Source organism: Seriola aureovittata, chromosome 11 (genome assembly GCF_021018895.1).
Source record: "Seriola aureovittata isolate HTS-2021-v1 ecotype China chromosome 11, ASM2101889v1, whole genome shotgun sequence".
NCBI classification, from domain to species: Eukaryota; Metazoa; Chordata; class Actinopteri; order Carangiformes; family Carangidae; genus Seriola; species Seriola aureovittata.
In genome coordinates, this window is record NC_079374.1 from 19,603,067 (window position 1) to 19,664,014 (window position 60,948).

Here is a 60,948-nt window from a genome sequence, read left to right on the forward strand (position 1 = left end):
CAACACTGATTACCAGTGAATCACTGCAAATTTGTGATCAGTGTTTCTGATGTACAATTTTTTATAGAATTCTGAACCATTCGAAATCATTAACCTGGAGCTTGACTCAACAATTAAGTTCCTGCAATAAACAGGCGGATGATTTGCAGCAACCAAGTTATGAACATATGTCTGATGTTATTATGAGAAGATGATGGAGTTTGGATTTTGGAGTTAGGTTGCGTTCCCCTGCACTCTACACCTGCTCCATTTGTTGCAGCCGTGATCAGATATTTGTGTGTACAGCATTTTTTTTTTCACCTCTCAGTTCTCACAAGGTTCGATTCCACTCGCAAATCAATACAGGCATTGATGGGCGTCAGATAAAACCATTATGGCAACCAGCTGTAATTTTTCAGCAGAATTGATTTCATTTTAAATGATCCATGTACATCCAGCGGAGCACACCACCACTGTGAGTGTGTTTTACCTTGACTTCATGCGAGAGAGACATTATTCATCACCAGCAGAATGTCCCTTCTTCACACCCCAATAAAAAGCAGAGTAATGAAGCTTCTGTGGGCGCTGTCACCCCAACACTGCTTTATAAAGGATGACACAATTATATTTTACCAGCTCACCAAAAATGCTGACAAGCCTTGGTTCAATAAAATGCAATCTGTAGCGAGAGAAGCATGCTGGTTTCTTTGCTCAGGAGTCATAGCTCATGAACTACAAGGTGCCGTTGCCTTGGGAAGCTCCTCCAAGAACGTTTTCTCCTGACAATTAAGCCAGAAAAAAAAGTGGGTGTGTTGATATTAGGAATGAAGAGTGATATATCAGTATTTGTCATGCTCTCGTATCCTGTGCAACATATTTTCTCTTGCTGGGAAATAGCTTCACAGGTCTGTTAGCAGGCAAATGTGATCTCCACATTTTCCCCTCTCAGAAATGCATAAACAGGAATGACATTTGCCTCTGAGCAAACAGAGGCTAATGCTGCATTACCGTCAATCAGTCAACTTGGTAAATGTTTGTCTAAAGTATGATGGATGATGTGTCGACAACATTAAAAGGCAACCGCTTCCTAAACCTGAAATCTTGCATATTCAGAGACAGCCGGCGTGATGCTCCAGACAGCCGACCGCCGACGCCCTGCTGCTTGACGCTTACCAGCGGCAGGATGTGGCTGATTCTTAGCGGACGGCATGTTTTTTCCTTGGAGAGAGACACATCTGGCCTTGGATAATCTCTCCTTAGTCTTCTGCTGTGTAATACATGCAAAGCTCTGCTCCATGTAATTCCCCAACTGCTCTTTTTTTTTTCCCTTGACAAGGGTAAAAAAGACCAGTAGTAAGAAGTATATTGCATGTTTTTTTAACCCACTCTCACTGTTGCCAGGGTTAGGTTTACACTATATGAATGTTAAAAAGAATATGAGTTATAAAAGTACATGTAAGGCATAATAACAGGTTTCTCTTTGTGCAGATACTTTCTTATTCCATTCCTGATTCTTAAAACCAAATAAAAAATAAATTTTAAAATGTGCATCGGTGAGCAAAATACAGTAATCACTGGAAAAGTAATGCAGCAGCAGGCAGCTGGGAATGTGGTGGTATTGTATAGTTATTCATTAGCATTCCTGCTAGCATGCAAGTAATACATAAAAACGTCATAATTATGGTTTGTGAAAGGAAATCAGGACAAAATTGAGATTGAACGTCATGCAATGTTAATGGTAATGAAATGAGCGGTGCGTGGCCAGATGCCTCGAGCCTTAGCACTATAATATGTACTAGCAGTGTCTCACTTGTTTATTTATTAACAGAGGAATTGTCTGCTTCACTTGCTATCACTGAGGCTTGACAGCTACAGAGTCCAGGTGATGCATGAGCCAATATGTGGACTGGAGAGAGCTCAACGTCGCACATCAATATGAAAATCAGTTTCTGGTAGAAATAGCCCAGGGCAGTACATCCAGCCTCAAAAAGTGACTAATCTTAGGGTCATAAACCCTGCACAAGAAGCCCAGGGTCTTTTTTAGAGAGACAGAACTCAGAAATGCCATCATTTTCCATCCCACAAGCCAAGGACCTCGCTCCTTGCATTAGCAGATTTCTTTTAATAGTGTGTGAAATAGCAGGGTTGCCAGAACTAAGCAAGAGCAAATAAAAGAGAGAGTGAAGGGGATTGTGAAAGGTGACCTTAGTCTCTGGAGCGGCAGATTAAAAACTTCAAATGCTCTGCCAGAGGCTGTCCTAAAGAAACAAAAAGACCACAGGCACGATGTTACAGTAGATGGAGGTGGCTGCCAAATATCATCTTCTTACAGAGAGGGATTATGAATTTCACAAGGCAATGGTGGTCCCATTGGTGAGAATATTAGTTCACATATTGTGTACCAGATCTGCATATATTTCTGTTTATTTTTTCTTCTCCTGACTTTCAGAACTTGGTAGCAGTGGTCGGGTTCTGAAACAAACCACACTGTTCGGACTATTTTCAAATGTCCAATTTTTATATAAAATCTTTTTCATAGTACGCTGAATGTGAATCACACAAAGAACCAACTAAACTTAAGTTAGTGATTTTTTTTTTCAAGTTTTAATGTTAGCCAGCACAACTGTGTCTATATGACTATGACTCATTCTGTTAAACAAAACTGTTGCATTGCAGCAACTCACAAAATGCTTAGTGTTGCAGAATTTTTTTTTAATATCTATTTTTAATTTAATAGGCACATGTAACTCCCACAAAATGAGACATTTTAACAGGATTCATGTCCTGTGGTTTGGACAATTGTAAAGATAAAATAACAACATTGCAAATGTTTGGGGGAAGGTAATGTTCAAATAGTTTTCAAGCAGGAGTTGTTGCATGCTGGTAGTATAGCAACAGCTTTCATTTGAAAGAATGGACATTGCACTTTATAGGTGACCAGGCAGCACTTCTCCAGTGGCTTGATAATAACTCCGCTCTCTTAATTACAGACTCGGCTTCCCAGAGAAATAAAAAAGAAAAGCAAGAAAATGATTTTACTCATGAGGAAAGTGAAACAATGGCTCTCCAAATCCTTGAATGGATTTCTATCTCAAAGCTCAAACCATCTCCACGGTTTGAACTGTAGCATCGCCGGGTGCTTTAATTACTGTTCAATGACTTTACTCTGAGTCCTTGGCCTAGTTTAGATTCCTTATCAAAAAAACAGCCATGCACTGAGAAAAGATTACTTTTTAAACTTTGGGAAGAGGGGAGGGCAGACAGAAAACAAGCTAATGCTGTTGCACAAATACATGGAAGGGGACACAGCCCAGAGCCATTTGGAAAGCAATAGCCCTTTCCAAGATGTGGCATCGGGCTGGCATCCACACAGCTCTTAAATTCCTTTTCTCGAGCCAGATGGCTATGGAATTACACATTTTTTAATCTAAAGCATGAACCTCGCTAGGCTGGGGGAAATCTTCTTGGGATAGCCATTTTGGATTTATTTGCAGAGGAGACCGTCTCTTGCCCTGGGGGCCACATTTGATGGTAAATATGAAGTTTGACACTGAATGTCCTGAGTCCACTTGGTTCTACTCTGAGAGATAAGTCAAACCCACAAACTTTCCCAGCATGCTCTAAATGGAGCCAAGCAAACACCTTGCCTTGCTGCTTAGTTTGAAATACACTTAACAGCCTAAATATCAATATATGAATATGAGCAGGTCCTGAAGACTCATGTTTAATCGATACAGAAACAAGGGGAGGTTTTGTGCAGACTATTTCTTGGCATATCGTCTTGTCCTGAGCAAAGACAAGCTGGCACAAAACCCCCCGCAAAAATGGCAAACTGTTGCTCTTACATTACACTTTTTGTACAAATTAAACATATAATATAATAATGACATTATTCAGTGAACTTTAGAGGTGCTGGTAGGCAGATGTTGTTACTGTTGGACAGAAGCAGGTTTGCTAAGCTAAACTAACTGGCTGCTGCTGTAGCCTAACTGTATATTAATGGATAAATAGGAGAGTGGTATCTATCATCATATCTAACTCTGGTGGAAAGCAAATAATTGTATTTCCCAAAATGCTGCACCTTTCTCTTAAGCTTGGAAACATATTTTATAATCCCTGTTCATTTTGTTAACTTGCAGATTTTATCACCACACATTACATATTCCATTGTTAATAAAAATCACTTTTCTATGAAAGTTATTTGGAGCTGATACGTGTTGAGTGGAGTCTTGTTTTCCCTCTCAAAGCTTTGAAGCACCTGTTCAGAATGAGTGTGAAACTGCTCTGACTGTTGTGGACTGGTAAAAACACTGGCATAGTGTTGATTGCTATTCTCTCAGTTACACAGACAATCTACATCCCTCAATATATATATGCTGAATCAATACTAGATTCAGCTGACATTTTGCAGTGGGCTTACAGTGTGTTCATGCACACAAACCCCTGACCTACAGTAGCTGACACATTTAGTTGAGGGGCTAGTCTTTTTTACTTGAGGAGACATTTCTAATTTTGTAAACAAAAGAAAAGTCTGAGAGGTGCTTGGCGGTCTTTCCACTCCGTGAATGCAACATAAAGCAATGCACTTAAAGGTTAATTAGAAAAATTATCTGTTGAGCCGAAAACAAATGGTACCACGGAGTCCCCCTGCTGGCAGACGAGTTAATCTATGGCAGGTCTCCTCACTGGTCCACCTGCGATCCGTCTCCGTCAGTCTGCTGACAGTCCCTGCGGCCTGCTGAGAGGATATGCTCCATCGCACTGCTGTGACTAGCCTGCTAATGAATACAGAGGAGCCCAGGACGTTCAGACGCCCACAAAATGGCTGGGAAGACTCCTCTTGCTGCTCAGATCATTCTCTGGCCGGATGTCGGCTCAAATGAAGCGGAACGTGGCTACTAGACTGAGAGTGGAGAGAGGAATGCCGGTCTGTGCAGACAGTGATTGCTCTGATGTTTGAGATTTATTCAGTGAACCCCAGTAGATCCCTAAGGGTGAGAGAATAGGTTGCAGTTTATGGGAGATCTGATAGACGGGGTTTAATCTGTATGAAGACTATTCCATAAGAGGGGAATATAGAGAACGGGTAAAGAAACAACTTTCAATGGATGGTACCGTGCTCATGGCTGACTTTAATATCAGTCCGAATGAACACATTTTTATGCTACATTAAAAGTTTATATTAGGGTTTAGAAAAGATATTAAGATAGATAGAAAGACATTTACAGGAGTGCCTGATTTCACAAAGTAATGCAGGTTGCATTTTAAGCTTGTCTCAGACAATTGAATCAGCCCTGTTGGGTGCCGGCAGTGAAGCTTGCATGCAGAAACATACGCTTATGATAATGAAAAAGAACTGTCTTGTCACACGGCTCCATGGAAGACATGGATTTCTCAAGAGGACTTTGCCATGTGTTTAGTCAAGTCACAGCAATAATGTTGCGAGATGAATATATCAATCATCAGTGAGTTAATGTGTACAAATTACAATGATCCTGTTAGATGACTTCCACCTGACTGGAAAGCGTGCGTGTTTTGGTCAGGGTGCTATGTCACCGTCTAATTTACTGTCCCCACTGACATTCACAGCGAGCCATTAGAGACCCTGCTGCATTCCTCTTTTCATTAGAAAAATAACGCCAGCATTTAAATATGACCTGACCTACTGTACCAGCAACTCAGGAAGAGCAGGGAGAGGGAAGGAAGTGCAGTTAATTGTCAAATACTTCACAGCCTCCCTCCTCTATTTCAAAGAGGCACTTCAGAAGTTCATTTCCCCCATTCTGATCTTATTTCACAATATTACAGAGGAATGAACCTGTGAAACAAGCGCAAACCAAAACTGAATAGCAGTGAGATGAAGCCTGGCCAAACGGTCTGGGAAAGTGAGAATAGACCAGAGAGACTTGTTCAGTGATTTAAGAAAGCATATTATTTACTCAGTACAAAAAAATACAGTGCAAGCTTGTCTCAACTAAACTTCACACAGCTACACTTGAAGTACACCTCCCTTAAATAGGCCTCTCGCTCTACTGAACAATCAGCTTACATAAGCTTAAAGCTCAGTCACTCACCTAAAACAGACAAATGACAGTGTGACTTACGTACCAGTAAACATTAATACAAGCAAGCCTTCAACAGCCCTCACTATTTTGCAAAGAAAACTATCATAGTTACAGTTGGTGTTTGCAATGCTACAGATTCATGGATGGATGATGGACAAAGGAAAACAGATGGCAGGCATGGTTAGAAATACAAAAAAAGTGTGAATTGGTGCAAATGGTGTGGTCCCACTTTGCCAGAAGTGTCGCACTGTTTCCTCTCAGTGTTGCTGTTGCACAGTTTACTTTAGTATGAAATGGCTTTAGATGGAATAACTTAAAATTCATGTTAGCTAACGTGACCTCACGGGAGGTGCATTTAAATAGCATGCCACTTTTACAGACATTTCGTGGCATGTCTACTACATATTTGAAGCTTTTCGTATATGATTTAATGCTGTAAGGTCCCACATGTCATTTAAGACCAATTTGGTTAGGGTTAGAGTTAGGGTTAAGGGAGGGGGATGGGCAGGGTTAGGGGTTAGTCAATACAGAAATGACACTATATGTCAAATGAAATGTCAAAAGCAAAATATATGTTATGATAATACCTGAAATTACTTAGGGGAAATTAACATGTTTTTTCATTTTTGCCATTTTCTGAGAGAAGGCTGGATATATAGGATGTAGCCATATTCAATGACAATGCAAATGCAATAATATATATCATAACCACACAATATAGTCTTCTGAAGGTCATTTTGAGTCCTGACACTGAAGAATTATGTACTTTAAGTAGCCATCACGGCCAGCATCCCACTGTCTACATTCACCCTCAACATCAAATGTTAGCTGGGCACATCCTGTTCAGCACTAAGACTAATACCTGTTCTGACAAAATCAAGGTTGATTTCCTCATCTAAACTGCTGTAGTTAGTCAGGATTGTTCACTCGCTCTCATTACCAGTTCAAGTGAGATCTGATTTCCTGGGGATGAGGCCATATGTTGGCACGGACGGTCAGTGAAGTGACTGACAGCCGACCACAGGGAGCCTGTACCTCCAGGCACTACAAGTACACTGATGCCTGTCACAGCAGAGGCACACACACCTTCACAAATACACACGATCATGGCAAGTCAACATGCAGTCATCTGCCTCCGATATGATAGATGTGACATAGATTTGCTTGATCACATACATGCTTTGTGAAACCCTTCGCTTTACTTGATGTATTCTGATCCGCTCTCAGGAATGTATATACTGTCTGTTTCCTATAATTCATCATCCGGGGTTTAAATGCTTTGTTTTTTACTGAATACTGAGCACTGAATACCATTGCCATGCCATTAATTGTTACACATGAGTATATGGTATATAATATAGACTTAGATACACAAAATAATGGCCCAAAATATATGATAATAAAAGTCTACAGTAAGGTTTCTTAATGCTGCACTTAAGCTTTATTCAATCAGTGTGGGTTTAGAAATACATTTCTACAGATTTAACAAACTAGAAACTCTGGACACTACACACCGAATAAATGTATGTATGTAATTGTGTTCGTCAGTAACAATACACACAGATAAAGGCATTTATGGGACATTGTGCAAACACTTTTCTTACATCCAGAGAAAATATAAATACTTGAATAAAAAGGAGTTAAACTCTGAGGTATTAATCCCATCTATAGTGGCTCCTACTAAAATGGGTCAGATTAGGTTGAATGCCAGTTAGCAGCATTTGTCAGCTAGCAGTAAACAGCACTTTTATATGTGAGTTTTTAAAGCAATGTATGACATCTGAAAGAAATCCAAAGAGACCAAATCATTTGTGCTCATACTGCTTCAACATCAGTCAAAGCACTGCACATTTATTTAAAGTGTAAAGGGAAAATCAACAAATGCCAAACACAGACAAACTGCACTGGGAGAAGTCAACAGCAGGTAAAGGGATGTGACACATATCTACGGTTTTGAGTGAGATATAAATGCAACCTACTACTTTGTAGCAGTGTTTACAAAGGTGATGTACTAACTGGCCATCTTTTCATACTTGTTATGATAACATTAAACTCACCAAAGTCTATGCTGAGATGTGGCAACAACAGCTGCATATCAAAAGCATCAGGGCAATAAACACAAGGCACATAAACATATTGTAAACAGAGCAACTGTTTAGCCAGATTATTTAAATGACTTATGTGAAAGTGAGTGAATCCATGACAGTAATAATAGCTCATTAAACAGGATAACTGTGTTTGGACACTCAAATATAATCTAGGTCTGTAAATTCTACCATCCTCCTTTTGTTTTCTCCTCCAATATTCAAAGCTCCATATCAGACGTCTTCTCTTTACAAACAAGGATCAGACTTTTTTCCCTCTAAACTATGCATGTTACAGGTCAACAGATCCAGTAAAGCTGATTATTTACATTGGGCCTGGTATGTTGCAGTGCACTGAGAGGATGATACAGCCCAGTGTCATAAATCGCAGATTTCCCCTAAGGGGCTTTACAGCATACGACACCTTTTATCCTTAGAGCCTCAAGGAGTATGATCTGGGACGTCAAGTTACCGTACAACAAACCATGTCACTAACCAAATATCACATTGAGCTTTTCCCAGTAGTCTGGGTTTTTGGGGCTCATTCAACCATGCACCTACAATCACTGTCTTATGATTAGTAATATTATCGTCTGTTTTATCAGAGAGATTACCCCAAAATCTTTGATACTGCAACCTGTAGTTAAAAAGTAGTGTAAATACAGCTCCTAAAATAATGCTGAGATAATATCTACACTTACTGTACAAACTCATGCCATTTTCCCTAATCACAACTTCATGAACACACCAGTTTAATACAGTTTCCAAAGCTGTTTTTCTCTCTCTCTATCTCCTCAGTCAGATGCTTTCTAGCTCCACGCTACAGTAGCATTTGCCACACAAAACTTTTTAACAGTGCATGCGGTAAGTACATGTGTTATATCAGCAGGGTTGGAATCGCAAACTGTCCCCGGAAGACCATCATAATTGTTCTATGAGTGACGACAACCACTTCATTTAGTTCTGCATTGACTATGATAGGGCTCATTCACTGTGATCCTCAAACGACATTATATTATGAGGAAGACGGCCATGTCTTGGGTGTGACAGCACGGGGGTGTAAAATCATGTCCCCTTTCATCAAAAGAGTTATGATCAGTCAAGTTGGGCTCATAACAAATAGCAGGCTTTGCGCTTTTATCAGCAACGCCGTGACCCTCAACGCTGTGACCTCATCATTAATATGGGAAGGCCGGATGATAGATCAAAGCATGGTTCAGTGGAGCATCCCTGGGCCAGAGCTGGCCTTGAATCGTTCATCACACCATCCCTATGGGGACTTTACGAGGGTCTGGGGAGAAAGGACGCTCTCGAGGCTGTCACATTTGTTTTACCGCTTTTGATAATGGCTCCCTTTTAAAAGATGATACACATAGGAATTTCTCATTAACACATATATGTGATTTTAGCTGTGATGACATCCTGTAATGTTAATAAAGGCGGACTGTCACAGAGTGGCTTCAAAAATGTGCTTCATGCTTTTGTTGGTACAGTTTGGTTCAGGCTTGAGACTGTTGTACTGTACAAAAGCAGACTAGGAAGTCGTATCAGAAATAGTGTAAAGAGCTCATAATTGGCTAATGCAGCTAACTGCTGCGTGATACCACTGTTTTGGAGGTTGTTGTTTGTTTATTTCATTAATACATCTAACACAGCTCAGCAGCTTGCCCTGTGAGTGTGTGCATAATTAAATCTTTTTCATTGGCAGAACTGTTTGTTGTTATGGATATATCAAAAATAATTACACGAAAAGCCAAAGAAACAGAGGGGGAGTGCCACCTATGAGTTGCCACCTGTGAGTTGGCAATTTGAAAGCAAACACATCATATTTGAGTGAATGCATCCAGTGCATCTGAATTGCCACACCTAAACTCACATCATGTGATAATGCCACTAAGAGCTTGGAAAATCCGGCTCTTTTTAACAGAGGGAAACCAGCAAAGGGGAAACAGTTGTGCAGGCAGGTGTCAGGTCACAAGGGTGGTTAGGTTAGGAGCTGAAGCAGGACAGTCGCCAGTCTGACCCTCTGCGTCAATCTGCATGCTCATGTGGTGCCACATCAAGTCCAATCCAAAACCAGTTAGGGACAGGGACTGGACTATTAAACTGTTTAATACCAATAATATAATCACGTAATATAACTCTACTTCCAGAGTGAGCCAGGCATCTCTGACAGATGTTTCCTGCTAATGGGGGAGGGAGCAAGTGCTGGGTGGTTTGTGGAACAATTTGAGTTTCAGTCGTAGTTGAGTAAGACTGACCTGATTTCATACTCAGCATAGTTTTAGTTTGAGTTGGTAGAGAACTGTGAGTCATGACTGCATATAATCATTTTAAATGAAATATCTAAAGCTGACATGAACAATGAGTCATTCATGCTACCTACACCTTTTTGTGGAACCAGGAGCTGAATATCATTCTACTGTATCAGTTCAAAATTATTTCTAAAGTTGGATCAGTTCCCTCAGTTTCTCTGATATTGAAAAGGTTATGCTTAGCCAAAGGGGCAACTTGATTTAACAATTATTGAAGAGATTTTGTGTTAGATATTTAATTTGAAAACTATATTACAAAACTGAAGAAAAACATTTTCTCTGTTTTAATATAAAGTATTTTAACCTGGAGCTGGGAGACATTCTGGATCGATAAAATCAATCTTATGATATGATACATTATATTGCCAGGGATGACTTTGTGGCATATGGTAGTTTAGATGTTGTCTTGTCTTTGTCTTGGCTGCATTATTGTTATGTGACAACATTTCTGATTATATTCAGCTATATTCAACGAAAATGAATGCATTTATCTGTTTGACTTCAACAATACTCACACTGTGAGTGTTGTTACTAGCCCTCTCTGCATTTATAGGTGATCAGCAGCAGGGTCAGCTGCAGCTACAACAGCTTCCCTAACAGCCCTTTGAATTTAGATGAGACCATTTGAAGCAGCTTTTTCACTCGTTATCACTATGAAGTCCTTAACTGACCTTTGTTACTGCATCTTTTTCTATGTGTTATTGTTTGCTTGGTGGTTTCCTTGTAACCACTTCTAACCTTTTCTACATTAAAGAAAGATTACATTACATAGTCTGAAAACGTATTCATCACTAAAATGTTCATTTATAACAAGAGCAGTACTAATATATGTGTGCAACTTAGTGCTGTAAAATATTACAGTTCATATATATATATATATATATATATATATATCGATAACGTGCACACCCATGGTACTGTAACAATATCCTTATGAGTATATGGAGTCTGGTAACCTCATCAGCTGTAACTATCTAATCTATAACTAAAGAAAGGTTGAAGAATGTTGCGACATTACTAAACAGAAATCAAGACAGGGCAAGAAACAAGCAGACAGACAATCAAAAAGGTTTTAAATAATACTTCTGTACCTGAAATACATCAAAATACTTTTTACCTAATAGTGCAAATATATAATATGTTAGCACTTGTGTGCATCAGTCATGTCCTTTTAATTAACATTATATATAAAACCTTAGGTATACACAAATGAGCATAAGAGACTCAGAGAGTCAGTTTTGTACAGCCCAGTGTCACATATTTGCCTTAAGGGGCTTGTATGTGTCAATTATATTATACTTGAATATTACAGAGTATGTATAATGTGCTTTAGGAAGATATCTGCACATCCAGTCGCTGAGGTTAAGCTTCTTTGTTTTTGATTTTCTGTTTCTACAGTGTTTTAATCTGTCATGGACAAAGGCTTCATCTGTCTCTGACATAAGATGTTACTGTATCAGAAAGGGAAATTATTTAGGGCATTAAAAAAACATCATGTGAAAATAATGTTGGGGATATGCTGACAGATGTCAACTAAGCTGCAAGTTTAGAACATTAAAACAAATGTGAAATTTGTGGGGAGTAACAACACATTGCAAAGGATTTATCACATTGTGTTTTTGTTTGCCGAGCTGTTGTCACATCGTCTGTTCAGCCTTAGTAACTGCAGATTCCACTCAACACACAGTCAAGTGATTTAAATAAATACAACAACTTGATGAATTTCCTCTATATGGTTTAATACAGCTTTGATAAGCTCACACAGGTTTATTCCCATTTCTGATTCTGTATCTTTCTTCCAACCTTTCACTGAATCTGTGTAATCACTGCACTGACTGAAATATTCAAATCCAAGATGCATGACTTCAGCCTGAAATATTGTACTTGATGTATTCAGAAAGATCCATGTTTACCCATCTGTCATACTTTATTCTAAAATATACTCAGTGCACAAGATGCAGCTTTAGCTATTGTGAGTCATGCTTTCTCGGGGTTAAACTTTACTCACTGCTGATCGGGAGTCATTGTTAGATTTAGATCTTGTGCTTTAACAACAGCAAAATATCATTAGTACAGAACGGGGTCTCAGATATGACAGTTTGGCTGCAGTTTTGCAAAAAATAAAATAAAATGCCTTGTGGAGTTTACATGACTCAAATACTTTTTTCTTAAACTACTTTTGAAATCTATTATAAAAGTCACCCAACATTTCTCCTCATTGGCCTACACGACTTTATGTTTTGTTAAAGTCCAGCCAGCCGTATCCCTCAGGCTGCTTTTCACCTACGATAAGAGGGACAGTTTCTTTCAGCACAGACAGACATAGCTCAAGTCCTACAGGTAGCAGCTGACATGACTATTAGTCTTTCTTCTGGTACTTGCAGGTGTCAGACTCGCCGGTGCTCACTTGTCAGAGCTGCTCTGTGTGCTGTCTGAGGTGATTCATCTTCTTGCCAGCATCATTAACTTCCTTGTGAAAGGACTGGCAGAAGGAGACTCACAGCACAGCTCCAAAGAGTTTATGTGCCTTGTCAGGAGCTACTTTCCCTCCTCTATAATCAGATTGAAACTTCTCTTTCTTCCATGTACTTTTTCTGCTTTTAATTGTTGTTCTCAGGCTTCTCTATCTTCGGATGGAAGACCGTGTCCTGAAAACCCTTCTCTGCGAGCTAGAAATGCAAAATTTCCTTAATTGTTTAAAATGTTTCATGAGTGAATTAATCTCATCCGGACACCATTCAATAATAGAATGAGTATTGCAATTATGATAACAGAGTTAAGAAACCAACTAAAAATACAAAGATTAAATGCAGTCATATTATTAATGCAGACACATTTATCATCAGTAAAAACTAACAAAACAAACGGACAATGGCGTAAACACCCAAGGCACTATTCTATTTTGTAATTTCCCCATTAAACTAATGGGTTTCTGTGTTTTACCATTAATTGGTTCATTTCTGCTGCAGATGTTTATTTCTGCAATGGCATATATTGACTGATTGTTTGCTTTGTTTAGGCTCCTAAATGAAACCACTTAATTAGTGATTGAAACGTAAAGACCTGTCAAATTAACCCTTTTTCCAGTACATTACATTTCTGCATTAAAGCAAAATGATTTCTTACGCTGGCACAAGATGCTGGTATATAGGTCACACTTGAAACAAATGATAAGTCTGGGCTTGATGAAGCTCTCAAAGATGTCATCATGTTCTACTGTGCACAAGAGCAATGGCCTGCAGTGACGATGATATATACAAAGAATATCTCCTGCTTTATTAAATGTAGCACAACACTCAGGAGTTTATGAGAAGCACTGAACCCGAATCCACTTTATATTCTTGTATTAAGGCTGCAAATGGTCAGACGTTTTGTTGGGGTTTTTTTTATTTATTGTTTTTAAGAGATTTTCAGCCTCTTGAAACCTTTATTTAACTTTTTTTTTTGAATTAACAGCAAATGAGATGTGTTAGATCTCTGAGATTGTTTTCTTGTGGGAGAAAATAAAAGGAAGCTCACCTCCTGACCTCTTCCTCCAAAACGCACCTCTTTTTCAGGTGCTTGATAACAAGTTATTATCCAATATGGCAGCCTTTTCAGAGCCAGAGAAAAGTGGCAGAGGGTCTGTACCAGGGTGTTATTAAGCTGGAGTATGGACGCTTAAGGATCACTATAGACTGTCCTTCAACCTCAGAGTGTTTTATTATGAAACCATACGGCTTCAGATTCAGTTTGGGTCTTGTCTTCTTAGGTTATTTTGCAGAGGAAAGCTTTCACTTCCTAAGCTTGTTGTCTGAAAGGAGATATAGATCTGAATCCTATAAATGTTCTACTGTCAGATATATTCATTTCATTTTACCGCTTATTGCCTATGGCTTTACTTGTATCATTAGAATTTAATAATACTAGAAAGTACAGGCGTTCTTTTGATCTGATGCAATTGCAGACTGCTTGTTGCAGAACTCGGTCTTAATGGAGCTGTCACCAATAATAGCTGTAAGTTCATTCTATGCAGTACAATACAGGTGCGGCGTGGTATTATGTGTCAAGAGCAGAGGATGATGGTGAAATTGTTGTTCCCTGGGCACTGAAGATGATTCTCGCTCCTTGTTCAATAATGCAGCTCATAAAGAATACACGCCCATTTGTTTAGAATCGTTGTTTGCTCTATATATGTTGCAGACAATTGAGCCAGCAAACCTCCTCCTTGAATTTACAGTGTTCGTTAATAGGGTTATAGGAGGGGAGTGAGAGAGGGAGAGTGCTAATGGGGAAAACAGCGAATACAGGGGGAGTTTCATCTCTTGTGTCTCCACTTGATTAGTTTAACAGCTCCTTTGATCTTTTGCTGTGATTGAAGTGTTTAAGTGGAACATGGGGGGCAATGGCAGAGCCAGAGAGCAGGCGCCGAGTAATGTGCCACCAAATGCCTATGAGGCACAACATCTTAATGTCAGGGGGAAATTAAAACACTTTTCCATTACCGGGGTCCTTGAATCTTAATTCATTTGTCCACACACAATACAAAGTAGGTGACAAGGTCAGTAAATACTCATTGAATAAGATGTGAATGTTGACCTTTGAGAGAAGGTAGAATTGAGAATAATTTCAAAATATGTGAGAAGGAGAGTTCACATTTTTCATTTTGGGAAGTGAATAAAGTGTTTGCACTGAGGGGGCAGTTTCCATTGATTAAAGCCACACCCGGCAACTTTTCACATCCACAGCTACAAATGGCAGAGAGGGGTAACTTAAATTTTTAACCTCAGATTCCAGAAATCCTGGTGACAGCACAGTCTGGGTGCTTTGTTATTCTTTAAAGGAAATCAGTTAAACAGTGGATACTGTTAGTGAGTCACATTTTCTCACCCCTTTAACTAAAGCGATATCTAATTGTGACCCACAGCAGCTGTATATGTCAATGTCTTATCGTCTGGTCGTCCAAATAGTAATTTTCTTCCTTTCATTTGTTTGATTGAATACGTTTTGAATGCTTCTCAAAATTCTTAGTCATTTTTGAGTCAGTTGGTCGTTGATTTCATACAGAGAGAAACAAAAGCAGGTTTCTCATTTGAAGCCAGCAACCGTCGATGTTTGGCAGTTGAAATGACAGCTGTTTGCTGCGGTTTAAGAACTGCAGCTTACTAGCACCATGAGTTTAATGTAAATAGAATCCCCATCCATACTAACATGCCTGCCTAAGATTTCTCTTGTGATCCTTTGAACAGGCCCCGACCTCCAAGTTGGAAACTGCGGGGTTAGGATAAATCCATAGTTTGACAATAGAATTTCAGTTTTATAAACAGTTCTATGAAGTTTATTTAACTGGCTGGTGAGTCTCTCGCTGCAGTATTTTTAGACAAAAATCTTGCAAAGGTTACTTTTAAGCCAGTCAAGTATCAGAGGAAATTTTGTCATTTGTCACGCCATTATCTATTTGTCTGCTAACCAACCATCATCAACACCATCAACTCTTGAAAACCTGACACTGTCTGGAGCTGTAAGAGTCATAAGCTTGAGGTATCTTCGAGACACACTTCACAACACAAACAATTTGGTACCTGTAATGTTATGTCAATACCACCGGACACAAGACAGATGTTGTTATTACTTTGTCATTTCAACATTTTGCACCAGTTGGAGAACCTCAGAGATCCTGTTGCCCTGCACCAGAATGTCAACTAATGACCGGACAGTCGGAAAAGAGCAGCAGATTTGTTACCACTGACAGAAAGCAGTGATGGATACAAAAACTGGTGAACATCCACAAAACAACAGCCTGCAGACAGTCTTAAAGGTCTAGTGACACCGTAGCTGCACAAGGTGTTACTGCAGATATAAATAGATGCCTAATACAAGAAAGTAATAATAATCAGAGTGAAGCGCTGCTATGAAATCGTAAATGAGTTCAAACATCATCATTGATAAATCAAACCTAATATACATACAAAGAGCTTTTCATTGTTTTCTAAAATAATGCCATTCCTCACTACTGTTGCCACTGTTTGTACTTGACATTAAATACAAACACTGCCTGTTAAAAAATGTTTCTAAAATTTGAATGATTACTGATTATTTCTGTGATTGTCCAGTTCTACAACAAACTGGGATTTTCACCTGGAAGGTAATGATCCTTCACATGATTTGCAGCGATTGTGAAATCGCCTGAATGTCTTCAAAGTTTAGTAACTTACTGCTGCTTTGACATTGCGTCAGTCTGTGGTGTTCAACTTTAATTACCAATGAATAAATATATTATAATGTGATGCAATCTTCCAACTGTTCTTAGACTTTTTCTGACCTTGCCTTTTTTATTTACATACATACAGCAATGGGAAAACCTAACCCTTAATAGCCACTCACCACTAACACTGTATTCCCTGAATGGTCTTAGTAAGTATTTTCTTGTAAACTTTTGAAAACTATGCAGGGTAAAAAGGGGACTAAGTGGTTTGCAATGCATCATCCAATGCATTAGATAGAGAACGACTCTCAGTTGTATTTTAATGGAAAATCCTGATACATGTAGCAAATGTCTCCAAATATAAGTCAATAAAATTGATAACTGATTCGACATTCGCCTGATAAGAGCTTGTAGGATAAAAATGATAATTAAGTGAGAGCCTTGCTCATACCTTGGGGCTACAAATGCACGATACCACATTGTGCATATTAGTTCACACGGATGGTCCCAACCGTAGCCACCCTACATGTCACCTTGAAAAGAAAAACACAATACATTGTTAAATTTTGTATGTCACCTTGACCCTATACAGTATGAAGCATGAAGACTTTGGTGAATTTCTTCAGTAGCGCGTGCTGCGCTGTCTGTTGTTGAGCTTGTTGTCTGCGTTAGCACAGGCTTAAATCAGTAGAGATTATCCACAGATTCTTGTTAGAAGTCCAATCACTCCAATTACATTTGCTCCAAAGTGACTTTTCCCAGTCATCCGGCCAGGGATTTCTTTAGCCATCAATTAGAAATGTCGCTTCTAATCTGAGCCTGCTTCCCAGACACTGGTCATTTCCCATTAGAGTCATTTTCCCCAGGATCCCGTGGAGCGATAGACATCTCCGCCGCTCAATAGAGGAGACGTGGAGGAGACCATAATTAAAGAGGTGGCATTTACTCTCAGTCAGGCGCTCTCAGAGATCTGAATCTGCAATTACCTTCCAGAAAATAGCATTGTCAGGACAGGACCCACGTTAATAATGGCCCCCATCTCTGGGGCAGGGTACAGAATGCAATCATTTCCACTGAAGCCGCACTTTGATTGTTTATCGCTTTACCCAGGGTTATCAGCCACTCTACTGTAGCGAATGTACACAGAAGGAAATAATCCTGCGGGCCACTAGCTGGGCCATTCAAGTATTTTGCTGAGCGGTGACTGCACTCATAAAGGGTAACTTTAACACCATGCTCATAAAGGTTGTAATATCATGGCTAGGATTCACCAACCAGCCATCACTAAGTCTCACTATCTATATACTTGTATTGCTCTCTCATTCTCTCACTCCCTATCTCTCACACACACTTTCTATCTCATACTGCAAGTGAACAGACTCCCCTAAGCCGCTACCAGCCCGTGCCTGATGCCTGACTTTCCAGATACTTTATCAAGTGCATAAGGACCATTTGCACAGAAGGCAATTAAAAGCTTTAGTGGTTCCTGCAGGCAGAGGGGTAGTTTGGGGGCCCCAGTCGACACATGAGCCAGCACCTTATTGGAGAGGGCTGGCTTTGTGCAGCAAAATGGCTTCAGTAATTTATACCAAATAGACTGCAGGTAGGGTATGAGAGCCAAGAGGAACGCATCTGCATTAATCAATATGAAATTATCCTGGACATAATTTGTGGAGGGCAGCCATGCACCTGCCTAGAAATGTGATTGGGGGAAGCCTGCACATAAACAAGTGACTAAACACTGCTGAAAATCTGGAGGCCAGAACAAGAAAAGAGATCCAAAATCAGATCCAATTGGCTGTCAAATCCCAAAGAAACAGAGCACCAAGAGAGGAGAAATGATGAATGTACAACCGTGTTGAAGGTACTGATTTATGAAACACACTGGGTGCTTCCGACACTCAGTCATTATGCTTTATTTGAGCAAAACAAATTAAATGTATAATTCTCAGTTCAGTTAATGCGAGTTTTAGACGTGCATCCAGAAACAAATGCAAATGCATTGGGGACTGATTCTCAAGGTTTGTAAGAAAATAAATCTATTAGCATGGTAAATTCTGGTGCCAGAGATAAGCGCGTCCTTAAAATGACCATATGCAAAGATAGCGATAGTGAGGATGTCCGGCGGATTATCGCTTTTGCATATCTTCTAATCAATCCACTTGTGGAGTTCACGTGTAAAGGCCAAGATCACAGTGTCATGATTTCGAATCAGTCCAGCGTTCATTCGCCTCAGACGACAGTTTTTTCTTTGTCCTCAACATACTTCTTCCTTTTACTGATACGCTCCTCCACCGCAGGCTCCCAATGTCATTAGTGTCAGTAAATAGAGGAGAAGCCGAGGGCATTCTGGACATGGTCTGCCCCTTCTTTGGCAGCTGGTGACCTTCCTGGTCTATGCGCTCCATGACTCTCTCCAGCCTCTTTTTTCAGGTTTCAGACAGCCCAGCTCTCTTTATCACTCCCCAGGATCAGCAATTGCTCACCGACAGTCTCTCAGTAATGCATCCATACTGGGTATCTCTTCAGCGCACAACTGTGTGCTTTGCAAATGCAATATACAAGGAGTGAATACAAGAGAGAGGGGTGGAGAGAGTTCAGAGGATTTCAAGTACCATCCCACACAGGAATATTTTAAGCTATAAAATGTAACTTAAGACAAGATTTAAATAGCATTTCACCATCATTGTACATATATTGGGAGAGTAACAGGAAAATACAAAGAGAGAGAGAGAGAGAGAGAGCGAGAGAGAGGTTACATGTGTCCTAGACTGCTGGGCTTCCAATCCATGATGTTCCTGATGGCAAGATCTGTATGTAATGTTACACCTGTCAGACTGATCATCAAAGTCAGGAAAGAGAATCTCCTACTAACTCTAACTATCCTATTTTTAAAAATGAAATTCTGTCGAAATTCAATTCTAACAGCGAGCCAGCATTTCTTAATCACGATAATGCAGAGTATAACCTTGAGACTACAATACAGGAGCCACATTTACACACAGTAAAACAACAGGTTGTGTTAAATTTTACTATGTAAGTTCTTGGTGACTCACAAGCGGTTTGCCAATTATGCAGAGTGAAATACTGAAAAACACAGAGCCCTTCCTGTGATACTTGGTTCATAAGCATAGTAGCACAGGCTTAATTGGTTGAATTCCTCTCTCGGCAGACAAGGAACTGTACCCCCAGGCATAGATAAAAGACTTCTAAACTCTCTTTTGTGGAGCGAGGAGATGAAAGGGCAGAGAAGACAGGAGCCTGTGAGGAAGAAGCCGGTCCCAGCAGCCAGTTAGCGTGCAGGTGTAGCAGACCAGAAGAACGACAGGTTATCGTGAGCTCCCTGCTTGAGGAATGAGACGCCTCGTCATCAAGTCATGATGTCTTATTCCTCCCTCAACTCTCGCACCCAATCACCCTCACTCCTGACATGACAGACGGCATGTTGTTTACAAATATGAGACGCTGACTGTATAACAGTGCCTGCTCAGATTTAACAGCCTCATTTTGCCACTGTTAATATTTAACAAAAAAAAAACCCAAAAAAACAAAACAAAAAAAAAACAGACAGATTTTCTTGCTTTCATGCTTTGCCTCTAAAAATGATTGATTATAATGTAAATGCCAATTTCTAAATGAATACATCTAAAATATTTCAAATAGGAACATAATAGCACCAGTTCAAGCTTCCAAACCTATATTTTTTTACAATTTATGCACAGATGAAACATACCATCTATGGATGACAGCGAATGATAACATTTAATTACATAGTACTTCATATTCACATCTGAAATGAGAGACAGAATTAAACTCATAGCATTTTATGCTCAACCATCCAAATTTAATAGAGTGATCTCATTCAGACATGGCAACCAAGGATGCTCCAAAAGCGAAAATGTCCTTGACTGGTCCACTCTGTCTGCTGCCTCCACCCAAGTGAGGATTAGACTGGACTGAAGGTAAAAACAACCAAAACAAGCAAGAGGTGAAGACTGCTGCAGTGTCAAGTGTCTGTTATGTAGTCTGTCCACTTATTTACTGCAAATGATTTGCAAGCAAATTTTTTTTTCATTCATCTTTTACATTTTGTTGTCTTATAATTGGGGGACAGAGAGGGATACAATTTACCCTTCATCTGAGTCGAATCTGAGTCTATAATTTGGCACTTTGACTTTGTCATTATTGTAAATGAAAACTGACAAAACATGTGTCATTGTGTGAATACTGTCTGCACTGCACCGTAGAAGCATAAGAATAATATGAGAGATACTGATAACGCTGAACTAATCAGTTTTTCAAATATATGTTTACCTAACAGGGTTGTGGCTCAACAGATATTGATTATATTATTATATTAAGTATATTTAGAGGATTCAATGGTTTGAGGGTTTGAATATTAAATATAAAGATTTAACGTAAAGATTTGGATGTTACATTTTCATTTAATATGAAGATTTATGATTGTCATTTAGATTTAGCATTTAGAGTACATCATATCATCTGTTGCAAGAAAAAAAAAACTATTATAAAGTTACTGCATTTCACTGTAAATCTTGCACAAAAGTTATTTACAAACAGTCAAACTACTTTTCCAGTGTTTTTGGAGGTAAAATGTGGCAAAACTGTTAATTTCCATCCGTGTTATCACTGCCCCATAAAGAGAGTGACTAACCAGATGTAGTTGTAGTCTGCCATTTGAGCAACATTCACAAACAAACATGCACAACTGGTTCAATACAAGATCGGACTGTCAAATATACAAAGAATCATGGACAAATGATCACATTAGGTTTGTTCTCTTTAATCAAGTGAAATATGAAAAGAATGTGGTTGAAATGTGTTCATCTTAAAACTAATAACTGTGATTCAATTTCTCAAGAATGTCATAGTTCATTTGATAATCAAACCAGAAAAAAAATGTGCGTTTTGGATAAATTAGTGTCTCATTTCCATACCAAGCGGCACTATTAATAACATGGAGCCAGTGTGCAATTTCTCTCACTGCTCCATGGGAAATGAGCTATGAAGAATAGCAATAATTGTCAATGGACATCTTGGCAACAGAGCATCTGCTTCATGCTGTATAATCAGCCCTGTCAAAATCCTGAAAAGGCTCAAAGATTGTTGGGAAGGAAAACAAGGAAACCACTTAATGAAGAAGAACGAAAATGGAAACAAGTGTAATTTAATCTTGTTTGGAGTTTCATTACACTCACACCCTCTTGCAGTTTACTCACAGTTAATTTTCTGCCAACTCTGGTGTTAAACTCTGGTGTTGTAACTCTGGCTCATCACACAAATGTAGTTCTGAATTGACATATTTTTAAATAGGTGTTGTTTTTTTGGCCATGTCAGACTCACTCACAGGGTATAATTAAGGGGCAGACAGAAAGTAACATTACAATGTAATTATACATGCTAAAAACAGTTTTTGGGGTCTATTACTTGTTTTATTTTACAAAGTATAATACATGAGACTGTAGGAAATCGTGTTATAGGTATAACTGTCTACTGAACAGCTCAGTTATCTGAATCTGACCAGCTCCCTGAAGGAAGCAAAATTTCTTGTCATTTTAGGGAGTCAAGCACATAAGGGGGAAAACGTTTTTTAAAACTCCTTTCAGTGATTATATCTAAGTATAGGACTCCTGGCTCAGTGCCCAGGCTCAATGGAGCTGCACATTTTAAATATCTGTCCTTAGATTGGTATTGTGTTCAAAATTCAAACACAGACATTCATAGATGACTGAATACATTTTTTTTATACCTCCTGTCAGACACTGGAATTGGACGTTTATTTAGAAACCTTAACTTTTTGTGTCTGAATTTTTGGATTATCAATGCTTTTCAAAAAGGTGAAGATATGAATATCCAGTGCATAACTATAGTCCTCTGTGTGACACTGCACTGCACATTTAACACAATTGATACTGTAATTGAAGAGCTGTATGTGCAGTTGATGAGGGAAAAATGGATTCCACTGGATCAAGCTCATTATGTATTATAAGGTTATTCAGAAATCTGTCCGTGGATTATGAGCACTTCAACTCTAGACTAGCAGCCCATCTGTGAAATTCATAGTCCACAGAAATTCTGCTGGACTTGAGCTGCCACTGCAACTGTACTTTGTTGTACATAACCTCAGTTTGAAGATAATAGTAGAGAGTGGGCTTCCATGAAGCAACATGATTTTTTCTTCTTTTTTCTTGCCAGCTGAACCTTACAACAACTTCCCCCAGCTGCTTATGTTTCGCACAAACTGATAAAGATGAATATGTCACGTGTTTCAGTTTCATTAACACAGGCCAGAATGTACATGAGAGGTGTGCATATTTCAAAACAAGTGTGAACTACATCAAATTCTGATACAGGAGGTAAAGGACACCTTGGATGTTACAGAGACTAAATTTATGTTCTTAGCAGAGGGAGATACTAATTTTCCACTTTGCATATTTTTCATGAAATATTCCATACATTTTCTGACAATCACTGTGATTAGTTTGGGAAGGAGATTCAAGGTGATTCGGTAGACAAAGTTAATGACAGCCTACAGAATTATTGGCATTTCATTAAAATGGGATTAGATTCATCATGCTACTCGGCCGTATTCAAATAAAAAAATCCACAGCTAAAACATTCAGAGCTTATTTTGATGTTTGGTGGTGTGTTCATTCTTATTTTCATAGATAACACATAGATAATAATAATAATAGTAATCCCAGTAATCACATTACTACTAGTAACTCACATTTTGCTGTCAGTCCCTAAGAGTCTAACATCAAAAAATGCAATTTTGTACCAAAATTCAACCATTATCCAGTGAAATAATCACAGAAGAAACCAAAAGGATACATTTCATTTTCTGAAAGGTGCACTGAGTACATATGTGTAGAAGTAGACAAGGCAAGTAAACACATACTACTAAAACTTAAATGCCAGCACTTCACAAAATACTAATTTACTATCTCAGAAGAAAAGAAGAAGAAAAGATATATTCATCTTTCACAATAGGAAGCTATTGTTAATAAAGATTCTTTTTCAGGACTGCTGATAAGCTGATCAACTAATGGCTATTTTCCATCTTCTCAACATTTGGATATTACCATGTATTTCATTCCTTAGATTTAATCAAATTAGATGAAACTGGAATCTCTGGGCTCTATCATCTCCTTTGTTCAGTATGATGACTTGATTTCCAAGTCACTGAGAAAAAAAAGAGTGTGACCGATGTCAGACTCCATTTTTCTCTCGACATGACCATGTTCTGATAAGGTCACTGGGGCTCATCTTGTCACTGTATTTTTTTTTATTCTTCCTGCTCATAAGTTCTGTTTCTATCAGTCTTCATCACTGCGGGCATTGAATACCTGCCAGGAATAATATTGGTGGTAGCTTGAGATCTTCTTAATTAGAACAGTATTGTACATTGGAGGTGGAGGACTGTCACAGCCATTGTTTAAGGAGATATTCATGCAGAAGGCTATTCATACTTGAGGAACATATCAGATAGGACAAAGACACAGAACAGGTATTCACTGCCAATCATTCTGAAGCCAAACATGCACTAAGAATAGAAACACGACAATCAAACTGAAGTGAACCTGAAAAAAGCTTTGAATTTGTATTAAAAGGTGTCCATATGTACACATTGTGCTGCATGCACACTAATTCAGTGCTAGAAAATTAAATACAAAATAAATACAATTAGATGATCATTCCCGAGCCATCCCTTTCTTGAATTGCATGACTGTGTTGTCTGTGGACACATTCAGCAAAGCCTGTCTCCCTGCCCTTAAATTAAACTGATTTAAATTCCTGATAAGTATGCCTTTATCTCTTCAACTGTGATCTTATCATCCATCCCTTCTACTTCAAGATGGGTCACTGTATCATCACTATGGTATTAAAGACATTTGATGTGGGCCCCAGTATCAAAATGTGACATTTTGCTGCTGTGTTTACAGTATATTTTACCAAACCAAAACTGGCTTACTTAGGTGTTTTGGTGTTTGTCATCACTCTGAAGTGCAAAAATCCAAACGACTGTACCATACTTTGTCCATGAATGTGGACTGATTGGTTCTGAGGAGCCATTTATCGCTCATAGTACAGAACAATGTCCATCCATCTGAAAGGGAATTAGTTATCACCGGCCTACAGGGAGTCTTTATGGCGTATTGTTTCAGAGAATGACTTACCCCGAGCTGCTTTGTGTTTGCTAGACGAGAAACATCAGAGGCAGACAGAATAGACAGTGGCTGAGAATGAGCTGCATTTGGGGGTTTTATCTTTCAAGACTCCTTTCTTTACTTATTTTTTCTATGTCTGTAGCCTATGAAGATGGGCAATTATAGGCATATAATAGGCAGATGATGAGCACACCTACTCTCAACATATGAATTGTTTGCATTCCATTCCATATGAGGACCCTCAAGTGCAATGTGAATGAATAGGCCTACATTTATAGTTTGTGTTTTGTTTTGTTTTTGTAAAAATTCAGCCTTATCATCTATTTATTTACACAGAGGAGTGAAAAAGAAGGACATCCACATACACTACATCTGACTGAGTGATGGAAAATACCAAAATATAACAGTCTATCATTTCATATATTCTTTTTAGAAGTGTAGAGGTAAGCAGGTAACTGCACTCAAATATCAAAATAAAAGCATTTAATCCAGAGACTGGTCCCTTTCAAATTTACTGATTTTAAGGTTTATGTGGAACTAGGTCAAAATACTGCATGTATTTTTTTGCTTCTTTAAAATAGCAATGTACCAGTATTTTTTAAATACAAAGTTTGGCTGAATAGAAACAAGTGCTATTGATTTAATGCACCCAATTACCTTCCATTATTATTATTATTATTATTGTTATTATTATTATTATTATTATTATTATTATTATTATTATTATTATTATTATTATTATCATTATTATCATTATTATCATTATTATTATTATTATTATTATTATTACTACAGTGGTAGTAGCAGTAATAATAGAAGTAGTTGTCTGGATCTGCTGAAAAAATGAGATGGACCAGGATGTTATCCAAATTGCGCGCATGCGCCACAGATATATTTTCTAGCCTGTTAAGATACCAGCCAGCTAGACAGATGTAAGCTAGCACAGATATAAATTAGACAAAGAAGCCTTGTGAAGAGACTGAGTGAAAAAGAGTTTAAAGTAACCGAGGGTGAAAGGAGCGAGTGTGACACAAAGCTATATGCGTTATCCGATATATACGGAAGTATGAAATTGAAAGGTACGCCGTCACCATGTCTTTTTAAACTTTTTGTGAGGATCAGTGCAGAGATTAGCTTTGGCTAGCTGCTATTTAGCCGCCGTTGTTTTCCCACCAGCAGACTGTACCAAAACGTGAGGGTTAACGTTAGCTTGGTTAGTTAGCATCCTGCCACAGGAATCAGTGAAGGCCCTTTGTTTTACACTGTGTAATGCGGGGTCTATACGGGACATTAACAGTTTAAGTTGAGGTGTCGTTAGCTACTTTATGTTGCAACAGAGGACTAACTAACGTAAGTCCGGCTGGTTGTATGTGGACGGATGTATTGTTAACAAGCTAGCTGATCAGTGTTAGCAACATTTGCGGTCCAAGGCTAAAGTGAAGTTAACATTAATCTTGCTAATGAGAACATTCATGTTAGCTTGGGTTAGCTAAATACGTATTGCACACATAATTGACAGATTCGAGAAATCTAATTGTTCTCCTTTTGGATTATTGACGCCATTCTTGGCTAACCATCATAAGCGTTTAAAAGAGGAGATATTGTGAAGCGATATTGATGGTTTGGGAATTAGTGTTGACACTTTAGCTGATGTTACGCTAACATTGAGCTGTTGCTTTCTGCTGATTTCGATTTTTTGTATTAAGCGTAGTCACATCTGCTTACATCTCGTATTGCATACAATGTTAGGCTGGAGTAAGCTGTGTAGCTCAATTTGGTTACGACCATTTAACTTTCAACTAATGCAAACTAGCTAGATGCCTTTCCAGATAGCATCACTTCTGTTGTAGTTAAGGCGAGGTGGCACGACCCAGCTAACGTGTTAGCCAAACAAAGTTGCCGGTGAGTCTTGAGTTAGCTAATTTAACTGACTGGTTTATGGGCCGAGCAATCAGTTATAGGCATGTCTTTACGTTAAAGCATAAAAAAATGATTTGATATTGAACATGGCCAAGTATGCAAAGCCTACACTGCCTGTGTGAGCTAACGATCTGGTCTCTGATCACCTTATTTTTTTTAATAACGTGGCATTCTTGAATGGTTTGAAAGCTCTCTAGTGGTGTCACTTGGATGATTGATATCCCTTGGTAGATGTGACAGTTCTGGTTTATTGTGAGAAGTGAGACTTTAATGCCAGATGCTTCAGTAACGTAATAGCACTTCATCTTGATTTTCAAGGTCTAATCTTGGTTTCTTTATCTCTAGAGTGGTACATGGAGATGGGGCCATGAAGGATCCAGTGATAACTTAGAAAAACTCCTTCATTGTACATTTCAACCAATCAAGAGGTGATGAGAACGTTTTAATTTCATTGCTTATGTTACATGATCCATGCATGCATTTCACATATAACCATTATATCTGAAGGCTGCAGCAGTGTACTGTACAAACAGTTGTTGAATTTAAGGCCTGTTAGCCCAATATTTCTCTACTGCATCAATAATACTTCATGTGACTTCAAAGTCTTTAATCATGGATGGGGGGTTTTAAGTGTAAAACATATTAGCAGAAACACCAGATATCATTTTGTAGTCCCTGCTTGCTTGGTCATAAGTGCACATTGTCTCACATTCTAAATATGTTTAGCCTTGAATATAACATTAAAAAAAACAAATGATAAATGAAAGAAAATTTCAATGTAAGCAAAGGAAAAAGCTAGACGTGTGGCATAGAGAATATATACACAGAAACAACCAGTCATGTTAGATGTGTGTGTGTGTGTGCGTGCATGCGTGTGCACAGTTCAGTTTTACTCAGAGAAGCAGGCATTCTGTGATGTATATTGTAAATCACATTGTCAGACACTCACAGGAAAGTGAACTTCTGGGGAGAGAGCTGGTAGAAGAACAGTAGTTTCAGCAGTGTCATCCTTTCTCTTGGCTTTGATGTCTTCATGTCATCTTGCCATTGAGACATCTCTGTTGTTTGTAATTCTTGCATCAAGCAGTGTATTTGTGTACAATATGTTAAAGTTTGTGTACAGTATGTTTTTAAAGGAAGGATACTGTTGTGTTATTTGTAGGTTTTCACCTCTGTTCTCATTTGCCAGTTTTCAAAAAATATTCAACATTCTGGACCAAGTTTATATCTTTTAAGAGTAACAGGAAATACCCTTACTCTGAGATGGCTTGATCAGAGGGATGATAGGGTTATAGAGGCTTTGACTTGAAGTTCACTTTGTAGGAAAGGTGAAATGAAATGTGCAGACATTCCCCATAGTTTCAGGTGAGGAGGGAATGTAAAACACTTTTAAATGCTTTACCGAACATGTGCATTTCATATTTGGGCATGAAAGATAGCTGTTGTATGACTAAAAAACATGCTATGTTTGCTTTATCAGCATTATCTGGACGGTCTTGCTGGCCAGTTGTTAGTTAACAATGCTGTTTAGTAACTTCCCACTTCTCCTCACCACTGAGTCAAGAGCATGACATGAGAAGTTATTTTTCCACTGCATGTTTCCAGTTAAATTATCCAGAGGTAAATTGTTCAGATAACAATCCATATGTGTCATTCTTCTTTTGTTTATTTACAAAATGAATCAGAGACTAATACTCAATTCTCATTGAGGCTATACTCGAGTTATGCGAAAATCTATGCACATGATTACACAAGTGGCAACTAAAGGCAAAGTGTAACAGAATGTCTCCCCGGTGTCACAGTTAATTTGTGATTAGCAGACTGCCCCATCTGGCATGATGAGTTTAAGCTGCACAGAGCATACATACATTTAGCTGCATCGCTGTAATTGACAACAGTCCGAATTTGTACTATGTTTATTTTCATTCTTTTATGCCACCATCATTATGGTCCCTTAATGTCACTTAATTTGAAGTCGTTTTGTCTGTTGTATATGTATAATGTATCTGCAATATTATGTTGTATATTATGTTATATATTTCTCCCTCATGGAAAATGGATCATTACTAGTCGGCCAGAATTATGGCAAAAAGCTTTACAGTACAATAAATGAAGGAGATGATTTTATATTGTGCTGTAGTCAAGTATTTGTTCTGTGTTAAGTTCCAGGAATTTTTTTAAATAATTGTTGAAACTGTTAATTTAGTATTTTTCCTCAGTTGTAAATAACACATCAGTTTTTGCTTCACCTTTCAATAGTTTCAAGTGTAATAGAATATTGATTGATTTGAAATTGATTTGCAAGATATATCTGCAACTCCCCTAGTATGAAGGGGGGGGGGTGATGAAATTAATGACATTTTTTTTACCTTCAAGGACATTAACATTGGATGCAGTTCTCCACTGTTGGTTTTCTTGTTGGCTTTTTTTTTTTTTATGCCAACTGCCCAAACATGCTTTGTATGCAGTATGTCAGCATTGTCATTTGATTGGATGTCTTTTTTTTGCTCATTTCCTTGTTTCACATTTATTTACCTCTGATGATGTGGGGGAATAGCTGTGAGGATGTGCATTTATGTGGCCACAGACAGGGACTGCAGATTTACTGAAGCTGTGTCAGTAATGCATTTTACACTTCAGTAGGTACTGATTTTAGCACAGACCACACAATTTTCTGTGTACTATGGATACATTTGCATCACTTATCACTACACTTGTGCACTGAACTGCACTGAATTCACATTGTTTCTTTGCAGTGAGAGTGCATACTCCTTTTCGTGCATCATATTCAGAATACAAGCTGATTCCATTTCCTGCCATTTTGCCATCTTGAGAATTTATTTGCTAGGTTTATTCTGTCCAGGCACATTAAATCATTGGTTAAAAAAGTAAATTTATTTAATAACTGACATGTATGCTCTTAATTTTGTGCAAAAATAATGATATTTACTTACTGTCTTGGAACAAGTAGTGCTTTAAGGACGTGAGTGAGTGGTACTCCGAAGCCGGTGATGTCACGGGTTCCCACCCCTCCTCCTCCTGGGGAGATGTCAAGTGGACCTGTGGCAGAGAGCTGGTGTTACACACAGGTATGGGCATAATGGAACTAATTGTGTCATGTTATGTACACAGAAGTGACAGATCAGGTTTGAGATGCCGATTAGATTTTGGTGTAGCTTGGTGAATAGTTTCAAACCACGTCACAGTTTAGGGAAAACCCAGAGCACTGGTATTTCCTTGCCAACTCATAGTCCTACCTTTATTTCTCCCTCTTTTGTTAGAATGCCTTTTCACAGCAGACCGTTTGACATGAACAGGTGCTACTGATAATATTAACTGGCTCTTTTCTATCCAACTGTCCCAGCAAGTCATGACATTGTGACAGTGAGCCAGTATGAATGACACAAGGACCCTGAAACGGCTAAATGGAATTCAGCCATTAGTTTTATTATTTGCACCTAGGCTCTTCCTACTGTGACATAAGTAGGGGCTTAAGTTTCAGACCCAAAATCAGACCTGCTTTAACAGTAAAAATTCCAACTGAATCTTTTTTCATAATTTTGAGAGGTAAACTGTCCATCCTGTCTTAATACATTTTCAGACCAGACTTTGTAAACTGTGTCGTCACAAAGTAAAATGTTATCACTGTATTTGAAAATGAAAACAACAAAAAAATAGATCTTTGTTTTGATGGTTCTGAATGTTTCTTCTTCTGGTTCCAAGGTCAAAGTTGTGAAGTTTTCCTACATGTGGACCATAAACAACTTTAGTTTTTGCAGAGAAGAAATGGGTGAGGTGTTGAAGAGCTCAACATTCTCCTCTGGTCCTAATGACAAAATGAAATGGTTAGTACTCAGATTAAACTTCTCTCTGACATTCATTTATTTGCAGGGCTTCTGTTTCTGTGAAAATCATTGATAACTTGTGAATGAATGTAGGCCTTCAGAGTTTTGGAATTTCGCATCCATACTTGAATGCATTTTTGAATTTATCTCTAATGAGCATTTTGTTACATCCAGTTTCTTTTCTTGAACTTTCCCTAACACAAATATCAATGTATTCTGAGAAGTATGAATATTTTTGTTTTAGTATGAGAGCACAAAAGTGATAATTACAGTTTTTCAAAACAAGAGAAAATCATCTCTGAAGCCTCGTCAGAGTGTTGTTTTGACAAAAGTGATAAAAGCACTTATGACTGTCTTCTCTAGTTTGGAAGATTACTAATGTGCAGTGGCATTTGTTTACTTCCCAGGTGTCTGCGAGTCAATCCAAAAGGACTTGATGATGAAAGCAAAGACTATCTGTCATTGTATTTACTACTTGTTAGTTGTCCAAAAAGTGAAGTCCGGGCAAAGTTCAAGTTTTCTTTGTTGAATGCTAAAAGAGAAGAGACAAAAGCGATGGGTGAGTACAAGCAAACAGAAACATATAGCACCACTACTGTTTATTTTCAAAGGCAATAACAGCACTTTGCATTATTTTCTTGTTTTTACAGAAAGCCAAAGAGCATATAGATTTGTCCAAGGTAAAGATTGGGGCTTCAAAAAATTTATAAGGAGAGATTTCCTCCTCGATGAAGCCAATGGACTCTTACCAGATGACAAGCTCACCCTGTTCTGTGAGGTAATTATTATACTGTTGCTTTCCTGTTTACACAGAGCCACACTTCACTCACCCTTACCTGCGATGAAGGTGGAACTTTACAAAAGTGCCTTACTGACATTCTAATGGGGGAAGATTATGTTTTTTCTCTTTTTTGCCCATTGAATCAGTCGCTCATTTTGGAAGGTCGTTGATTTGGGCTGGCACACATTGCTCCCTCATCAGTCCACAGAAAACAGCAATCTCTCAATTCTGTCTCCTTTCTTTTTTTTTTTTTTTTTTTTTTGGGGGGACACTTTCCATCCTGTAAATATGCCTGTTTCATGTTCAGTGAAATAGAAAGGATTTGGAGTTTGGAGATCAATCATTAGTAAACTGACTACAGTATCGAGGATACGTTTTTAGCTAAAAAAAAAAAAAAAGAAGTCATTGTGTATAATTTATGGGATGAAATGTGATTTACATCATTTACATAACAGACATAAAGATGCTGTATCGTCAGACACAGCTTGTAGCATTATTTGTTGTCTTTGCTGACTGGCTGAGTAAACATGAGTCTGGAATGGCAAACATCATAATGCCAAATGTGTCTGTTCAGCTTCTGTTAGCCTCATTTTCCTTTGTGTACCAGTGTCATGTTGCTGAGCTGCTGTTGAATGCGGCATACAAATCATTGAGTCTTTGCCATCAAGAGCAGATCATTGTGGTATTGAAGCTTTTATACTCCTAGTATTACCTTAAGTGAATCAAGGCTAAAGTCTCTTAATTCTTGTCATTGCGCATTTACACCTGAGTATAAGCTGTAGTGCCATTTAACTACAAACACAGTGATGGCATTTGCTTTAAATTACATTTAAATCTGAGGAAGTGAAATGTTTCCTCTTTTCCCATCATTTACAATGACACTTGTTCTGGAAATAATTGAATTCAGTGTGTCAAGAAGAATAAGCGTCTCCTAAATTGCTCTCTCAAGGGACAAGTTAAATTAAGTTTCAATGAATTTTGATGTAAATTCAATTGGCCAAATACTGCCAGGACTGGACAGTGTGCAAAAGAGCAGTTCCAGAAAGATTCAGCAATTTCAGGGAAACTGACACTGAAAAATAAATGACATCTGAATTAAAGACAAATGCCTTTTCTCATCAATTAGGTGTTTCAGCAAAGTGAATTAATTTTGATCTCAACTGGTTGTGTTTTTGCAAACGAGTACCTCCCACTGTAGATTCCTTGAAAATACACTTTAAAAATAGATTTTTCTCTGATGCTGTAACTGAATTTGTTAGTATGCCTAGCCTTGATTAGTCTCCTTCAGTGTGTGATTCTCCCTGTGATGTTTCTCATGTACAGGTAAGTGTTGTCCAGGACTCTGTTAACATTTCGGGCCAGTCCAACATGAACATGCTGAAGGTACCTGAGTGCCAGCTGTCCGATGACCTGGGGAACCTATGGGAGTGTTCCCGCTTCACAGACTGCAGCCTCTATGTGGGAGGGCAGGAGTTCAAAGCCCACAAATCCATCCTTGCAGGTAAGACCGTCCTTGGCCACCAACACTTTAGCAAGCAGGAGAAAAAAAAACAAACTGGCTCCAACAAGACATGTCTATGCTTCTTCTTAATGCCCTCTCGTAGAGAGCCATAAGCACCTTGAAAAGGCTACAGAGGGTCTGTGTTCAGGCTTGATTTGTGACAGCCTAGTTCTGCAGTGGGCACTAATCCACCCCACTACCCCTGCTTGGCCCTGCTTGACCCAGATGATTGTAGGATCCAGGAGATTGAGAGGCTGGCTCTCCTCTGCAGCTTGTTTCCATTTGACATGGTGGCAACTGCAGCGGTCAGGGAAATGCTGACAAAGTGGCAGCTGTACAGATTTTGCAGCATTTTAGAGCTGTAATAGTTCACTTGTAATATTTCATGTTTTGTGCACTTTTTTCTGTCAGACAGCTGTTATATACTGTTTTATTGTGGCTCCTTTCATTGTCACATGACACAATGTTGGTAGGTCTTGATAAACATTATTGTTTTGGTTTGCTAACATGCTTAATATGATGTTGACTGGTTATATTTATCAGTGTCCAATTATTTCTTTGACAGCGAGGTCACCAGTCTTTAATGCTATGTTTGAACATGAAATGGAAGAAAGTAAAAAGGTAAGAATAACTGGTCATTTTATATAGTTTTTGTCACAGGTTATGTTGTATTATTCTCATTAGTTCATTAATGACCACAATGGTACAATGCCACACAAATCTTTCGTTGTGTTTTTAATGGTGATCATCCGAACTCAGTGGTAGTCAAGTAACCTTTTGTCTTTTTTTGCAGAACCGTGTTGACATCAGTGACGTGGACCCAGATGTTTTTAAGGAAATGATGGGCTTCATCTATACAGGAAAGGCCCCAAACCTGGAGAAGATGGCAGACAATTTGCTGGCAGCTGCAGATAAAGTAAGTACCCAAGAAATTCTGTTCATACTTTTGTAAACATCTACCTCCCACGTATCTTTAGAAACAGTTTCCATTATTTCTTGCTTTGTTAGGCCAAAAATCTTACCTGACAAATCCTGTGTTTAGTTAGACTTGAGATGGTTTGTATACTCCAACATCGTGTTATGGAGTTTCTGTCCGACCATTTCTGTAACTATTCGAAAACCAACAGTCTGATATTTGGCGTACACTTTCACCCCGCGGTGAGAAAAGTACAAGGATTGTGCACTTCTCTCTAGCTCTCCTTTTTCATTTGTGGCACTTTTTATGTGGGCAATCAAGTGTAACACTATCAATGTCTTCTAGGAGAGACTGTTTGAAAATGTGCGCTGTTATTCCATATTTAAACAATAAATATTTCCCCCCGGTTTATGACAGATGGTTTTTCTCTCTACCTTTTGAGTGTGGCTGCTCAGATCAGGTATAAACGCTTTTGATCTCAGCTGTGGTCAGACAGCATGTCACTGTGTTTAAAGTATTTGGTAACAAACTATTGAAACCAATGTTTCTTTGTGTTGGCTGATAATATCAGGGTACAACACTTGGACCCATCGGCTCTTATCAAAATAATTGATATGATAGTTTGAATTTTTTGCACATTCAGTTATGTATCACCTTTTTTTATTTTATGGCAGTTTCAGACTTGTGTATCATCATGAAGTATTATGCCAAGTCAGTATTAACATCAGGCCACTTAATCACTGAAACCGTCAAGCTGAGATATGATATAGTCAGGGAGGGTCATGTTGCTTGCTGTCGCTCTGTTAGCCTACAGCTAATGTGACATCATTTCATAACTGATAAACTATAGAGAAATATATGTCTATTTCATTCCCCATTTTTAGAAGGAATTTGTGCAGGACATAAAATAATATGAAACACCTGTATCATATAATTCAGTACATATACTGCTGTATGTTTTTGATGCTTATAATCAACTTCTGTGGGGACTGTGAGATAAGAGCTAATTCTTGTTAACAGATTGAGGATGTAGTTAGTTTCTCCTCTATGCAGGCGTGTGGAATATTGGAAATATATTGTTTATTGGTATGGAAACATATTTTATGACTTAAGAAAAACTTCACTTAACTTATCATGTTGTTCTAAAATAACTTTGACATAAGACAGTTCAGTGCAACACATGAGCAAAACTTGATAAATTCCAAGAGGACGTGGATATGAAATGTTGCTGTTCAGATCGTTTTTTTAAAATGTGATATCATATTGCCAGTGGATGTGCAGCTCATGTTAGGCTGCATTTATAATCGGTACATTTTAATAGTTGATAAAGAAATATTTCCCCTCTTTAATGGTAAGTGTGCTATGAACATCGTGCTGATCATGGATTTGATGAATGTGTTTTATCTGAGTAGTGAACCAGAATATTGAGCAACAACTTTAATTCCCCCTTAACAATCACCCCAATCATTGTTAAATTGATAAATGCGCAGCATGTGGTGAAATTGTGTGATTCAGTTTTTTTATAATTGCAGTACATGTTATATGAGTAGCTTTTATTTGTTCTCATAGTAGTTGAAACAAAACCTCAAACCATGAGCATCCTCATTGAATCCAGGATGTAACTGCTGCTTTCTTTGTGTCTGTGTATGTGCGTGCGCGCGCGCGTGTGTGTGTCCCGCCGCCACCCCAGTACGCTTTGGAACGTTTAAAGGTCATGTGTGAAGAGGCCTTGTGCAACAGCCTTTCAGTGGAGAATGTGGCCGACACCCTCATCCTAGCAGACTTGCACAGTGCCGAGCAGCTCAAAGCACAAGCCATAGATTTTATCAACAGGCAAGTATTGCAAAAAAAAAAAAAAACCTCCAGTGATAAATTCCTGCTGCCATTTCTGTTTACCAGCCCTGAATGCTTACCTTTTTATCTCCTTGCCATAGGTGCAGTGTCCTGAGACAGCTGGGCTGTAAAGATGGAAAGAACTGGAATAGCAAGTATGTAATTAGCTGATATATGTGACACAAGATTAATAACACACTCTTATCTCTTCCCCCAACCAGATGCATTAGAATTCATTGTTTTAGCCCAGGCAGACAGAGTGCTATTTGCCTTTTCAGTTTGAAGCTCCATATCTTTGTATCCATGTTATTAATAGACTCATACCTGCATAAACCCTTGAAATGGAATATTTGCAGAATTTTAAAAAGAAGGGAGGTGGTCACTACGGGAAGTTTTTCTTTCAGATGATGTAGTATGTTATTAAAGGACACTTTGAAATGTTGAACTTAAATCTGTCTCTGTTGTATTCAACATGTGAAGACGTTATAATCCTGCATTAATTTCAACCTATGCACATACATAAAGCACTAATGACCCTTTTCAAGTTTCACTGTGAAAGTCCTCTTTATTTGTTTTGTCATTACAATCTCATTTATGCTTATTGATTTTTAATGTGCACAATCTTATGTCTGAGTGTTAACTTCATTTTGCCTGTGCTTACAGTCATGCTACAGATATAATGGAGACTGCAGGCTGGAAGTCAATGATCCAGTCCCATCCTCACTTGGTAGCCGAGGCCTTTCGCGCCCTGGCTTCAGCACAGTGCCCACCCTTTGGTCTTCCCAGGAAGCGTCTAAAACAGTCGTGACTGCCCGACTGTGCCCCAGGACTTTACTGGAGGTGTGAAGCATGGGTTTACAAAGGAAGGACTAGTGAGGGTACCACTCTTATTTCCACCAAAACTGAACACACTTGAATAAAGAAGAGTGGAGCTTTCTGGCCAGGAATGTGGGGAGGCTGGCACGTGGACGACTGACATCAATGCATTGGGAAAAAATCTGTTCAGTCGATGTTGCTTGCTTGCTTTGCTTCCCCAGCTGAATTCTGTTCAACCCGGGTAGCAAGTCAAGCTGTCTGCTACTGTTTTTTTCCCGTAATTTTAAAAATGGCCTTAATATATCTGCCATTGCTCTGGAGCTGCTCTAGAGTACTTTGTCTATTTTACTCTGTGCCTGCCTTGTCACAAAGACCAGGCCTCCTCCAGGTTGCACTAGTTCCCATGAATAGTCATTTTGATATGGAGTTCTATAGGAACGTAACAAAGGTTTAACTAAATGGGAAATATTATATATATTTGTAATGTTTAGCCCGTTTTGTGACTAGACATTAAAAAGCATGAACACTTTCAGTGCAAGGTCAGTTCTTTACACTTTTTAAAAGATGTGTATGCCCCATATTGATGGCACCATTTCTATGTAAATGACAGTTGAACCATCTTCAGAAGACTAGTGTACAAGAAAGTCTGTTCTATTGCGTATTTGTGGGGAAAAATAATCTGCCATTATGAAGACCCAGTGTCAAACCTAATGATTCATGTAAGACAGAAAAGTGTCTGTACCTTGGCCCTAATATATTAGAACATTGGAAGTATATGGAAGTATTTACTCAGTCTCCCATTTGAATGACAGATCATACGTCTGTGAACTGTTATAGATTAAATTTTAAGAATTTTTTTCCTTTAGTATCACCAACTTGCAAATATATATTCTCAATATATTGTGGTTAACTAAAAGTGGAGAGACTAATGCATGGTCATGTTATTGTCAAAGAAAGTGTCCAAGTACCAATTTTGTTTTTAACAATTTATTTTCTGCAATTATCTGACATATTTGTGCAGAATTAAATGAATTGAGTATGTGCAAAAATTTCCTCTAACATGCTTGGATATTTGTAGGATGCTGAGCATCACTTCTACTGGCAATGTTATTCTGTGTTTGAATGGGGGGGTTGTCATGTTTATTCAGTCCGTCTCGTATGTAGTGTGGTGTGACAGACACTTCAGAGGATTTTGTAAATTAAAAGAGTAGCATCATTTTTACATGATATTACTCATCATTCAGCGTCATGTTGAGATGTTGAAACTACTTTTGGTTGGAAGCAAAAAAGATGAAGTTGTTGTCTGCAAGAATGCCTGCATTAACCCATTAAAACATTTTCCAGCAGTATGAAGTGCCCCAGGTTTGTTTATTTTTAACTGGAGATTGTTGAAGTCAATGCGATAAGAGATTTCAGTGAAAGGATGATTATTATCCGCACCGTCTCTTTTTAATGACCATATTAATGGATGTGGTCATCAGGCAGAGGTGATTTGTTTTCTTCTTCTACTGGTTTTCCTTTTAAATATAAGAAAACATCACCGGTGATAATCAAAAGAAAATGTGCTTCAACTGCATTAGCATAGTAACATGTTTAATGTTGAACCTTTTAGGACACATGAAAGACATTTTTTCCTCACGTTTTATGTGTGAATGTTCGGCGCAGGCTCTAATTTAAGTGAACGCGAGGCAGCTCTCTCCTGCTGGAACAGAGACGTCTTCATCAGCAGCTTGCTGATCCTCCTCCACTCCTCTCAGCACAGATCCTAGGAAAATACCTGATACCATCTCTGCTTTAGGACGCCTCTCCAACCTTCTATCTTCCTCCTCCGCTTTCTGCAACCAACCGTAACACTTGAAAGTGAAGATGCCTGCAGTGGCACTCTCAAAATTGAAAATTTGTTCTGTAATTTGGATCGTTAAACAAGCGCTGAACAATGACACTGGGTCAGAAGTTTAGATGCTTGAATATGAATATGGGCTTGTTAATATGAAAACGTCTGTTTTATGAGGCTATAAAGGGGGGCTGCAGCAGGGAACAGTGTCCTGACTTACATAGAGAAGTAATGGGTTTAGACAAACTCTTACTCTATGGTGCTCACTGCATCCCTGGAGGAATTCTGAGGTAAACTCTCAAAGAGGTTTTTAACTACAACATTTTCCTCACCCTTATTCTAATAATTGCATAGTTCCCTTTGTTTCCCAGGATACATTTTGACAAACCCAGTGCGGGGTCAGAAGCTTGTCATCTATAGTTCATGAGGAATACACATCAGCTGTGGCTGGAGAGAGCATTTGGCATTTGTGGACTGAGAGGTTTTGGAGTCGGTTAAAAAAAAAAAAAGAAAAGATTTTTACATCTCTAATGAATTTTCCTTTTGTAATTGTTGTCAGTCCGGAGTGTTTAAGCAACAAAACCTGACATTTACCACTGATGATAAAGTAAATTGTAGCTCAGCATTTGTAAATTAATGATGTTAATTGTCAACAACTAGCAAATTGAACTTGTTTATTATTTGTATAATAATTGATATTACCGCTGAAAACCAGGAAAAATGAAATGTATGTTAACATTCCTCTTAGTTTTTCAAGGATGTGGATGTGTGCAGCAGGAAAGCCTGGTGTGACTTGATGCCTAAGGAGTGGGTGCCTCACCCTGATCAGATAAGAGTAATGGAAGCGAATGAAAAGACCCCTGTCCCTGATGGCCACAGCAAAATGGATGTGCTCCCTGAGGTGTACCTCTGGTATCATCCACGCCTGTGGACACAGATTTATTGCCCATTAAAAAGCTACACTGAAATGTACCTCTTAAAATGGTGTGTTTATCCTGTTGAGAAGTCGTTGTAGGAATGAAATGAGACAAGCGTGAGCACCGACAGACTGGAGCTGACTCAGTGTGACAATATGCTGTGAGCCAAGTTCAAATAAGGTTTAATGCCATAAAAACCTAAATTGATCTTTACAATTTCATTTTAACAAAAGTAACCCCCTATGAAATCAAATATTCCAAAATGAACATTTGTACTTACACTATACACACAGCAGTGCTCTTATTCGTATTTTACAGGGGAAACCATTTAAACAAGATTAAGCTAGCAAGAAATCAAAATACAATCTGCAAGGATTACAAAAATGGAAATCAAAGCAATCTATAACTAGAAGCAATAAATATGACATCTATCTACATGATATCTCTGAACAAACACCAAAAATAAGGACCAGTATATTCATTAATATATTTCTCTGGAAAAAAATTAGAATAAATTGACATCATTTACTCTGAAGCCATAATTAAACACGTTTAGTTTTAGAGTTACACGATAATACACAGCATTTTCACAAAGGAGTAGAACTAAAACATCAACATAGATCAACTCGGATTTCGGTATTTCCTTATCATACACCTCTCCACATGTGTGACGTGACGGGATCATTTACAGCAGATGGTGAAAGACATGAGATACAGCATACAAAGGAACTGACAGAAATAACTGCCATGTGATTAGTCAATAGCACATGCCCTAGCCTAAAACCGCTGGATATGTGCTAACAACGCAGCTTATGGCATTTAATGTGCTGATGGTTTTCAACAACACCTTTTTAGAAATGTTTTTGTGATTGCTAAGTCAAAACACATTACACCATTTATTATGAGACTGGATGTTATCCACTTTTACACAAGTTATTCGTTTTAAGCCTGCTGTACAACTGGGAAATGTCTGACATTTTCAAACTTAGTAGTCCCACTTCTCATTAAAATTCCAGATGGATTCTGTACTTTTACCTTTTTTTTTTTTTTTTACTTTTGCTTTTGGTTCCTCCACTCTTGGTCTTAGGTAAATGAAATTTCCCAGGCTAATTAAAGCCTATTAAAGACAGGTAATGTCAGGGCTTGTGGCAGGACCATGACAAAGTGCTGATAATTGTCTGCCAGACTCACTAAATCCACCTGTCCTGCAATTATCGCTCCCACCCCCCCACCTCTCCTGACACATTAATCCACTGCGGGCGTCGCGCGGCAGGCTGATGCCTCAAAGTGCATCCTGCAAACACAGATGTTGGATTTCAGGCTGGTTTAGCATACACATGCCTTATGATGATTGTAGCAGAAAACCAACACATTTTAAGGAGCAAACAAGGCAGCAGCCAGGTTATACATGGACGGGTACCTACATATTTATGTGTAATAATTTACGATCATGCTATCAGGCTGCTTTTGGATTTGATTTGTTGGATCAATTTATTACGTCTTGGGCACTTACAATTGGGTTCAATGAATCAATTCACGTTATTTCAGTCCCTACAAGAGACAGATAACAGATAAAAGATAGGTTGTAAGGCCATATTAATTATTCAGAGCTACTTGAAAAAATACCCATTAATCACACTAATCTGAAATAATAGAGGCTGTCCTGCCTGTGTTCTGTTAACAGGTACAAATGGATGTTAGCTCCACTTTGAAGACAATGAACAGACCATTTTGACTAATCAGTCAAAATGTAGTGACGTTTCAAATGAGGAATATCAAATTTATGCCCTGTTGAATAACAATTCAAATGTCTTGGTATAGTAATTATTAAAATGATTCAAAGTCTTGTCATATTTCTTCCCATAACTGACTGTTTAAATGAGGTGAAGAAATTGTTTGATAATGCTAGCATCAATGCAGCACTGGCAGAGAAGCCAGCTATACACTTCCAACTGAGAGGCTGCTTGCCTACGGTCTAGCCTCGAAGAAAACATCTGGACGACGTACTAATTATTCCTGTGGTTTACAGAGAACATGTGCTGCTGTGATGGGAAGGAGTCACTCAGGGTTGGAAGCTAGCTCTGAATCCCAAGTCAACCCCTAAAACCAAGTCCCTGGACACCTAACTATCTGAAGTGTTAGAGTTGTGTGTTTGTGCAGTACATACAAAAGTTTTGTAATAATGCGCCAAATCCCTGCGGTTTGTGTCCCATTTTAAGTTGCACCTCATGCAACATATCTCAGGTATTTAGGTATTTGGGGACAAGGAGCTTAGAAGTTGACATTTACATTATTGGAAGATAAAACAAAAAGTTGATGGATACTAATAACTGCTAGGTCATCCTGTGGAGGAGTATGGTGTGTCACTATGGTAGTTGTAGTCGGGGCATACCTTCTGCACCAGTTTATAGTCTACACTGTAAAAGGCTATATAGATGCATATGACTTTGAAGGGTTTCGAGCACAGCCAGGACACGTGGCTCTGCGTCTGCTCCTGATAGCACACCTTGGACGGGTCGAAGCCGCACAGGGCAGTCTTCTTGTTGCGGTCCGTCTTCTCATACTCAATGCGACAGTTGAATGATTTGGTGTCTTTGGTCTCCAGCGTGGACTGCTGGGTGATCTCAAACTCCACCACCTTGGAGGGCGGCACCAGGCTGACAGACACGTTCCCCAGACCCGTGGAGTTGTGGCGGAAGTAAACGCTAAAAGTGCCATTCCCGTGGTCCACAATCTTCCCTGTGATCAGCAGGTTGAGTTTGACAGTCTTGATGTTGGAGTGGAAATCCCCCCACCCGAACATCTTTTTGAACTTGCCAGTCTTCACGATGGGCCTGCGTTTAGTTCTGGCCTGTGCACCCTGAACATCTGTCTGGTTAGATAACCAGTCCCAAAAGTCCTCCATGTTCTGTAAATATGTTATTTCCCTCATGTTGCTCTTGAACCCAGGGGAGCCCCTGGCAAACAAACGCAGGGGGTTGAGGATCCGTGGACTGGCCCCCGTGGGAGAAATCCTCTGTTCATTACTGTCTCCCCACTCAATGAGCTCTGTGGCCCCTCCGTGCACCTTCCTGCATGTGACCTTCAGAGAAAACAGAGCACAGGTAGACAGAAAAAGAACATTAAGTCAGACAAAACATGTTGTGGTCTTTGCACTTACAAAGATTGGAAGTTTGTTTGGACTTTTCACAAATCCACAGATACACAGACTGCGTATCTGCGTACAGGCTGTAATACATTTGATGTTTCCAGTTTGTTCAGAAATAGTCTGAAAGGCTCAGTGTCGTTTACAGAGAGTGATACCTTTCACAGACAATACATCTGGCACAAAATACCATTAAATGCAGCAAATCACAGCACTGTTCACGCTGGCTGACTGACAATTTATTTGTGGTGATTACACTGTGAAGATTCCACAGCAACAGTTCAGCACTAAAGAGGGTGAGGTAAAAAAACACCGTGAACATAGAACACCAGTTGTCAAACAACTAAAAAGATTAAAGATTTACTTTCGAAAATTTAAAGCTTTACAAAAAGTTCTTCAAACAGATGCTGGACTTCAAACAGATTGCTGAGGGAGTGCTCAGTCTTTGAAAATGTGACATTTTATTGAAAATACATGGAGTTCAGGACAGCCACTTGATTCCCTGGCACAATAAAATTTATTAAAGGAATCAAGTGCCTTCCTGAACTTGCTCTACCTTAGAAAAAGTAGTTGAAATAAAATTCTCTACCGACAAGCAAAGATTGCCAACTTTCATTATATGCAGTGTCTCTCAGTGAGACCCATGTCCGCTAAATCCTGGACGCAGGAAGATATGACATTGAGTGATTATTCACTTAATTCAGTAATTGCAAAAACAGCATTCAGCTGTTCAATAAAATAGCTACTTGTGAATAAATAGCTATTACTGATATGATAAAGAACAAAAATACAATGTTTGACAAATACGTATATCTACAGATCATTAAAAATAATGTAACATTGGTTCCTCCCCGAACCAAAAAAATGTAAGAATTGTTATGTTGTCACTGGAGTCAAAGCAATATTTCAACCTTAGGAGAAATATGCATATCACTTTCTTGATGAGGGTTAGAAGGGAAGATCAATAGCACTCATGTCTATGTTAATGTAGCTGGAGCCAGCAGACACTTAGCTTAGCATAAAGGCTGGAGAGAGCAGGATTTGCAGGGCTTAGTCTAAAGTTAAAAAATTTCCTTGCAGCATTAAGCTCACAAATTTACATGTTATCTTTGGACAGAGCCGGGCTAGCACTCCCATTGTTTCAAGTCTTTATGCTATGCTAAGCTAACAGCCAGCTGGCTTCTGGCAACAAAGCATATTTCCCAAAACGCCAAACTACTCCTGTCAACTCAAATCTTAATATTCCTTTTTACAATCTTCACAACTTTTCACACACATTCAAAACATTTTCAACGTTCAACATTTAGATGGCAGTTGGACCACGGCACCTACACAATGAGCTTCACTTGTCCGTTTTGCCGGCTCTTTAATAAACGACACAACTTTAACAACTTTCCATTTAAACCAGACGACCTGCCACCATGCTGTCTATACAGATGACCTTTTGTTTTAAACGTTGGTGGACAACATCCTTCGATTCGTAATATTAAAGATGCTTTTGTGCGTGTGAGGTGGCTGAGGATGCCTGTGCAGTACAGTGTGAATGGCATTGACAGGTCATGTATTTCACAGCAACCAGGATGAAAGAGAAAGAAGGTGTAGTAGGTGAAACACAGAGTAACTTTAGTTAAAACAATCATTGCATTCATGACCCTAAACTGTTTGTAGTTGTAGTTCTGGTGGTTATCTGCACCGAATGGCATCAAATGTAATTGTGTAAACATACATACAGATGTAGTTAAATTGCATAAACTGAAACTACTTCTTAAAACTAGTAACCACAGATAAGTTGAGAAAACAAGACATTTGTACTGAAGTGTAAAGGAAGCTTTTCGGATGCACTGATGAACTCCCACAGAGCTCATATTTGCATAAAGTTTCTAATATTTTAAGTCAACTTGTCAGATTACATGACAATGAAAATCCCCTGAACTAAACATGTGAGCTGGTCTCAGATCAGTAATGCTATTCTTATAAAGTGTATGTGCATATGAACTTTAGCTTATAATGGTTCCCAACAATAAAATCGGCTTCTACAGTAGTGTGCTAAAGTATGTGCTAAGTGCTAATCCAGAGGCAGCAATGAACTATGATCCCTGCTTGTGCCTCAAAGCCTTTTAGCTTCAGGAGCGATTCCTGGTCCACTTCAGATAAAGCTTTAATAATTCACGGAAATAAGCTTAGCTAGTTTTATTAGTAATTAGTAGTGCCGGCTTTCCCCAGGCCCGGTTGTAGGGATCACTGAGAGAAGCAGATGTTGAAAGCACCGAGCAGAGGCTGTTTGAATTCTCACTGAGCTGCTGTGCACTACTTCCAGACTAATTATAATTTTGTTGTAAGCCTAACTGAGGCCCATGTGTACAAAGCTAACAAACCAGGTCTGTCTGCCACAGTTTGTTTTGTTATATTCCCACTTATAAACCTCAGAGCTTTTTTTTACTACGCCACTCATGTCCGAGAGAGTAGTAACACCTAAATATAGTAAGCAGAATTTAATGGCTATCTGCATATGTAATGTGGAATCAATGCGTCTCCCACGGACAGTGAGCCTGGCTGATCTATTAGCCCTCACAATGCTTAAACAAGACAGTCGCTCCCTGTAAACATGGATGAATGAGGCAACGCAGTAATAATGTCCCTCTGTGTAGCTCATCACATCCACAGTCATTTAATCAACCAGTTCCAGTGTCAGTATTCCCCACCGATACTGCCACTTAGTAATACCTTGTGTGAGCTCAGCTGTTAATTTGATTAGACTATAACAACATCACAATAACAGGCAATGCTGAACATAAAATCTGCGGCACTATGGGCTCCCAACAGGAACATTTCTATACTGCTGTGAACAAGGGAGACATGGCACTCGTCTTCCCTCCAGCCCGAGCTGTTATATCCGTTTCACATTGGGTGTCATGCTGCGCAGCTTCAGAGGTGAAACTGAATTTTGTCTTTCAGTGTAAATCTCAGGTGAGCTTTGTATAGGGTGATTATAATGGAAATGAGAAAGGAGTTTAAGTATGATGAGCAACTGGGGAAATTGCTGTGACAACAAGGGGATCAGCAGAGGGATATCTAATACTTAAATGCCCTGAGAGAGATGAAGCACTGGGAACTTGAAAGCTTGCGCTGACACGCAGGCTTTGGTTTCTTTCTTTCTCGCTGTCTCCCTGCACAAATGTAGCACCTACACACACGAACACACTTCCTTCATTTAGGCGGAAGTGGTGTCTCTTAAAAACAGACTAAAGGAATCCGAGTTTTTTTATATAACAAGACGCTTTGGGAAAAAAAAAGGAGGCAAGGTCTGATGAAGGAGAATCTACAAAAGCTTAATTAAGATTTCTTAATCGGTGCTGCTGTGCTAGAGGCATTTCAGGGCGACTTGAAACAAGACATTATTATGATAATAACTGCAGACTTATGGAGCTGAAAACACCAGACCTCATTTCAGCAGCAAAAGGGAAAGTGCTGCGGATATGTCTGTGTGGTTTCGCTTCTTCCTTTTCCTGTAAGTCCTAAACAAAAACACAGAGATGTGCATGAACCTTACACCCCCCAGCACAGATGTTACAGTTATATTCCCCTGCTGTCAGTGGTAGAACTGCCTTATTAAAGAGTGTGCTTAGTGATACAGCAGTAAGCATAAACATGGGTGAATTATAATTGCTGTTAGTAATTTTAATGGCACCTCTACCAGTATGAACAAAAATGATGACACAGGATTTAATTTTTTCTGCTGTAGCTGCTTATAGCTGATACTTCCTGCTAATATTCAGTACTGTTAAATGTCGTGTCTAAAATACATACAGTATTTCCTCCTTGACTCAGCTCATAGATCTCTCCCATTGACTATACCATACATCTTGCACTCAATAATCATCATCAGTTTGCAATCTATAACTGTAATTTATACCTCTGTAACCTCAGGAGCAAAGGCCATGCATCGCATTGTTAGATTTGTGAACACTTCTGCATTTTTTTCCTCTATTAGGGGGATTGTTGAGGCAAATGTATAATTAATGAAGTAGTTATGATTTTAGACCTGAGGTTACCTGATTCTAAAAGATACTTTCTGAAAGCAAATATAGTGGACTATTGGTCAGATGAGGAATTCTAAACTAAAGTTCAATCTATTGTTATTTTTACTTGTTATACTTATTTTGTTTAAGGGAAGCTGACCCACCTAACGCATTCAATTTAATTTGAAATATTAACCTCCTAGGACCTGGCGTCCACATATGTGGACCTCACATTTTGGGTTCTCTAGACCACAATACTAACTTTTTCTCAACAAGGGCCTGGTGACCACATATGAGGATATTATACTGCCACTCAGTAATCGAAATTTAAAACTAATGTCCTCATATGTGGACATCATTTTTCTCAGGTCCCAATCAGAATAAAGATCAAAGAGAAATTAAAAATGCACGCCATGCAAGAGTTCGGGTCCTAGGAGGTTAAATTAATTTGGAAAAAAAGTAAAAAAAAAAAAAAAGAAAAGAGAAGAGAAGAGAAAAACCTTGATTAATAAATAACAGTGTGCAATAACACTGGTTGTTATGTAGTGTTTTGGTCCAGCATTGGAATTGTCAATATTATCAGGCCACATTTACTGATCTATACCGTCTGAGCGCAGGGCCGATGTTATCTGCCAGTTTCAGCTTATCACAGATTTAACAGTATGAGAATATGTCATCTGATCGTCGGTCACAAAAACTTTCAGTAAGAAAAAGCCAAAACTATGTCTGAAGTCATTTAGAAACAGTGTCAGCGTTACATTGTTTGTCCTCCAGAGAGCACAGGAAAGTTTATTTGAATTTTTGAACTGTAAAATAACCACATTTAAAGGCTCCATATCTGAAATTCTTGTTTTTCTTATTCATTCAAGTAAAAAAAATTATATTGGCCACTCTATCATTGTCAAATATTTGTATCAATATTAGTCTACAAAAATAGTGTCTACACTGTATACCATGAATACAGTATACAAAATATAATACAAACTAGTTGTTTAGGCGTCGTGGGTAAATTATCGATTTTGTTGATTTCTGAGGTAAGAAAGACTTAAATACAACCCCTGAAGCAAAAAGACGTTCAGAAAGGAGCCTGCAAATGTTAATGCATGGCTACTTTTTATTTTATGAACTATAAAATTAAAGTGTATGTGTGGCATGTGCAAACATTTGGGCATTCTTCTACCTTTAAAACACTCAGAACTTCCTTAACTCGTTAGGCCTTCATTGACTCAGTAGGACTTGTAAGGCAGGTCATGAATTGTCATTAGGAATCTTCAGCTGATGATAAATTCATTGACTTTTCAAACTTTGTGGTAACTTAACGACCAATGGGCTCCTCTAAGAAACCGAGTGACGATCTGAAAATGAAGCCAACTGATGCTACAAAGCGTGAGAGGATATAAAAAGATATCAAAGTGCTTCGAGCTTGAAATTTTCCACTGTGCGAAATGTCATTAAGAAATTTTAGGGTACTGTGGAGATCAAGACAAAATCTGGAAGACCAAGAAAACTTTAAGATAAAACTGCACATCAGCTGGGCAGAGTGGCAAAGAAAAACCTTCATATGACTGCGAGGGAGCTACAGGAAGGTTCAGCTGACAGGGCTGATGGTGCACCGTTTCTCTGTGCAGCGCTGATGCACAAACAGAGGGAATCCTGACCTACTACCTCATCACAAACATCAACATCTGAAGTCTGCAAAGCAACATCTGGATACACCAGAGTCTTGGGAAACAAGAATTAAGTTAAATATCTGTTTGTAGAAAAACAAGATGAAAAGAAGACCTTGCCAACTGGAGGTGGAAATATTCTGCTGTGGGGTTGCGTGGCACAGGAAACATTGCACGGAAAGGAAGTGAAACAACAGGACAATGATCCAAAGCAAACCTCAAAATCCACCATCAACTACTTTAAGAAACATAAGCCGAGGCTTTTTCAACGGCCCTCTCAGTCCCTCGACCTGAACGTTGTTGAAAATCTGTTGGTGGATCTTAAACCATGCTGTGAGAGCAAAGAAGCCTAAAAATATCTCAGAACTTTAAGTGATGTGCAGGAAGAGCAGGTAAAAATCCCTAAATCAAGAACAGAGAGATTGTCAGTTGTTACAAAAAGCATTCACAAGCTGTGATATCTGCAAGAGGCCATTACCAAGTACTAAGTAGGGTGCCAAGACTTTTGCAGATGCCATCATTTTTTATTTCTAAAGTTCGTTTAATAACAGGGAACAGTGCATTGACATTTGAAGATGTATATTTGTAATATCTTGCTGTGGGAGTTGTATTAACTTCTTTTAACTTCAAAAATCAACAAAATGTGGACTTTACCCAGGGAAGTCCACACTTTTGCACACAGCCGTGTATGTCAAAGCTGGGAAAACTTCAGGGTTTGGAAAGTTCGTCTTCCACAAGATCCGTTCAAGAACACTCACTAGTCTATCTGCCACTGACAAGCAGTTCCTTCTTATATCATCGCACTTGAGTCAGAGTTGGGTAAAATACCTTTACATCTCCGGCCTTTTATCTTATTTCACTTACAATTATCCCTCTAGATCTTTTTGTCACATTCTTATACATGTGCCAAAAGTGCATTCACAGCTGATTAAAACTCTCCGTCTGTGGACCTTGGTTGTGCGATTAACTGCAAAATATTGTTACTGCAGAAGGGCTTCCTTTACTTTTTTAAGTGTTTTCACAAGCTACCTTGAAGGAAACCTCTTAATGTTGCATGAAATTTGACTGAAGGTTTTACAGTGAGGTATTAAATTGTATTGGCTGCATGTTTCTCCTTTAAAACACTACTCTCTTGTTTCATGAGCATGTTTGTATTTCTTGTGTTTCTACAGTATGTGTTTGTGTGAAACTGATCATATTTACTTTTTAAAATTTTCAACATTTTTACTGTCGTCTCTGCACAAATGCATTGTGATCGTTTATCATTTCTAAATGCTCCATCTTTGCGACACTTGTACTATATATTTGATTGAATGGCGTGTAAATCAATACTTAACCAGAGGTTATAGTGGAACTTAAATACTGACAGTGGCCTGAGCAGCAGCGAGCCACACACTGAGTCAGGATGAATCAGCCTCAACATTCATCTGTAATGAGCATTATGGAGCTGGCTGTCTGCTTGTCCCGTGGGTAGACATATCTTTTAGAGGCCTGACATAAAGGTAATTGCCACAGTGACCAGAACTAGCCTCTAGAAAGTTATTAAGAAGCCAGTGACATCTGGCTTCTGGATCATCTGAAGAGATGCCGTTAAAATGCATTTGCAGCGAGCAGCCGGCGACATTGTGCTCAGCCATGATGGGTTCTGGGCCGCAGGCAGGGCTACAGTACTGTTTTGATGGCGACGATGGAATCTGATTTGGTTTCTCTAAAACGATCGGAGTTGACTTGTGGGGCCCCCCCACCTACGATCTGTTTCTTTCTCTCTCTTTTCTGGTTCTGTGCGAGAGCCTCTGCATCATCTTCATTACCAACTTCCTTGTATGTGTGAGCTAAAATAATTTGTTTTTCAGCTTTCCATACTTGGTTTTTTTCCAGCACATAAGGTTGGGATATGCGTCTGGGGAAAATTGGTTTCAGGCATCTTTCTCACAATAAACAAAATGGGCAATTAACCTGCTCATCAGTGCAAGCAGAGCAGTTCCAATGATGCACTCCACTGTTCTTCATGGATTTATCTGTGCAAATTGACCTCACTTTGGTGGTGCAATTCATTTCTCTGCTAATTTTCTGTGTCTGAAGCTTCATTAACTTGATGCGCTTCTACGTAGTAAAAATCTGGACTTCCCACGGAAATGACACCGGCTTCACCACCGCCTTCCCCGGCACCATTGCAACACAACACCTGCTATATTAGAGCTGCTCAGCCGGTGCTGCTAGCATTAGGCCGCAGATTGTTGCAGAGCTGGATTGACTGCAGCTTCTTGCTTTCAAGCATCTAACATGACAAGCCGCTCCACTCACATTAAAACCATTCTCACCCTGCAATCCCCTGCCCCGCGTCCTTCCCCAGCCATCCACCTGATGTTACAGGGCATATCATTTGTAATGATTCACACCCAGAGCCGGTTCCAGGAGAGAAGGCCCTGGAGGCGCATAGGCAGCACAGAGCGAGAGTCTACACGCTGCTGAAGAATAGATTGGTGCTCTGATCGCTGGAACAGCTTCACGCTCCAGAGCCATCACTTTTAATCAGAGGCTGTCCAGGGAAACACATGGCAGGCACTTCAGCACTGTGGTGGATCGCAACAGCAAATCCACACCAGGGGCACCTTACCAATCACAGAAGGCTATGGTTAGGGTGTGTGTGTGCATATAGCATATCTACTCCCCTCCAGTATAATCCTTTAGGCCATTACCCCCTGACCTCTGTGAGAATGAGACAGGCTACAGCGTCTAATATCTTAACACTCCTGCTCAAGATCCCATATTGAATTTGTGGCTTAATTCATCATCTACATACTTGAGAATATTTCTGGTGGACATTGAGAGCAGATCATTGGAGCCTACAATGAGTGTAATGTATTTCTTTTCTTACTTACTACATGTTTTAATGCAACCTCCAAAGGCCTAAAAGCTCCTGTCACCACCTCCCTAAATTTACACCAGACCAGACTCTGACTGCCTGAGTGTTGATGGAGACAGGAGAGGAGATGACATGCTTAAGAAAACAGGATGCTGATGATTTCATTAGTATAATCCCAGGAGCATCAACAGTTCTCTATATCCACACTACATTGCTGCATCAACTTTGGTGTTTGAGCACACACTGAATAATAATAGTGCAAATTTGGTCTCTTGCTTCACATTAAATATGCACTGGAAACTGCAAAATTATTTAATGGTAAGACAAAAGCACAATGCACGTGACTGTGAAAATTATGAAACGATGTTCTGTGGTTGCTTTTCTCATGTTGTTCAATGATGAGAACTAGATTTTCCTACAGCACCACAACAGTACAGCGATCCCGCCACTTAGGAAACGTAACGTGAACCTTCACGCTCCCTGAGCTGTGTAATGTTTGTTACTATCTAATGCAAGCATAAAAATTAAACAGGCATATGGAAATATGTTGTGTAAATTAAAAGCAGATCCTTCAGCTTTACTTTAAGTCCAGCTATTTAGTGTTTTACAAACAACAAATGCTTCATAACACAGTACAACGTAAGGACATTTTTAAATGTAAGAAATTATTGATTTCTTTCGGCAATATTACCTGGTGATGAGTTGTACATCGAGTGACATCAAGTATTCATCTTACAGTTGTGTCCTTCAGACGCTGTATCTCTACCACTTGTAGTGCTGTTGATCTGATGCTGTCCCTGACCTCTGACCTCTCACATGGAGAAATATAAAGAGACTCACTGTCCACTCAAGCCTAGATTCTTCTGACTCAACAAATCAAATTTGCTCCTATTGAGCTCTTAAAGTTCTAATAGTATCTTAATGTGTATTAGACGAGGATGAACCTGTTTTTGCACACGTTGTGGCAAAATATTATCTGACTGCTCATGATGTCACTCGAGGCTGCTCGCATGTCATGATTAGCATAAATTATAACACAGAACATAACCCTCCTGTGGCTAGCATAAATCATATGATGTGAGTCATTAGTCATGTTTATACTGTCAGTGTTTTTCTGTTCTTGCTCAGTCACACAAGCTCCTGTTTTCCTCTGCTCCCAACAACTGACACTGACTGACACGACAGCTCACCTGACCTTTTTTGCACTTTGACAGACTTTTCTTTTTGTCCGTGTTTGTATGGGTCTTCATATGAAGCATTTGGTAACATTAGAGCATTTCCCTACAGGAAGCAATACACTAAACCACCAACCAATTGTGCACAATTGGCTCTCCTGTAGTGTGGAAGCTGCCAACACCGTGCTTCAGTGTTTCCTAATTATAACACAGTTAGCTCTGACCTTGCTGACACACTTTGTTTGGATTCTTATGAGTGGCAGAGTCTCATGTTAGAGCATTCAAGAGCATTCAAACAATCACATCGATGTAGTGGCCTGGGCAGCAACTAGTTTAAAGTCACCTGCAAGGCTTCATGTAATCTGTATTATTTATGTTTTATTCTGTTGATCAGGAATAAATGACAGTGGTGAACAGAAATCTGTTGGACTCCAAATTTCCATCAGTGCAAAGCAGGTGACAGAAATGCAATCTTTCAAGGAAACCACTCCATCTCTCATTAAACCAACTACAACTGACATAGAACTGTGCTGGAAGCTGATGCAGCAAACCAGTGTCATTATCACACAACACGGCACGGCTGTTTTTGTGTTATTGCTTCAGTATTGAAGCCAGATTGCCCCAATTCACTGTCAGGCAGCGGGAAGTGAAAGGTGATTGTAGTATTTCTTTAAACAGTAATTGCTACAAGCTCTTGAGTGTGTTTTGTCATGTTTATCTCCAAAAATGAATAAAAACATCAACTTGTTTTCCCTTTATTGTGGTAAAAGGATTTTTGAAGGCGGAAATCCAAATAAGAGTTTTTATCGGAGCTGCCAATAGTCACGCTGCTGAACTGCAGCATCTTTAAATTAAATTCTAAATGGGACCACTCATATGCTCCCAAGGTGTTTCCCCTATAGTTCACGTATCAGGATAAAATAAGCCTCTAAAACAGCATCTAGCCCATGGGACTCTACTGTCAGCTTATTACTGAACAGTAATGAAGTTACATGGGCGTATTCAAATCCTTTAATTAAGCAAAAGTAAAATACTACACATTAAAAAACACTTCTTGGTGAGTTTATGCCTCACAACTGCCCCTGTACATTTTCTTTACTAAAATTTATTATTAGCTCACTATTACAGGCTGATGGACATGTAAGCAGCATTTTAGGGAGCTGATTAACTGTTAGCTATGTGTTCTGTTGGGTAGTTTGATCTATAGCCATGCATCTAATTTTTATAATTCCAATTATTATTATAATTTTATATTTTTTATATAGGTATATGTAAATGTAAGTACATTCCACAGCTGTTTGCAGCTGTTTAATGTAAGGAAGGCCACAATATCTCTTTAACAGCTGCAGAAATTCTAGGATGCAATAGACCTGTAAATCAAGAATTTATTTAGACACATCAGTAACGCTGAGAAAAAAATAAATTACATAAATCACAAGATGAAGAAAGAATTTTTGTGATTATTTCCCGTTTATCCAAATCCTCTCCTTGCATGAAAATCTACCAAAATCTGAATTGTATTGCTGCGTTAACGTTGTCGCAATTTAAAAGAATGTGTCTCTTGACAGTTTGTGAATTAACAGCAGGAGATGACTGATATTTTATTTTACACCCACACTGCCGGCATGGCCATGGAGGTGAAAGTGGGAAGTTAGTGAACGTGGCTCGGTGTGGGAAATTTAAATGCAGCGATGATGTCAGGTGTTCAAAAAGTGTTAACAAAGATCCCACCAGGAGAGAGGAAGCAGAGCGGGTGGAGGCTCTGGGACGAGAGCCTCCAGGTAATCTGGATACTTGTGTTATCTCAGCACCTGCCACATGTGACAGCAGCAAAGCCCTGAACACTTCACTTTTAGGCAGGCGTTACCTTTCAACGCATCATCAGTTTCATAATCCCCTTACATGGTCAAAGCGCCATCTCTTGTGCTGGCTCCTGACACCTGCAGCGCACCTCCGAATGTCTGATAGCAGGGATTCAGGAGGATAATACCACAAAGCGCGTTGGACTCAGTGTAATTATCATTCTCTTGACTAATTTCTAACACCTTCTACTTTGTACAACAATGGCATATGTGCGTGTAAAACTCCACAGATAATACTTGAAGAGGAACGGCATGTTATTCTTAAATTAATACTTTATGGTTCTGGTTTTAGTTTTTTTTTTTTCTTTCATTCCAGGACGACATAATCTAAATGTTTCTCTCACTGAGATTTTCTTTTTCCTGTATTGACAACCTATTGTCAATTTTTATGTTTTCGCCTCCTCAAATCCATGCTGAAAACGTTACGGGTTTTTTATTCAAAAATGTTTTTGCTTGATTTGCTCAAACATACGTCCACTGAATTTGACAGAGCAAATGTTTCTGTTCTGAAAGCAGATTGCGCCGCGGCTGATTTCACAGAAACAGCTCCCTTTGAAGAAGAAACAAGAGTTGGAAAGACGTTGCTTCCTTTTTCTCTGAGTAGCTCTGAAGACAGGTACTTCACAAGAAATATACAAAGACAGAGCGGAGCTGACAGTGCTTTGTTAGGGCTGAAAATGACAAGCTGAAAAGAGAGGCCTCAAAGCCCGGAGGCAGAGGAGGAAATGCAAAACTGAGAATAATCAGAAAGGAGATTTATTGTACTTATTCTAAAGCTGTCACACCTTGCCTTTTACAGGAAAGCAAGGCTGTTTTAATTAAAGAGGTCAATCATTCTCCTGCTCTCTGACATGTAGTGTGATTGCCTTCTCCAAGAACCAACCAGGTGGTAATTAAGAACTTTATATGTCAGAGAGTTTGGGAAATATGAAAGTGTTCAAAGGCAGAAACTTTGCTGCTGTGCCTGCTGGAGTGGTGGTTTTGTGTGATTACGGAGCTTATTATGAGTTTGGTAGTTCAAACATAAATGGAGAGCTCACGGCTGTGACAGCAACAAGACAACTATTGCAATATTTGATTGAATAAAAGAAAACGTGACACCACAATTCCTCAGGCGATATTCTATCATCCACGCACAATTTAGACAAAATACCTGCCAGTTTATGAGCTGATGTCCACATTATGTTTTGTTGCAGCGCAGCAGTAAAGAGCAATGCAGACAGTAAAGGAGCTGCTAAACATCGAGGTTGTGCATCAGAGAGTGCTGGATGTTTCTGACCCTGCAGAGCGGTAATGACAATGCTATAAGGTAGCCGAGCCTCTAGATCTAACAGCGCCTCGGGCTGCACATCGCCCATAAAAATTCATAGCAGTGGACCAAGATCAGGAGACTCAACATCATATTAAACATAATGTTCCCTGCACCGCAGCCACCAGAGTGGGTGCGACGTCTTCTGAGAGAGCTGCTCAGCTCTCCACTCCATTCTCAACAGTTCACATCACAAGAGAAGCTTGGGGAAAGTAATCATGCTGTTCATAACTGCTCGACTTAAATCATTAATGCTCCATCCAGCCGACGGATTAGGGTTATTGTCGATGCAAAGGGCAATTGTGTCACACCTATCAATCATTAGGAGCTTCTTTCTCTTCATTTCAGGACCTTTACCATGGATTTATTGCCAGTATGTACACAATTATGATCGATGATAAGAAAAGGAACAGGTTCCAGGGCTCAATACAGTCAACACCACCTGTAGTAGCTGCAAGTTACAATTGAGGGATTTAACCCGAAGAAACAACAACCTTTCCTTCAGAGGTCTGAGACAACACACAGGCGGAGGACTTCAAATGCCACAGACAGTATTGTTTATGAGGGATTATCTAGTCAAGCCTTCTGGCTCGAAAGATTGTGACCCCAATACGAGCCCAGATACACATCAGCACCATGTAAGCTCCAAAATGATTCCTGGAAGGCAGCACATGCATACAAGGCCCCTTCACTCTGTCAATCCATGTTTAATCACTTCCACAGAAATTTCCACTGGTCTGCCTGACATTTTCTCTCATATTTTTCTCCCTCCCTGCCCAATTTCTCTGGTGGGTTTTTGAAGACTTAAGTTCCACTCTTTTTCTCCCCCCTCTCTTTCTTACAAGGCAAATCCTGGGCGAGGTTGATGTGAAGACCAGGCAGAGCAGGGATGTGAAGAATATAAACACAATTTTTTTTTATTGTCCAGAGGAAAAGGGAGGGTGCAGGGGGTTGGGCGGTGGGGTCTGTAAAAGAGACGAGGACCTTATCACAGCCCAGCAGCTCTGTAATTCGCCGCCATGATAAAGTGGCAGCGCGGAAAACCTTACAAGGCTGGCACAATCCAAAGACGGATTAGGTTTTTCTGACATAAGCTTCCTGAAAAACTAATCAATCAGCCCATGCAGTATTATCAGAAGCGTGAGATTAAAGCGCTGCTCCTAATCCCCCCACTGTACATTTTATTACACTTCCCAGTGTTAGTTGCCTTTAAATACACAATAAATAAATAATAAAACCAAACCTAATTGAGCATGGGGAAGGGGAAAAGGGTTAAAGAGCCCTTAGAGAGGGAATTTATGTAGAATTTGTGTTTTGTTATTAAGACAGGGATAAAACTGTTGTCCTTGCCAGAGCCCTTTTTGACTTTGAATAAAACCTCACTGTCTCACTCCAGCACTGCAGCAGAAAAAACGCAAGCGGGAAAAAAAAAAAATCCTCTGCCGGAATTTTACAACAATTTTAGCAGCTAAAAATGAAGCAATTCAAATTCACATTCAAACTCTCTTGTTCTAAGTATTTTCACTGATGGATGTCGAGATAAATTATGAAGTAACTAGATTTTAATAAATAAATAAATAACTTTTGAAATTAATGCCACATCCTTTGAGGAATGACTTGTAATCCCTTAAATCAGCACACATCAAAGTTGCAGAGATGAAATGCAAGCATGTAGCGGATCCCGAGGACGAGACACGTTCAGCTTACTCGTAGCCAGCTAAGCTTTGTCTCTTTAATGCGTCACACCCTTCTGTCAGGATGCTTGCTCCTTCCTTTTCACAGTCCGACCCTGGACAGCGTTTACAGTAACAGGGAAGGTAGCTATACTTTTAATACCGAGCCCGTTGGCATGGGCCACGTAGACGTTTTGTCGTGACATAATATTACCAAAGAGCTCTTACCCCAACTATAAGATACAAAGGTGTAATAGACTTTGTCTGCGTCTTCTCACACTTAATCCCAACCAGCGTTTGAAAAACCCACTTTCACTGCATGCAATCTGTGGAACTGAGGCAGGGCAGGACAGGCAGAGAGCAGGGCTCTCAAGTCATCTACATTGTTCTGCTGTCATTGCACAGAGGATAACTGCAGCAGATGTCATGAGGAAGAATGGATTCTCCCAGGATGGCTTTGACCCTCTTATTTGTCCCTGGGGTATGGCACAAATGCTGGGGCCGGGGTTACATTTTCACCATTTGATTCATGCTCCGGGTGTCTTCTGTATGAGTGTGGATAAAGACGCAAGAGGGAGAAATGTGTTTGTGTTTTGGTTTCTTATTTTGGACAGTTGCTCCAGACACTGAAGCTCTGATTAAAACAAGAAATCAAAGCTATCCAGCTGGTTCAGCGGTCTGAGGTGGATCCTGTGATGCCAAATGATTCCCCCGGTTGAAATCTGGCCTTGAAACTTTGTCCCACGTCATCCTCAAGCATCCTTCCAGTGCCTCTTAAACTATCCTATGAAGCAGACATACTAAGAAAAAACAAAGATTGTTTGAGCTCAAGGAATTTTGGTGCGTATATTTCATGCTTTCACTGAGCATCAGCCTGGTATTTAAGCATTCTTTACCCCAGGAAAGGTGGAGGAATATTGATAAGGGCCAATATGTCCCCAGTCAGACAGTGGTGGGTCTACTGGGAGGGAAGCCACTGAGGCATATGAAGAGAGCCTCTCCAGGGAGGCAGCCTGTCCCTCTCTCTCTCTCTCTCTCTCTCTCTCTCTCTCTCTCTCTCTCTGGAGGCAGAGCTCCCAATAGGCACAAGGCTGATTACAACAGCAGCCAGAGCAGACAGCAGTTTGCCGCTTCATCTGCACAGTTCAAGGCTATCTTTAAAGAAACCCTCTTTGAGGACAGCACAGATGTGAAGAACCTCCTCAGTCACATGGCATTTTCTCTTCAGGTCTGATCACGGCATGAGCCCGTAAAGCAAGGATGATCGTGATCAAACCCCCACTGGTTTCAACTAGAGGACAACATGAGCAGCTGCTGGAAAAAAAAACAAAAAAAACGAAAACTTTATATTTCCCTAAACCTCATGATCTTTCTTTGGCCAGCTTATTCCCGCAATAAAAACAGAATTAGACTGCAGGAAGATTATGCCCAAAAGCTTACGACAATCAGTCTCTGGTCAATCCTAAATAATTTCTCATGTATTCACACGGACTTATGATTTCATCACATTGTATAAGTTATAAAAGAGGAAGCGCGCAGGCCTTGAAAACCTGTGAGTGCTGCAATTTTCACCTATTATTCTCAGTTGTCATTTTCATTTTATTTCATTTATATATTTAATTTTTTATACTCTGGCCTCAATTTTGGTATGGTACCAACACCTCACAGGTGCCAGGGTTCAACACAGAGGTTAATCTGGTTCACGAATGGAAGCAAAATAAATTACAATGATCCTTAACTACATATATGCCTGTGTTACAGCTGAATAGAGAAGGGCGTATATTGCTGGTTTTGTTGCGCCATAAGTGACGGGCGCAAGACACCAAGTCCAGCCTGTAAAAGATTTTAAAAAACCACTACTGTGGAAATAAACTATAAACCTTTCAAGCTGCCACATCAGTAAATCCTGCTTTTTATCCAATATAGTAAATTGATTGATTTAACCACATTAACTCAAGTTCTCAATTAAGATATACTGCAGAAATGTCAATTATAAATTATAATAATGCTCATTAACTAGGAATGTAACGTAAATGTGATTTACATTGTACAAATACACATATTTCTTTTCTATATCTGAATGAGAAAGCTGAACATCCTGAGAAAAGAAACAAAACAGCCAAATAGGAATAATAAGAAAAATCCAGATGCTATTAAGGAAATTAACTGCATACTGTATAAAAGAATATATATATTGTGGCTGTTGACAAAGCTAGAACCTACTCTGAAAAATGAAATGAAAAATGTTGTGTTTGTTTCTACATTATTTGAAAAAGGCTCCAGAAATTATACACATCAGCCTAATTGTGGAGGTGCTGAGGAAAGCTGTGTTTTAGAAAGAATTCAGGTCCATTAAGATAAACAGTATTGCACTGAATACTCTGCAAGTTCAGATCATTTAAAAGCAATATGCTTACCCTGCTGTGAAACAGAGACAAGAGTACTAACAAATTTGCTGCTGATGACTGCGTCAACTAAAATTACATGCCAGGAATGTTTTTTTTTTATTATTGTCCTTTGTTATGATGTGGTGATTGATAAAATCTGCTGTTGCATGAAAGCCTCCTGAACGCCTTTAGGCACACTTGTCCATGTTTTATCAGCTACCATTCAGTCATCTCAAGCCTCACCTGGTGCAGGAGGAAAAGAAACAGGAGCGTTTGCAGAGCACTCATCTTCAATGACTTCTCGACTTATTCAAGATGAGCGGCGCTTACACCCTCTCTGGAAGATTTGGGGAGAGGCAGACGCACATGTCGCTGAAACATCGCTGTGATCACCTGCGAGAAAGATTCACGATGTTAAATCACATTCAAAAAAAAAAACTAAAAAAAAAAAACCCGTGGTTAAATTTTGGAAGGGCTGCAAAGACGGGACATTTAAATCTTATCGTATGAGAAAATGATGAACTTTTTCTTACCGTTTCGCAAAGGCAATACCTCACTTAGTTGAGTAAGGAGACTGGAATGAGCATTGTTCAATCCACTTTCGGCAAAGAGTCCTAAAATCCTCTCAAAACGCCTCCGCCTCTCAGGATGCTGAGTGAATTCTCCCTGAGCAGCTGGGACTCTTGGCTCAGTTGAAACAACACTCCTCTAAGTTGCGAATCAAAACCAAACCGAGATAAACTGTGGGCTTTATTTCCCCTTACTCACTCCGGAGTAAATGTTTTTAATAAGATGTCGACGCACGCGGCAAAGTGCAGCCAAGTGAGCCTGTATCCTGGTGACAGGACTGCAGCCGGTCAGACAGCTGTCCGCTCGCTGTGCGCTCTCTTCAGCTCTACTTCAGTGCGCAAAATCCTCCGCTGTGCGTCTGAAGACTCCAAGGTCGGCGCGCATCCGTGCAGAGAGTCAGACCTGAAGATCTACCTCTGAAGTCTTACTCTCTCCATCTTGAAGACAAGTAAGAGCCTCGATGTCACTGTTATCAGGTTTTGTTCAGCAACACGTCCACATGTTTAACCCTTTAAAGGTTTCGACGTGTAGCCTACAACTAGTTTTCACTGTGGTTTTTTTTTTTTTTTTTTGCAAGGCGATGAATAGATGAGCGAGCCTCCAAGTCCAGTCACATGAAGGGAAATGTAACCACGGCTGCTCTGCACCTTGTGACATGTTCTTAAAAGTCTGTACAATATATAAAAAAAACTTTGAAGCAACACTTTTTAATATTTGAATTTATGCATTAGTGACTTCCAGCTTGCAAACACGGTCACGTTGGCAGGGCTGTTTGAAACACGCAAGTAAAAACACAGTGGTGAGTAGTATTTATTCATCTGAGAACCGGCTGACACAGCAGTCTTGACCACACAGTGCAGACGGCTAAAAGGTCAAACGCTGACTATGGCTGTACAAAGGCAACAGGACTTTCTACTGTGGACAAGACATGTTGTTGATGGATCCACGTGACTTTGGCACCACCATGTGGTTACAGTCAAAAGTGTCACAATACAGAGAAGACAGGGCAGATACAGTTGGTGTAGCAGAGATACAAAATTTCAGTGATGAAACGTTCAAATATGTATCTATATAAACAACAATCTGATTGTAT

The 60,948-nt window shown here is 39.3% G+C and overlaps 2 protein-coding genes across 3 annotated transcripts; one reads left to right on the forward strand and one right to left on the reverse strand.

Annotated features, from left to right (window-relative positions):
- The first annotated feature begins 25,726 nt into the window (after positions 1-25,726).
- On the forward strand, positions 25,727-37,780 carry spopla (speckle type BTB/POZ protein like a). 2 transcript variants are annotated; one of them, XM_056389946.1, is made up of 12 exons: positions 25,727-25,898; positions 27,085-27,167; positions 29,708-29,828; positions 30,463-30,584; positions 30,992-31,143; positions 31,235-31,362; positions 32,689-32,866; positions 33,432-33,487; positions 33,660-33,782; positions 35,473-35,615; positions 35,717-35,770; positions 36,279-37,780. In XM_056389946.1, the coding sequence occupies exons 3-12, from the start codon at positions 29,751-29,753 to the stop codon at positions 36,421-36,423; spliced, it is 1,179 nt and encodes a 392-aa protein (XP_056245921.1). In that variant the 5' UTR covers positions 25,727-25,898; positions 27,085-27,167; positions 29,708-29,750; the 3' UTR covers positions 36,424-37,780. The 2 variants fall into 2 exon arrangements, with proteins under 2 accessions (XP_056245921.1, XP_056245920.1); XM_056389945.1 differs by having other exon boundaries at positions 29,711-29,828.
- A 1,561-nt stretch (positions 37,781-39,341) lies between these two features.
- On the reverse strand, positions 39,342-60,526 carry nxph2a (neurexophilin 2a). Its single transcript, XM_056388477.1, has 3 exons — positions 59,819-60,526; positions 59,529-59,678; positions 39,342-42,264 (listed from the first exon to the last, which is right to left on the reverse strand). Exons 2-3 carry the CDS (start codon positions 59,571-59,573, stop codon positions 41,521-41,523), a joined length of 789 nt encoding a protein of 262 aa, XP_056244452.1. The 5' UTR covers positions 59,574-59,678; positions 59,819-60,526; the 3' UTR covers positions 39,342-41,520.
- Between the last annotated feature and the right edge of the window lie 422 nt (positions 60,527-60,948).

What these genes read in the sequence shown, in the direction of transcription:
- spopla (XM_056389946.1), top strand. Translation starts at nt 29,751, where the DNA reads ATGTCACGGGTTCCCACCCCTCCTCCTCCTGGGGAGATGTCAAGTGGA. An exon ending in AGAAGAGACAAAAGCGATGG is followed by an intron (nt 31,144 to 31,234) that starts GTGAGTACAAGC and finishes TTGTTTTTACAG; the next exon opens with AAAGCCAAAGAGCATATAGA. An exon ending in AAATGGAAGAAAGTAAAAAG is followed by an intron (nt 33,488 to 33,659) that starts GTAAGAATAACT and finishes CTTTTTTTGCAG; the next exon opens with AACCGTGTTGACATCAGTGA.
- nxph2a (XM_056388477.1), bottom strand. Translation starts at nt 59,573, where the DNA reads ATGAGTGCTCTGCAAACGCTCCTGTTTCTTTTCCTCCTGCACCAG. An exon ending in TTCTTTTCCTCCTGCACCAG is followed by an intron (nt 42,265 to 59,528) that starts GTGAGGCTTGAG and finishes TTTTCTCTGAAG; the next exon opens with GTCACATGCAGGAAGGTGCA.